This window comes from Durio zibethinus, chromosome 19 (genome assembly GCF_047325235.1).
Source record: "Durio zibethinus cultivar Kanyao isolate XHJ-2024 chromosome 19, ASM4732523v1, whole genome shotgun sequence".
NCBI classification, from domain to species: Eukaryota; Viridiplantae; Streptophyta; class Magnoliopsida; order Malvales; family Malvaceae; genus Durio; species Durio zibethinus.
Window position 1 is genome coordinate 10,394,919 of NC_143180.1, and position 72,089 is coordinate 10,467,007.

The following is a 72,089-nucleotide window of genomic DNA, read 5'->3' on the forward strand; positions in this document are numbered from 1 at the left end:
AGAATTTGGATTTCTAGATTCATCCTAAACCCAAAAAAATCTAAGAATTTGCTTGAATGGTCTCTCCCTAAAATTAAAAAAAAAAAAAAAAAAACTAAGATCCCTAGAATTTTTTTCCTTTATGTGTGGTTTTCGTTTATTTATAGGGATTAAATCCGTTTAATTTTGAAAAATAAATCAAATTGATTATGATTTTATTGTGATTTTGTAATATGTGATTAATTAAATTATTTTATTTGATTTTGCAATGATTACATGAATTAAGCCCAAAGATTCAACCATAATCAACTATGAGATCAAATCTCCAATTCCCTGTTTTTTTATTTCCTTTCCTTCTTTTTTGACTTTCTTTTTTAAAACAATAAAATTAAAATTAAACCAAATTAAAATTAAAATTAAAAAATTCATTTTAGGCCCAAAGTTTCACAATCGGGCCCAACCTATGATTGAATGTTCATTTTTTTTATGCCAAAGAAACTCCTGGATAGAATAAAGTGTCTACAAATACAAAAAAATAAATTAAAATCAATGTTAGAAAATTTTGTTCTAAATTATTAGAGAAAACAGATGTAAATAATTAATTTGTGATTTCTTTATATGATGTAAACTTTATAACAATGAATAAACTATTCTTTTAGCTAAATGGATAGGTGGAGTATATTTTTGTACAATCACCTAATAAATTTTATGTTATTTATTTCAAGTAGAGTTCGAATAAATGTTAAAAAAAAAAAAAAACATTATTTGTCTTTCTATTGAAACTTACCACCATGTCCTAGGTTTTTTCTTTTCAATGCTGGGTATAAAAAAATAATAGAATATATATAATGTCTTATCTAAACTTTTAGACCTTGTGGTCCTTGCGTTTTTAATCAATAATATTTGTGCTTTCAAACCCCGCAGCCAAGCGCGCGTTTTCTACTTATACTAGATTTTAGCTTTCGCGATGTCGGGATTGATAAATTTTATCAAAATTTAATTTTAATATATTTATTATTTATTTTTATAGTAATTTTTATTGGAGATTATTTTTAATATATTGTATAGATTTATAGTAATTTAATATATAGTTAATTTTTATTTAATTAGTTTAATATGAAATTTAGTAGGTGTATTATAATAATTTTATAAAATGTTATATGTCAAATTTTTATAAAGCAATGATAAAGGTATTTTTATAATTTTATATATAGTTAATTTTAAAATCTTGTTAAAATTTAATATGTAATTTAATAATACATTATAATAATTTTGCTTAATTATAATAAGATAAGCGTTTCTATAATTATGATAAGAGGAACATTATAATTATTGTAATCAATCATGGTATGAGAACATTTTCATAATTATAATAAGAAGAACATTATAATAATTTTGAACAGTTATATTAAAAGGGTTAGTTTTTTAATTATGATAGATGATTATTGTAGTAATTATGTATCAGCAAATAATCAATTAATTAGAGAGGCATTATAATAATTTTCATATATTACTTTTAATATATTGTATAGATTTATTTTATTATACTAATTTAATATGTAATTAAGTGTTATGTAATTTTCATGAAATAATGACAAGGATATTTAGTAATATAATATGTAGTTAATTTTATATTATGATAAATTTAAAATATAATTTAATAGGGATATTATAGTAAAATTTAAATAAAATGTCACATGTCATTTCATAATTTTGGTAGGTGAACTATTATAATAAATTTTGGTCAATTATAATAAAAATATATATTTTCATAATTATGATAAGATGAATATTATAATAAATTTAACCAATTAAGATAAGAGAATTATAATAATTTTAGTCAATTATAAGAATATGGGTATTATTGTACTTTTGGACACGTCAAATAATTATCAAATAATTGAAAGACAATATAGTAATTTTTATGGGATTCCTTTTAATTATAGTTGGCAATTAAGGTAAAATGTATATTTTCATAATTATAGTATGAAGGGTATTTTAATAATTTTATTAATAATTTTATTGATTATGGCATGAGGAATATTTTATAATTCTAGTAGGAAATATATTATAATAAATTTAGCCAATATGAGATAGGGTTATTATTATACTTTTAAACATGTGTCGATCTATGACCAAATAATTGAAAGGATAATATAATAATTTTTAAAGGAATTGTTTTAATTATGGGGTATAATATATATATATATGAAATTATATTTTTTACGATCTTGAATTATTAAAATTATCTAATATGATATTTAAATTAAAAATATTTAATTAAGTATCTCAGCTTTTAATTTGTGTATCAATCTATCCCATACTCTAACACCATTAATAAAAATTGATGATGTAACCTTCAACTAATAAAAATTTGAACAAGTGCATAAATATTACACAAGCGGATGATACGTGGATACCACATGTACTCGCCTGATTGCCATATTTCATATTTAAAAATAAAAATAAAAAAAAAAATCAAAACTTAAAAAATAATATTTTAAAAATTTTTTAAAAAATAAAAATATGATTTTTTATAAAATTTAAAATGAAAATTTTAAAAGTCTAGATTGTAAAAAAAATTCTAAAATCTATTTTTATAAATTAAATTTGAAAATTGTTTTCTAAAAATTCAAATTAAAAAAAATCAAGAAAAAAAGATAATCGTGAAAGAAGATGGAAGAAGAAAGGGGAAGGAGGGGTGTGCCAGCATCGATTGATCGGCCTGAAGCGAATAGGGGCTGATTGCCTCCAATTTGGTTGATTGATACTATTATGGTTCAGTGTCGGTCACTTCTCCCCCTCCCTTCCCTACTCCCCCTCTCTCCCGATTCCCTTCTCTTTCTATTTAAATTTTTTGTTTGTATATTTTCAATTTTTTTTTCAATTTTTTTTTTTTTGCAAAAATTCTGTTTTTGATTTTTTTTAAATAATTAATTTTTTATATATCTTTCTAAATTTTTATTTTAATATTTCACGTATGATAGCAAGTGTCATGTGATTTGTCGCGTCCTCCACATGCACACTAACTATACACATGCCAAATTTTTTTGGATTATGACCACCTCGACATTATCTGTACATATGTGCAGTACCAGGTAAGATTACTTGATAGCCAATTAAAAAGTTTGGATATTTGATTGAAAAATTATTTAAGTATTATATTAAATATTTTTTAATATTTCAGATTTTAAAGGAAATTATTTATATATATATATATGTATGTGTAAAAATCTACTTATATATATATATATATAAATCTACTTATACATATATAAAATTAATTTAATTTTACATCAATATATTAAAATATATATTGAAAAGATAATATTATCAAAGATATTATATGATTCAAAACTTTACATGCATGACTATAATTATAATTTTATTATGAGCTATAAATCCAACAATTAATTCGTAAAAATATTAATCTTATGTTGAAATAATCAATTTTATAAGGATATGACTCGATCCCTTCTTAATATATCCTACTATAATATAATATATAATATATTGATATTATATTATATAATATAATATATTCTAGCGTTTTGACCTTGTAGAAGACTCCACCGACATAATCCATTATATTTGCCTATAATTTAAAAATAAAATAATATCTAACTAAACCCTTAAATTTTATTTTAAAATATAAATAAATTCTCGATTTCTATTACATAAAATTAAAACTATGAGCTCTTATTTTATTGTAATTAAAATTTGATATTAAATATTCAATTTTTTTAAAACTATTTTATTTGAATGTTTTAATTTATAAAAAATACTTATTTAAATTCACTTAAATAAATTAAATGACAAGTATTTAAGAAAATATTATTTTAAAAAATCTATCAACTAGAAATTATTCATCCAATTTTAAGATTTACCAAGTGTAATTATAATAAAATAAAAATTCAATCTCAATTTCATGTAATAAGAAATCGAACATTTTTTTGCGTTTTGAAATAAAGTTTGAAAATTTATTTTAGTAAGCCTTTGAAAATTTTGACCTTAACAAAGTGGTAAAATTGATATCTACATTACCCCAAATAATCACTACCCTACATGTATAGAGCTAGAAAGCATGATTGATCTCACCTTCAGATATACTTGAAAACATTTAAACCTTTAGGTTTCATAACAGGATGAAAGTGAAGGTAGAGAGCTAAGCCACCATAAAAAGAACTATGTACATGGCTTCCGCCCTCTTAAGCTCAGCATTCACTTCTCACTGGTAAGCCAGGGCTGAAGCAAGCAAGCTTTGAGAGTAAATGAAGTCATACAGTTATGTAAGTAAAAGAAAGACGTAACTAATTTTTGGAACAAACATGTCCCAAAATAATTTCAAGTCGCATTGAGATTTGTCTTACAGCAAACAGCATTCCCAGGTATGTTGCAGAATATGAATGTCTCGTACAACCGAGTTTACATCAGGCATGATTGTTTTTAGGTATCTTTCTTCAAAATCAAATGCATTTGACCTTAAAGAATCTTATTTGAAAGGTCACGTAATTACTTAAGCAACTGGGTAGGAACACAATCAAACCCATTCCCACCCATTTTCTTTTGTTTAAATCATATCCTTACCATTTAGACAAAACAGCTTTACCATTTCGGTTAAAAACCGTTTGGAAGAATCAATGGTTGCTGGAGTTCGCACCACCAATAGAAGGCACTGCACCCCTTGTTGCCTGGACGTAGGAGGCATAGTCACTGTAGTGCATAGTGAATAACGTACTTTGATAGCGGGTCAGTTTTATACGGTTCCTGAGTGACTCGCTGATGTGTCCACTCAAGCCTGCCTTACGCATAAGTGAGTCAATTGCCTCCACTTTAGTCCAACCTTAAGCAGAACAGAGATGCAAGTACAATAAGCAAATTTTGCTCAAAAATCTAGGTTAGCGGTGAACAAAGTTACTGTCTGCTCAAGTGATTTAAATTACAGTTAAGTTTTTTGTTACATCGCATTTATTTCGATAACAACCACAACAAAGATTATTACGATCATTATGATTGTAAATTTTTTTTTTCTAATTTTACAAAGCTCACATTAAAATGTGATAACTATAATTATAATTATAAAAACTCTTATTTTATGATTTTTAAAATATTTATCACATCTCATTTCTTTTATTTATTTAAATAAATTATTCACAATTTTTTTTAGATTATAATAAATGTTAATTGATTTTATATTTTTATTACAAATTACTTTTAATTTATTATATAATAAATAACATTTTCAATTTTTATTTAATTAAATGGATAATCCAACACAAAAAATTTTAATAAGAATATAAATACCAAACTAAAAAATATATATTAATAAAATTTAAATATAAAATCATAAATTAATAAATAATATAATCAATATATATATATATTCATTTAACTTTAATTATTTTTCATCTAATTTATAAAAAACATTTACCCTTTAAATTTTCATCAAATCTTTCCCTCTAGAATCTCATAATGTATATCATATTAATTACTTTTTTTTTTCAATTTTATGCTCTCCTAGCAAAGATATCAATATTATCCGAACTCAATGAGAAACCCGAATTTTCACATTAATAGGGATGGAAATGAATATAAAATTTTAAAGATGAAGGCAAAAATTGATATGATTTTAAATTTTTTATTGGGTACGGATACAGTGATGAGTAGCACAACATCTACCTTGTACTCTTAACCCTATATAAATATTTTTATATACTTAATAAATTAATTTTTTATTTAATAATATAAATTTTATTTTAGATTTATTATAACTAATATATTTGTATTTAAAAAATACATATTTATATAAAAAAAAACTTAAATGTGCAAAACAAAAAAAAAATAAAAACTAAAAAAATAAAATTTATTTTTTACATTTTTAAAAAACTACAAATACAAAGATTATCTATACTCATTAAATACTCACAAGGATGAAGAATAAATTTAAAATAACTGCTAATGAATATGAATACGAAAATAAATATAATATAAAAACCAATTATGGAGATAAGGATAAAAGAATGTTGTACCTACCTCGTACCCTACCTATTGAGATCCTTTTCTCCTAGTCAATTTTATCCTAAAAATTTTCTATTATTAAATTTTCCATTAAATTAGAAAACCTAACTAAATTCCCCTAAATTTCCCACCACCACAAAATCAAAATATACTTTCAATTTTCCTCTACCTATCAGACCAAAGCCTTTGCCTTCTATCTCTCATCCCATAATCCCACCTAAATCACATTTTCACTTTTCATCTACATAAAAATTTTCAATTTTTTCTCCCATCATCGTCTCTCACTCATTGCATCTATTGCATCTAATCCAAGTTTGTTAATATTGTATCGAATAATATTTTTATTTTTTAAAATAATATGGTATATACCAATACTAGTTATTTCGACATATTATTTTAAGTTTTTGATTTAATACAAATATATTTATAAACATGCATGAACTTATACATTATAATACTATTAATTATATACAAAATAAATATGCAATATGTTCAAAAATCGAATAAATAAATTTAAAAACATAAAAAATAATATTATAAATTTTTCATAATATTTTTAAACATTTAATCTGATCATATGATCTTTAAATAAGTATTTTTTATGTAACTATTAAGATAAAAATAAAAAAAAATTAACCAAAACTTTATGATTATTAAACTTTATAAAGGAAGCATAATTGCTTTTTTGGAAGAAATTGAAATACTTATAAACTTTGGTTTGAAAAAATATAATATAAAATTATAAACTTTGGTTTGAAAAAAAAAGTATAAAAAATAGTTAAAATAAAATAAAAAACTCAACTTTCAAAAATTATTTTGTCAATTAATTTTATTTTTATTAGGTTAAAAATAGTTATACAACAAACAATAAGTTAAAAATTACAAAAGATATTTCACATTTACGCACCAACCTAAATATGCTATTCCACCAAAACTCACCAAAACCGGTCAAAACTAACAAAAACAACTAGTATTATTCGATATCAAATTCGATATGAAAAATCATCTTTAGGTGTATTATATTTTGGTATAATCGAAGCATACCAATCAATACGACCGACACTAAAAGGAAATTAACAACAATAATCTAATCCCACCCACCATTTCACATTGTCTCATAGTTCTCTTCTTCTTTGTAATCCACTCTTCTTTGTCTCTCGCACTTTCCTCTATCGTCTCACAATTTACACCCATACAACAAAAATCCCAACAAATTTGCAAAATTTTCAATGACAAAGGTGAGTGTTAAATTATTTGCTTACCTTCAATTATGTGCTTAACCTTGATTGAAGCTAATTTCTGTGAATTAATGTTTAGCAATCTAAGGTTGCTAAATTGATTTTTTGTTTTAGATTTTAACCGTAATGAATTTTTTTTGTTTGCTTTTTATATTTTTGGATGGAAAACGGAGTAACAGCTATAATGAATCATTATTGCTATTATTCATCGTTACCACGCTTTTCATGGCTGTGATGCTCCACTATAGTCATGATTCAAATTCTTCACTATTTTTTCTCCAAAAACAGTGGCAGACGATGATGTTACCATGAAATAATGGTTGTTATCCCACTATTCTACCGTTATTTAAAACCGTATTCTTTTCAACTATAAAACTTTCCCATAATTAAAACATTCAATAGAAAATTGTCTATGCACAAAAATCCCCACACAAACTTCATACCATTAAAACTAGAGTTTCCCAAAAAAAAAATGCAAATAAAAGGCAATTGTTCATGTCATTTGACATCTTTTGCAATGAGATAGAAAGTAATAATTAATTTGTTTCCTTGAAACTAATGCTTCAATTGCTTTGATTGGGAAGTGACATAGCGCGAAGGCAATAGTAAAGTGAGTAGATGGTAAAAGTAGGTAACAAGTAACCAAGCTAGTATGTGTGACTCATTAAAAGAATTGCTCAATCACCTATTTAGCTTAACAAGATGAGAATAAATAACAAGAAGCAAGAAATTTTCTAATTATAATTCAAATTCAAATTTCAACTACATGAAACAAGAAATATATATAAATATATATACAAACACATGTATGTGTAGTGAAGTAATAGCACATGAATACTTGTGTTTTATTTATTTTAAAATAATAATATATTAAATAAAAGTATTTTGAAAGCTTAAAGTTCAGAATATAACCAATTAAAATTTTGTAATATAAATTATTCACCAAAAATACTTTTTAAAAGAAAGTCATTAAATGTAATTAGAAATTTTATTTACACACTAGAGGAATTTATAATATTTATAGTAAAATAATATTTTAATTAGTCATTTGATGTAATTAAAATTTTTATTTACAAATGGTATAAATTTATTAATATTTACAATAAAAATATTTAAAATGGTAATTTAGAAATATAATGAGTAAATATCCATTTTCATGAATCTAAAACTTTTCAACATCTATACTTTTACATATATCTCCCAAATGAGAAAAGTCAGGGAGAAAGAAAAGCAAAGAAAATTCTCCATATCATATCATTTCATTAGGGTTATAATAAGCAATAAAGTCTACCTTGTTAAGATTCCTAAAATTATTCCTAGATTTCCTATTCTAAATAGCCAGAAATTATAAAGTTGTTCCTTTGACTATTTTGATTTTATTTTCCTTTATTTCCCTTTATTTCCTTTTAATTGTTTTTTCCTTAGATACTTTCCAATAATTAGAGCTTAGGCACCCTGTCTATATATTATACAATTCTCATAAAAATAAGATATGGAATTTACACAAAAATTCTATGTGGTATCAAAGCCTTACCTTTATATATTTTTTCCTTCTCTATTTTTTTTCCCTTAATTGCCTTATACCTGTATTCTTTCTTCTTGCCTTTATTGCAATATGTCCTTTCTCTAAACAGTTAAACCATTGACCTTAAGATGTCAACAATCTACATTACATCCTTATCTGATATGCCATCTACGACTATAGGTGAACCTACTCTTCTGTTTCTCCTTTTGCTACTTCATTGTCCAATATGAATGATTAGGAGTTAACTAGTCCAAACAATGAAACTCCATATTATGAATCTATCTTATCATCTTGATGGGACAAATTACCTATAATGGAACTAGATTCTCCAAACCTTCCTCAAGGCACAAGGAAAAACGAATCACTTAATTAGTGATGGTCAAAGCTTTGAAAACCTAAGTTTTAAGATAGTGGATGTAAAAGATTCCATGATTATCTCGTAATTGTGGAACTCTATAAAAACAAAGACTAGTCGAAATGTGATGTTTCTTTTTACTGCAAGAGCCACATAAAGACACTATAACAGACCTATTCTAATAAGAAAGACGTTGCACTAATCTATGAGTTAAAAGTGCAAGTTACTTCCACTAAGCAAGGAAACATGTCATGACTACTAAAATAAAATGATAGGTATATAACTGGAAATTGATCACTAATGCAATATCTTTCTTTTTTGGCTTCTTCATATAAAACTTAAGTCTAGGCAAATCATCTACGCCTTAGACATCCTCATTTCCTTTGTTAAAGTCCATGTTTCCTTTTTTTTTTTTTAAATGTTCTTGTTACTAATTTTCATTGAGATGTTTGTCAATTTGCAAAACATCGTCATGTTTCTTTTCCAACAAAATCAATAAAGAGCAATAAACCTTTACTTCTAATCCATTTTGATATTTAGGTACCTTCGAAAATTCCTAATGTTAGTGGGGCACGATGGTTTGTGTCTTTTATTGATGATTATACTCGCACAACTTGATTGTTTCTCATCAAAGAAAAATCAAAGCTTAATACAATTTCTCCTCATTTCCACAAAATGATTTATACACAAGTTGGGAACGAATCAAAAGAATTCAATCTGATAATGCCTGAGATTAATTTAATCAAACTCTTTCCTTATTCTAAAAAAAAAAAAAAAAAGGTATCATTCATGAATCATCTTGTGTTGACACACCCCAACAAAACGAGGTTGCTGAGTGAAAAAATCGCCACCTTTTAAAAGTAACACATGCCCTATTATTCCAGTCAAATGTCCCAAAATCTCTTTATGGTGAAGTTGTTCTTACAATTGCTCATCTTATTAATCGACTTGCTTCAAAAGTTTTGGGAAATACGAGCCCTTTGTCCAATCTATCCAAGTAATTTCCTAATTCTACCTCCATTCAAAGCCCTTCCCCAAAAGTTTTTGGTTGCATAACCTACTTACATATTCACAAAACCAACCAATCCAAGTTATATCCTTGTGCCAAGATATGTGTCTTCATTGGGTACTCTTCCACTCAAAAGGGTTATAAATGTTACAACCCTTCTACCTTTCGAATCTTTGTTTCCATGGATGTTTCATTCCAAGAAAGTGAACCATTCTACAAACCCCTTGCCACTCATCTTTAGGGGGAGAAGTTATTCAAGGAAGATAGGCGTTCAGGTTCTACATTCTTTCTTGAAAGCTTCTCACATCCCTCTTCTGAAACCACGCTAGTTATAATTATTTATGAAGATAAAAGTTAAACCCATGGTAGTTGCTAAAACCATTGAAACCGCCACCAGTCTAACCTCATCAAATGAAATCAAAAGTACAAGTAAAAATTTCAAATTTGCGAAGCCTTGAACCTGCTACAGCTCTAAAAAACCAACTTCTAAAAGCTCTTGTGAAACAGCTAAAACAATCTTTAAGAAGAGTCAAGCCCTCACAAGTACCAAAACAGATCCATGAACCTAACTTGAGTACAAGTAATGAAGGCACTTTAAATATAACTCTTTTTTAAGCTAATGATTCTGTTTCATTTGATGATCAACCTATTCTAGAAAGTGCCCTTAGCATTCCCATAGCGTTTAGAAAAAGGATACGAAAGTGCACTCAACACCCTATATCCAACATTATTCCCTCACACCACCTATCCACATGACAAAAAGCTCTCTACACCTTTAACTCATTTGAAGCTACAAAAATAATACAAGCTTTAGGAGACAAAAATTGGACATGCACAAGAAGGCCTTGGAAAAGAATAAGACTTGGGATATTGTCACATGTTCCGAAAACACTCTCTTGGCTGCAAGCGGGTCTATACTATGAAGTTTAAAGTAAATGGAACTCTTGAGAGGTATAAAGCAAGGTTAGCTGCGAAAGGCTATACAAAGAGCTACAGGATAGATTACCAAAAGAATACAATAAGAATTCTTTTATCCGTTGTTCATTTTGAATAGGAACTCCAACAATTTGATGTGAAAAATGCATCCCTCCATTGAGATTTGAAAGATGTATACATGAAACCCCCACTAGGATTTGATAAGAGTTTGGTCTTACTAAAGTTTGTAAGTTAAAAAAAGCTCTTACATGGGTTAAAACAATCCCCAAGGGCATGGTTTGAAAGGTTTACCAAAGCAGTGGTGAGATTTGGATATAGACAAAATGATCACACTTTATTTATCAAACATTCAAAGGAAAAGAAAATGACTATGTTATTAGTGTATGTTGACGACATCATTGTTACCATGATTGATGAAGAAAAGAGATTGAAAGCCTAACTAGCCTAAGAATTCAAAATCAGAAGAGTTGGGCAAACTAAAGTACTTTTTTGGGATTTAAGTTACATATTCCAAATAGGGGATATTTTTGTCTTAACCAAAGTATGCACTAGTCTTGCTTAAAGAAACAAGCACTTTAGGAAGTAATGCTTCAAGTATTCCTATTGAGCCAAATCACAAGCTAGGTCGAGAAGACAAAGAGGGAGCAATTGATAGAGGCCTCTACCAAAAGCTAGTTAGGATATTAATCTACCTTTCACATACTTGGCCTGACATAGCCTATGTAGTGAGCGTGGTCAATCAGCATATGCATGACCCAAAAGAGGAACATTTACGTGTGGTTCACAAAATTCTACAATATTTGAAAGGTATTACTAGAAGGGGAATTCTATTTCAAAAAGGGAATGAGCTACAAGTTAGGGATGTAAATTATGCAAGATCTCTAACAAATAAGAGATCTATGTCTAGCTATTGCACTTTTATTGCTAAAAATTTAGTTACTTAGAGGAATAAAAAGCAAAGTGTTGTAGCTAGATCGAGTGCTAAAGCAAAATTTCAAGCCATGGCACATGGAATTTGTGAGCTTTTATGGCTTAGGATTATTCTAAAGGACCTAACAGTAGAAGTAGATGGAATGATGAGATTGTACTGTGACAACAAGTTAGCTAGTAGCATAGCTCATAACCTTGTTCAACACGATCATACCAAGCATATTAAGGTTGATAGACATTTTATCAAAGAAAAGCTGGATAGCAGATGCATCATAACTCCTTACATGCTATCAAGAAATCAACTAGCAGATGTTTTGACTAAAGGGTTATCTTTTCAAAAATTCACAAGATAAAAAACAAGCTAGGAATGGAATAAATTCACTCACCAAGCTAAGGGGGAGTGTTAAGATTCCAGAAATTATTCTTTGATTTCTTTTTCTAAATAGCTAGAAATTAGGGAGTTGTTCCTTTGATTTGATTTGATTTGATTGTCCTTTATTTCCTTTTAACATACTTTCCTGTGATTAAAGCTTAGGCACCCCTGTCTATATATTGTACAGTTCTCTTGTAAATAAGATAAGAAAGAATTTACATAGAAATTCTACATACCTTCATGTGCAGGCACCTCAGGTAAATATGTGGCACTTCGCCTTATATTATAGTCATCGGTAAACTCAATAATTATGCCATGCTTTCCAACCTAAAAGAAAAGAAAATGAAAATTAGAAAGTAGGAAGGGCATAAAAATGCAGTCCGGATGTCAAATCATATATTATTGCCATATTCCCTAAAAGATAATACTAGACTCAGTCTTTTACCAAATTCAATTTATATGTCAAAGCATTACCAAATGTAGAAACATAGAATCACCAACATTACATGCTATAGAAAACAAAACAATAATACCCTAGCAAAAGGGAAGGTCATAACCACTATGGATCTTCAAAACTGCTTATTATTTGATCAACCAATACATTCAGGCAGCGAAACATGTTAGTAATAATTAATCACAAAGACAAAACAGCCTATATTCCTCACTTAGATGTTAAAAGATCCAAATTGAGATGAACTACATACCTCCCAATCAAGGTAGTTATTAGCTGTTTCATAATCAGTCAAAATAGATACAGTACATTCTAAATAAGGCAGTTCTCTAGCTTGTATAGGAGGAAATCTGCGGTCCTTCAAAGCACTGCAAACATTAGAAATGAGAAGGGAAAACAATAAGACATTAGCAAATGTCACTTGGAGAAAAATAAGAAGCATGCAAAATTGAAAGCAACAAAATGAATTGACTAAGAAGAACTTGTAGTTTGTTTTGCAGTACATAGAGCGCAGACAAACTTAATTTTAAAATGACCAAAACCATTTGGTTCCAAACCAAGCAAAAGCTGCAAAGATTTGTAAATGGCCTTTCTTTAGAGATCTAGATGCATATTTAAATACAACCGGAAGGGTCAAATATCATGTATGAAGAAATCTTAATGGTGGAAAGATTATCAGCGTTCAAGGTTTCAGGGTTTCTTAATTTCTTTAGAGTAATTATACAGAGCAAAATTGTTAATGGCATTCCATTTGCAAATAAATAATACTAATAAAGTGCTATTGACATTCAAACATAAAGCTCAATCACTTTCTCATAAAGTAGCTACTCTCAAGGCATTTACCCTCTAGTGAACTGTTTTACCATGACAACAAACACTGTTTGAAAATCACACTCAGTTAACTGGAACAAAGGTTGGGCAAAAAATGAGAACCACTAAATCTCACTGCCAGATCTCCATTCACAGCAAGACATGATATCGAAACAATGGAGCCGAATTCTGGTCAAACTATGTTCACTAGCCCTTTGAAACAGTAAAAAGCTCACAATTGTCACTAATGTGTCTTGCATAAATCATTTTGCATTTCAGACTTTTTTTTTTTTACTGCCAGTTCTCTTAGTAATTGTCAGATTGTAAGTAAAGCCACTTATTTTATAACAATTCTTCCGGCTAGAGGTTACAAACAACTCTTCTACCAAGTAAGTTGACTATACTTGATTCTATCCATTTTCATAACTGAAAATATTATTTGTAAGAAATGCATGCTAACAACCTATTCAGGTATAAAATAGGATTAATCAATCCAAAGATATAGCAGATCTTCAATGTCTAATAACTTGGATCGATAATAGCATCGCATTTATTTTTCATCATTTCAGGTCTATCCAAAATGCTTCTCTTTTATAATGCACTTTCCACATATCTGGTTTTTATTAGGTATATCATTCATGATTCATGATTAGGAGAGCAATGAATTTAATTTTATTTTAAAAAAAAAAGGGATAGAAAAACTGAAAAAAAATGAGAGTTTTAAGAATAAGCTCACTGTAGACATTGCCATAGTAGCTATCTCAGCTACCTGGGGCATGCACAAACACATGCAGAGAGAGAGAGGAGAAAATTTACAACCCAAAGCATATGCTTTTCTACTCTGGTCTTAATACCTTGTCAAAGCATAGTCCCTAAACCCATTAATCAAGCAACGAGCTTCAAGAGTGCCAATACATCCCCGTAAACGAGGCTCCCCACCATTCACAACCTTCTTCCAAGTGACAAACAATGGGCTGAAGACAGAAGACCATTTGTCTCAGATGAAAGCATCATTCTCAAAGCTAATAAGAATACAATGAGAACAAAGAAAAACTAAAAATACAGGAGACATTTTCTACTGACACTGCCACTGTAACAAAAGCCAAAAGTATTAATATCCCAACAACATAAGAAAACTGAAGAAAAGAAATAAAACAAAAAAAAAAGTGCAACACTGCTGAAATTTTCTATTTGATAGTGAAAAGCATCCAGAAATAAATAAAACATTCAGATTCCTTTCTACTAAATCTGTGCCAGAACAGCGGCACAACCACGGCAGAAAGAAAACAGGAAATAAACATTGCTATGAGAACTTTGCAACCAAAATGCAAACAAAGAGCAGTGATGCACCAACAGTCAAGAAGCTAACAACTACACTCACGGATAATTAAACCAACAAAATATTACAGGTTGAAAACAAAGATCTGAGTCAACACCATAGCTATCACACTTTATCACATATTACCGAGTCAAAGCTAGTAAAGGGCTCTAATGAAAGAGCATTAAGCAGTTACAACTTAGTTGAAATTGATTGCAAAATGCGACCTTCCATTCACAAAAGCCTTATCTAAAAAGATATCATTTAAAGGAAGAGTATAACTCTTTTACAAATGATTTAGAGCCACATTGATTTGATTTTAGAATTAACATATGATACTAAAACCTATGTTGCTTGAACTAGGCACATGTATTGTATACATACATACATATTTGGTTGAACTATTAGTTTGATACGAGAATTAGGGATGGTGTTTTTATACATATAGTTAATGTAAAGTCAGCCTATTTTGAATGGGAAATATGAAATTTTATTTGTTGCACATTTGAGGACAAATTGGCCAGACAAAACTTCTTATGCAGAATTAGGCCATTTTTATTTGGGTAAACTACAAAAAAATACAGTATAGTTAGAGGCCAAATATATTTTATTTCGAGGCCCACATAGCAAAGAAAGGAAAAAGTTCAAGGCTCAGTTCAAATAAAAAGATTAAACCTTTGCTGGCTTAAGGCCCAAATTCTTCCCTAACATAACATAATGATTCTTTCTTTCTAAATTTAACAGCCAAGATGAAGCCATATTCTTCTTTCTATCCTCTCCATTTACCCTTCCTTTCTTTTTTCTTAACTCATTGAGTTGTCATTTTTCCCTGTTTGAAATCTTATAATTGTTTTCTCACCCTTCTGTCCTTACCCAAGATTGTGACACTGATCCAGAGAGCTTGTACAAGCAGTGGGGTTCTGGTCATGAATGAAGATAAGTCCAAAAGTTTTTAGCCGTGTCAAATATAGATCCAAGAGATTGTCCAGGATTGTGTCATGCTGACACTCATACTTCTCTATATTTGTTGAGTCCAAGCAACAACAACTAAAGCCATCCGCTAGGATTGTAGCTATAGAGTAGATTTCACATTTCCAAACAAAAATATGAATTTCAATCACTATTTAACATTTGATTTTTACTAGTTGACTTGAATGAACACCAATGAGTTGTTTTTTCTTTTGTTAGAAAATTTTATCTAGATAATGTCATTGAACAAAAAGTAAGACAAGTTTTAATGCCAATGTTTTTTAGTGAAAAAAAGGTTAAACTTGTATCACATGTTCTACAAGGAAAATAACTAATTGCTTTTTGGAGTGCAGGCTTTATATATGAGGATCAACCTGCGATCACATCACATAAATTGCTGAAGCAACATAAAATCAATGCACTGAACATGACATACTCGATGTGAGTGTGTGTGTGTGTATGTGGATTACTTCTTATAATATATATGCACTAATATAAATTCCACTTAACTACTATTTTGAATGCAACTTATTAATCGAGCTACCAAACAATTATTCATTGACACAAAAGAATTGGCACAGTTGATATAACGATTTCGGATAAAGCTTAAATTGCAAGTGAACAATTCAACTCTAAGTGGCAAATAGTTTCATCTATACCTGAACGACCAATGGTTTTCTGACAAATATAAGTGTGCAACTACAAAAATCAAATTTAGTGGAAGATGAGGTAACCAAGGCTACCAAATGCATTGTTAGGGATCACAGAATGGTAGGGGTACCCACTTTAATTGGTATGGTGAAGGAGAGGGTAGTTTTCATTGAAGTTTTTTAGGTTGTTGTACGTAATGAAGCATTCACTCATATGATCCTATAAGCATATATATAAATTATGTAAACTTAACCTAACATGTTAGTTTGAAGAAAACTTAAGAGGTAGTCAAATAAATAATAAAAAATAATAATTTAGCTGACATTTAACTTAATAAAAGTAGTGATTTGCTTTCCAGATTTGAAACCTCTTCTTAAGTTTTGAAATCCATCATTTTCCTCACTGCTTTGATTTGTTTTATTGTGTAGAAATTGTAAAAAAAAGGTAATTGATGTTAAAGACTGTTGGGAGGTTGAAACTGCATTCACGCCTTTCTATGTTTTGGCTCACATATGCTATACAGTCGGGGTCGCAAAATCCATGACATAGTTGAAGGGGGTGGGGAGTCTATGAAATTAGGTAACTATGGATACATATATTTATTATGATGCAAAATGGTTCATATTATTAATGGAGGTATACATATATATACATACATGTATATATATAAAGAAATATGACCAAATGAGCTCTTCACACCACTTTCCATTTTATGAAATATATGCTATTGAAATCACAAAACATCAAGCCAAAGGGTCGAGTGGCAAGACATAGACAACAAAAAACCATCATGATGAGCTAAATGCAATGGAATGAACAGTCAAAGAACAGGCACTCATAATATAACTTCCAAAATGCAAATAAAGAGACCATGAAAACCATCTGTAGGCAAAAATATCTTGACAACTCTACATGCCACTTAATCAGGGGATTGCTAACTTGTATAAGTTGAAATATTGTTACAAGATCAGAATATAACAACTTGTAACATGCAAAACATCCAAATGTTAAACATCTTTGAACAAAACCAACAAAACACAAGCTCACAAGTCAACAAACATATCACTTAGCACATGAATTTCTCCATTCCATCAGTAAATGCCCGCTTGCAAATGAGATCAATTTTGAAAATAATAAATTAAATGAAATTTTAATACAAAAAATCTTTAGTATTTCATAAGATTCTGTTAACAATAGTATGGTTAAAAAAATAAAATCTTTGGCTTATAGCTGACAAACCTTGATTTTTGTTGTTGACCAAAACATCAGCACACAAAATTTGAAAGATCACGCAAACAACATTGACATAAATTTGATTACTAAACTTCTACCAATAAAAATAATTAAAAAAGACAAGAAAATTGTTGGTGTACCAACAAAATGAAAATTAATGCCAGAAATTTAAAAAAAAAAAAAAAGGTAAAAGACAAGGAAAAAATCATCGGCATCCAACGCATAATTATCAAAGAAAAAGAGGAAATTTTGCAATAACATCAAATATAGGTTCAGCGATGCTTGAAACAACAAATGCATGCATACCCAACATATATACATGTATCTATGTAGAAAGAGAGGAGAGAGTTACTGTTGGCCCTCGTCGAAGGCGGGGGGGGCAGCCTCCTCGCTGTTGTAGTGGGCGACCAAAGTGTCGAAGCAGTAGACCACCATTTCCCTATTTGCCGACACCATTTTCCTAATTCCCACGATAATTTCTCTCCTAACTTTCTTCACCGATCGCCCCCTTCCTCCTTTTATTCTCACAGTCACTGCTTTTTCCCTTAATTTTAAAATATATAAATAAATAAATAAGCAAGCTTTCTTGTTCTTTTATTACCAAAAGAAGAAAGAGAAAGTGGCAGGGATACTTTTATTTTATTTTATTTTATTTTATTTGAATTTTGGTCTTCGAGCTAATTTAAGGGAAAAAACTTCGGCTTTTTTTTTTTTCCTTTTTCTATTTCCTCGGCGTGTTCCACGGTTAGCGTCTCCTCTATGAAATTTAGGATGGGCCCTTCGTGCTTTCATAAAGTTAGAGTTGGGAAACAACGGTTTTACTTTAGTTTCGTGGTTGTAAAGGATAATGTAACAATATGTTGAATATGATAATATATTAAAATAATATAAAATATTTATTTAATTTGTAAAAGTATAATAAAAGCGTTGTAAAAATATGTCGATTTGATTTAAACAGTTTATGCAATCATAAATTATCTATTAATCATAATGTAAATTTTTAAACATAAAAGTAAGATTTTTTTAGATAGTTTATTTCTTTTTTTTTATGTCTCTCTTTTTCTTTTATTTTTTATGTGACTCATTATATATTCCTACACATATAAAACTTATCTTATACTTTTGATGAATATTATTTCTCATCATGAGTGAATGCCATGTTTATCTTAAAAGAGGAAAAGACTAGCCATTCTTGTCTCAAAAACATTTGTTCATCATCTTTTTTTCTTTTATGGCCAAATGCCATAAGCATGAGGAAGCCTAAAAAGAGGTTGGTTTTTACTTGGTTTGCAATTCAAAAACCAATTCTCATGAATTGCCTATGGTAGTTTTTTTTTATAACTACCATATGTAGTTATTATCAATGTGGAATATTTACCACCCATTTTGGGTGACATATTCCAACATCTCTTACTCACACAAAATGGGTGGTAAATTCTTATGATTAAAAGAACATTTTCTCTACTTTTACAAAAGGCATAAGAAAATAAGTCATAAGACCAATATAACTCGAGAGCTTAGTTGCTAATAAGTATTAGGTGTATATGTAGTTTAAAATCACATCTAGTCACTTATACAACTATTAGGTATGTATAATAACTCTCAAGTATAAGTAAAGTAAGCATGTAGCACCTTAAATTCATTCAATCACATTTCAAGTTCCTCAAAATCTATTTTATATCATGTTGAATGATATACTTGTATATTCATAATTATGTTCAATGTCTTAAACATAATTGATCGACCTATGAATATAACCAAATGTAACATTAAAATGATCATCCCTTCTTTTAGAATCTCTCCATTTCAATTCAACTGCTATCCTAATATGTCTTATTAGATTGAATCAGCTATGACCATTGGCAACAATCCAAGATAATTAACATTGAAATAAAACTTTAAGAAACAATCGAAAATCCTCAAGGGTACTAATTATGAGATCTTTTGATCTCAAGGGTCTCACAAAATAAAAAGCATAAATCTATTCTTTTATTACCCATATTGGTCAAATTATGCACATGTTAATGAAACACATGCTACGGTGTTACTCTTCTTTTCTCATGAAGCATATGTCTTTATCTTTAGATATTAATACCATACAAGTGATATTTCAAATACTCCCAGTATCTAACTTAAGTGCACAAATGTACTTGATTTCACATAATTAACAAGACTTTCACCTAGTAGCAAGACTTTCACCCGGCATTTAAGATAGTCAAAGTGAACTATTAGATTATTCACTTTTTAGTCACAAATCTTAATATCAAGTAGCCTCATATTAATCCCTTATCAAGGCAATTCCATTTCAAGCTTGGGCTCTCGATCTATTGCTTAAAACTAATCTTATCTTTATAGTGCCAAATCATTGAGGAGATTACCTATGTGAGAATACCAATCATCTATCTAACGTACCTTTCAAATCATATCGTATATGTACATATAAATATACATGTGTGTATATTTCACAAACAAAATACTAAACTTTAATGGCATTAATTGCATTCAATATAAGTAAACTCAAATGGGAAAAAATAAATTGTTCACATGAAACATCTTAACCAATACATCCTTGTCTATACAACTCTAGATATTCTATGTGGCTATAAAACATATCTCTAGGCATGGGCTTAATTAATAGATTTGCAATTATCTCATGTGAAAAATGTACTTGTTGACTTTCTTTTATACAACCCTATCTTTTAGAAAATTATACTTGGTATTTTGTGTTTGGTCTTTAGGATCTACTTTTGAATATGATTATTGCTTGACTATTGCAATGCACTAACATTGAGTTAGACTCATCTTTTTCAATTCCTAAATCATTCAAAATCTAATACACTAAATAATCTCTTGTATTGTCATTGAAAATACTATAAATTCAACCTTCATTATGGATAGTACTATTCAAATTTCATTCTTACTAATCCATGATATAGCCCAATATTTAGTAAGAAAACATAGCTAAAGGTAGATTTTTCTTTCATTTAAATATCATTTTCAATGGCATTTATATAGCTAATTAAATGTAGAAAACTTTCTTGATAGCATAATAAATAATCCAAAGTGCTTTTATGATATGTTAATATCCTTTTCATGTCTTTCCAATGGGATTTACCCAAATTGGATTGATATCTACTTACCATGCTCACAACATAGCAGATACTAGGCTTTGCTCAAATCATAGCATACATAAGGCTTCCAATAGCACTAGAATAAGGAAATTCGTGCCATTTGTTCTTTTACCTTGTGGAGTTCCATTCTTTAGCTCAGGCCTACACGTTTTGTAATAGGAGTATCAATTAACTTACAATCTTGTATATTAAATCATTCAAGAATTTTCTTAATATATTCTTCTTGTGAAAGAGAACAATTTTTGGAAAATGATTTCTCTTGATTCTTAAACCAAGTTTGTAAATTGCTTCATACATATCTTTCATTTCAAATTTGAAGATAAAAATTTTTCACCATAGTGAAATACTTCTTATCCTTTTTAGCCAATAATATGTCATCCACATAAAGTGAAAAGATTACAAGCTCGCCTTTAATTCCTTTGACATACACGTAATGATCTTCATCAATCATGATAAAATTACATAAAATTATCACTTGATGTACCACTACCTGGAAGATTCTTTAAGAGCATAAAATAATCTTAATCATCTATACACTTTTATGCTATTAACCTCTACTAATGAAATCTATAGATAATTTCATATGGACTTTTTTTCCAATTCTCTGCTTAGAAAAGCACTTATCAAATCCATTGGATGTAACTCCAAATCTAAATAGGCTATATTGGCTAGAATTGTATTTTTTGGTAGATCAATCAGTTGTTATACATTGTTTAATCTTAGACTTCATATTCTTCTTCCATTGCTAGACTCCATATTTCTTTTTTCATTGCTTTCATCCACTTTTGTTTTGCTTGAGTTTTGATTCTTATTCAACAAATTCAACAAATTCTTCAGCTTTAATCATGTTCCACACTTGAATGAGATACTATTGGTTATTGATTAAGAATATGCATTAATTGATTTGCAACTTACCAAATCATTTGCATCTTCAATCTCATAAATAGACATTTTTTAACTCATCTCACCCTTATTTGGAAACTCATTTTCTAAAAAAAAAAAATTCTAAGATTCAAATTCAGTTACACTCTTACTTGATTGTTTACTTATTAGCACATATCTCTTTGGAATGTTTAGAGTTTCTTACAAATATACTCTTTTTGCATTGTGAACCTAACTTGCCATGTTAATGAGTGAACTTAAGAACATAAGTAGTAGAACCTTAAGTTTTCAAGTTACTAAGATTGGGTTTTCTATCAATCCATAATTCATAAGGAGTATTGTAACTTACTTGAAAGATACTCGATTGAATATCAATACTTCACCCCAAAAGTGATTTGTAAACTCACTTGGGCCAATATTGACCTAACCATTTCTACAAGAGTTTTATTTCTTCTTTCTATAACACTATTTTGTTATTGAGTCATTAGAATGGTTAATTACTTATAGTACCATTTTCATTACATATATGTCTTAACTAATCAGACAAGTATTTACATCCATGATCAGTTCTTAATGCCTTAACATTTTCATCTAATTGATTTTTGCTAAATAACTTTCTAAAGCACTTTAAAGCATTAAACTTATGAAGAATCAAATAGACAAAATTGAAACATGTGTTATCATCAATAAATGTGATGAAATATTGACCTCTACTACGTGCCTTTACATATATGAAGACACAAATTTCAAAATTTATCAATTGTAATGAAACTTCAACTCTAGTTTCTTATAAATGGTTTTCTTGGTAGTTTTCTTACTAGACAATTTACACGTGATAGTTGATTAATCTTATCATATAGAGCCTTGCAATCTCTTGTTTGTTAATCTATCCATTCTTTGTAAACCCATATGGCCAAGTCTTACATGCCAAACATTCACATTAATATTGGCATTACATTGAAAGGAATTATGTATCATTATCAAAGTTAAAGCAGTAAAATTTTTAAAAATTTTAATTTTTAAAGCCAAAATCAATCAATAAGATTATACAAACAACATATATATACAAGTATGCATAGTTTTGGCTAAATGTGTTACCTTGAATGCCAAAAATCTCTTAGTTCAAATTGGTGATTTTCCAAATAAAAGAAACTGCCTAAGTGTTTAGCCTCTAATGGTGATCCACACGAACTCTTGTGAAAGAACTATTTCTAAGGTTTGGTGAACTCAAATCCACACTATATCTAGTAAGTGTTTGCAAGAGCTCTTGTATTTTCTTGAGTGATCTCTAAATGCTTGGTCGGTTATTCTTACAAATAGGGGTGGTTTGATGTTGTTTTTATAGGGGAAACATTTGACTGCATTAGGTTCAATGCTTGGAATACAAATTTTTACAATTAACCCTATGCTAGCCAAATGTACCAACAACAAAAACTCTTTCTCTTGTATTTTTATTTCTTTTATTTTTGGTCATACTAAAATCAAATTAAGTCCAACTTAATTTGTCTTAATTTTAATCTTTCACAATTATCCTATTATGTATGACCCATTAAGTTTTTTAGCATATTGACAATAAACACAAGCATTGTAAGCCTTAGTATTTGGCTATGGATGAAACAAACATTTTATCTTCAGCACCAATTCTACAATTAGCTAATCTTATATTTATAGATCATGATTAATGCTAGCTTCATTGTCATGATCTCCAATTGTTAAAGAAAAGTCAATATGGCTGGAAAACCTATCCATGAATGGTCTTTGTGTATAATTAATATCATTTCATAATGTAGTATCTTGGTTTGAACATTGATTATGATTTAGTGTCTACTCAATCTTGTTCAACCATGTTAAGTTTTATCATTGACATTAACTCACAAATAAGTTTTAGAACAAGTCTAAAATCTTATTTCTCTTTGGCCAAAGATTTTTCAAGTTAATTCAATTAAAACTAGTTGAAATACTCTCTTAATCACACAAGATGATGAATCCCATCTTGATTACCCCAGCATCTTTATATGCCTCATGTTATACTAAACAATACTCAACTAGAGCATTCTTGGTTAGAACCATAAATAAAGTAAAGTCAAAGTATAACATTCATCATATAAGATCATAAGTAATCTTAAGTCAACAGATTACTTATACAACTATCACATGATAATGTAGCTAATGACACTATATGAACTATCATATAGCATTCTCATATCGGGTCATATTTAGTTAACTTGTTCTCATAATAAACACCCACATGTTAGCTCAAGTTTACCTAAATTTCAACTTATAAGATCAATTGCTTACTTTATAAGCAAAAGCATAACCATGTGCTAGTCGCAACATCTTTTATCAATGTACCCTTATTGATAAAGCATCGATTAGGAACAATTTTAGAATATATAGCTTTTATGCAATGATTATCTCATAATTAAAATCTCATTATAATTTCCTTGCAAAGCTTTATTTATATTTTAAGCACTTTATCATGTAAGCATTAATATTGAAATATATGTATACAAGCTTAATGATAAAGAAATAAAATTTTTATAAGATATCAAATATCAGAGTGTAACAAATATGACAATGTTTTAGCCAAAATATGATTCGACTTATAGGGTAAATACCAACACATAAAACCATTTAACAAACATCAAGATCCATAATGATTTATTCCCAAAAACAAATCCATAATTGTATTATTAATATTCATATCAAATCTTGGGTAAAGAAGAACAATGACAAACTAAATTCCATCAAATATCAAAAGCATAAGATATTATGTAGGATAAATGTTTTTTCAACAAACACACTTATTTTGTAGCTATCAACGCCCTTTACTTTAATCATTTTATTGTTTCCTATATAAATGCATTTTGCTCATATCTCATGCTACATGGTTTATGGTCCTTTAGACTTTTTCCTCTTGTTGCATTCAAAAGCAAAATGACTTCCTTTAATATAGTTAACACACTGGATTCTAGCTTTGTTCTTCCTAAACTAAGCTTTAGGCTTGTTCTTTTTGCCACTTCGATAACTTTTTGGTATTTTAAGAGCTTCATCTTTATTCTTACCAAGTGGCTTATGCTTGAAGCCCATAGCTTTCTTTGAATATATGTATGCCACATACATATCAATACTATGCTCAAATGCTTTTTATATGATCTTTCTTTAATTAAAGATGATGAGAAGTATCATTAAGAGTCATTATACTCTCATTGTGGGTCAAGTGCACCTTTATATGCTCTTAATTATATAGCAAGGATCGAATGGCAACTTAAACAATTTACTTATCTATCAAAGCATATCAGTTTTCTTTTAAACAAGCTTTATTGTCAAAGCATTCCAAATCTCTTTTAGCAATGTCATGCTACTTGAACTCATGCATGATATCATTTTCCATCTCATTTAGCAACGTAATATGAGTAATGGAGTTTCTCTATCTAAGCTTCACAAGTTTTTAGTCTCTCCTATGTTATGACATATTCCTATACTTAGGCCTTACAAGGATAAAGTTTAGAATTTCAAAAACCTTTAGTTTTTAATATTCTAAATTCCATAATTATCTTCATCCAATATCTATACTTAAATGGAGAAGCCATGTTCAAAGGATAATTCGATATGGAGAGACCTGTGCACTAATTAATACCACCCATCTATTTGTCACAATGTCACAAATAAAATAACGATAATCATTCACATAAGAATTAAACCAAAAGATCCTATGTTCGCAAACAAGTTCCATTTTCAATGTGTTTGATTATCATTTATTCTATTTTATTATGCAAAATTTATCATTCTAAGGTAGCTTATTAATTAACACCTTAGAACTCCCACTAATCATAAGGTTACCTTCAATGAACAACATACATTAACTGAAATTCACATAGAAAAGTCTCATACAATATATACATACTAAACACATAAACAAGTTTCATCATTAAAGATACAAATTGTTTATTAAACTATATTCTCAATCAGTACATATCACTTGTTTAATGGCTAGGATGGAATACATAAATTCCTATGACATTCCACATTTTTATTAGCCATCCATGGAGATTTAAGAATTTTGTGTTTTCCATTATGGAGACTTGGGCCGATAAAAATTATCGCATTCCTCTTTGCTCATTTTCTTACATTTTCATAAAATTCTTTATTAAAGTTGTAACATTATGACATTTCCTCTCATTAGACATCCAAAGATCCTCGAAAAGATTTTTTTGTTTAAGGTTAAGGAATGTATATATTGTTATAACGATTTTGAGGATCGCTAGATAAAAAGTTTTAAAAGTTTCAAAAACAAGGGTAGTTGCCACAAATCCTTTTTGTTAGGTGTAATTAGCCATCTAAAAGGTTTATCTTTTTAATAAAACAATAAAAAAATTTAAAATTTATGAAAAAAATAATTTTGATTTACGAAAACAAAACTGGGTTGGGAGTCAATTACACATGGAGAATGATTAGCACCATTATAATGCCTATTTTAAAAAAAAGGTATCAATTGATCATTTCTTACTAATGATAAAAATGATCTTGGTTTTAATATTTAAAATAATTCCTTCAAAATTTATTTTTTGTAAAAATCCTTTTTTGGAACCTTTCATTTAAGAATAAGATGAAAATCTTTAGTATCAAAACAAACTCAAATTCTCCAATATTTAGGTAGAATTTCAAAAAATATTTCTTGACTTGATACTTTCATATTAATTTATCAAAAATTTGACTTAACATTCCTTTATAAAGAATAATTATTGAGAAGCCTTCCAATACCTAGGCAAGGTTTTAAAAATTATTTTTCACATAGGGATATTAGTTTTTATTTAAACAACTATCCCAAAACCCCATCATTTATTAATTTTTCGCAAATAGTGAAATGTAGGCAAATATAATATAAGGCGAATGTATGACACAAATGGAAATTAAAATGCAAACAATCAAATAAATTCATCCAAAACATATTTAAATTTTATTCATTTTTATTTAGAAATAAGATGAAAATTTTTAGTATTGAAACATTTTCTAATTCTCTAATATCTAGGCATAATTTCAAAATTTATTTATCTACTTGGAATTCTCATGATATTTGTTAAAATTTGACATAATATTCCCTCATAAAAAGTTATTATTGAAAAGTTCTTCAATATCTAGGTAGAATCTTAACAATCATTTTTACCTAGGACTATTAACCATTTTTTGTAAAAAAAAAAAAAAAAACTAAAATTTGAAATTATCACTTATCAATTCAAATTTTTATTTTAAGGTAAAATGCAACGTGAGATAGATAAATGATGCAAATACAAACAATCAATCAAATTGACCTATCTTATATACATTTAGTCCCCTTTTTATCACGATTTTTTAGAAAGAAAGTCAAGGGAGAAATAAATAGATAAATTATGTAAATACAAACAATCAATCAAATTTACCTATCTTACATGCATTTAATCCCTCTTTTTTATCATGATCTTTTAGAGAGAAAATCAAGGGTGAAATAAGTTTTATTATTTTTTATTTATTTTGTGAAGAAAAATATTTTTTAATTCCTCAATATCTAGGTAAAATTTAAGAAAATTAATTTTGTTTAAAAACTTATACTAGTTTTTAAAACGAAAATAATATTTCTTAGTAAAATAATTACTTGAATTCCTTCGAATATTTAGGTAGGGCTTTCAAAATAATCTTTTACTTAGAAATAATATTTTATTTTTTATTCCCTGAATAAAAATAATAGTTATTTCATTAACAATAAAATTTATTTAAGCATTTGCCTTTTTACTATAATTAAGTCACCATTCTTAAAATTTTAAACATGCAAATAAAATAGAGTAAATAAAGAAACATAAAAATAACAAGCCAACATTTATTAAAAAAAAAAAATAGTATACCTCACTTGCGTTTTGTTCTAACCTAAACAAAAAATCCACTAACCCTAAAGAACTAAGATGTCAGGCTTAACATGGTGATTTGGGTTGGGTTCTCTTCATGGGTTGGGTTGGGCTGTTCTTCCAACAACTACCTTTTTTCTTTGTTTCATCAAAACTCCCCTCAAAGTTTTTTTTTTTACTTTTGAAACTCTCTCCTTTTTTTTTTGTTTTTCTCTCTTTTTTTTTTATTTCTTTCCTTCTTTTTCTTTTTCCCTTCACCCTTCTTCTTCCTTTTTCTCTTTTTACATCGAACTAGACTTTTTTTCTTTTAGTTTCTGCTTTTTCTCTTTTTCTTCTTCTCTCAATCTTTTTTCTTTTTTTTTTCTTATTCTTTCTTTCTTCTAATTAAGCCTTCATTTCCTTTTTTTTTTTTAGTTTTCTTTTATCTTTCTTCTCTTCTCCCTTTTTCTTTTCTTTTCTTTTTCCTTTCTTTTTTTCCCTTTCACTTTTTTTATTGAAACTGACTTTTTTTTTCTTTTTTTCTTTTTCCTTCCTTCCTATTTTCTTTCTTGCCGAACCAAACTACCAAAACTTTTTATTAACTACTAGGTTCCTTACGATGAGAACTATGATTTTTTTGTTGTTATTTTGTTTTTATGATTTTTGGTTTTTAAGGAAATAAATGAGATTTTTTTTACTTTGTGGGTGGATGATTAGCCAAATGTTTATGCTATAGAGGTTGTTGGCAGTTGGTATTTTGACTAAAAAGGGCTATATACTATGATAGAGGGGGTGTAAGAGGTGGTAGGGAGGCTATTAGTGGTAGTTATGAGTCACGATTAGAGGCAAAAGAGTTATGATAGGTTGATTGTAAAGGTTTTGTTGCTGGTATTTTTTGGCTAAAAATAAGAATGCTGAATGGTTTTTTTTTTTAATTTTTATCATGTTTTTAATGGGCTCTTTTATTATGAACTTTTTGAGGGGTTCTTATCATAAAATCCAAATCACAGCTTCTTTCACACGTTTGAGCATTGAATTTGGGTTTGAAAATTGATTGAATGTTTTGGCCTAACATTGTAGCAATGCTTATTGCATTTTCGGTTCATGGACTTATATGCATTCTTACAGTGGTAATAGAGGCGAAAATTAGGAGGTAAAGCAGATTATTGAAAATAGGGTCAACAAATTGGGGGGAGAAATGAAATTTTGGAAAGAGGTGAGGATGAAGGCTACAAATTGGCATTCAACCCTCTGATTTTTATTTTTTAAATTTTTTGGTTCATTTTTTGCCCAAAAACTTAATAATAATAACAACAACAACAACAACAATAACAATATTTAAGCCTTGGACTTTAAAGTTAACAAAATTTGATTGGATTTGAGCTTTAAAAGAAAATGGATCCTTATTGGGCTTTCAAGCCTAAATAACTTAAAAGTAAATTAAATCGAGCCTTAACCCATGTAAAACGATCTTGAATATCAAAATGGGCCTAACTAAATTAAAACACTTGAATCATTCAAAAATGATATGTTCGAACTAAAATTGAAATGAATGTGATCAAATTATTCCAAATAAAATTAAGTGTCTAAGCTACCTCTCTTTGCATAGAATGAGAATCAAGAATAGGACAAAGACTAAGACAATAATTTTGTCTACAATCAACAATTCAAGGATCTTTCAAAGTTCTTTTTTTGGATTTGTTTCCTTTTTTTTATGATTTTTTAATTTTTTTAAACTCCACAGCTTTGAGAATAAATTTAGAAAACTCTCTCATTAGAGACTCCACAAACTTTGAGAAAATAAATCTAAAAACTTCTCTCATTAGAGATTCCATAACTTTTAAAAATAAATCTAAAAGCTCATTTTGAAAAAAGGCTCAACAATTTTAAAAATCTCATCTTGGAAAAAGCTTCTTTAAACAAAGGCTCAATAATTTTAAAAATCTGATCTGGAAAAAGCTTTTTTTAACAAAGGCTCAACAACTTTAAAAATCTCATCTAGAAAAAAAAGACTCTTTTAAATATAAGCTCATCAACTTTAAAAATTTCATTTAGGGAAAAGGCTCTTTTAAATAAAGGCTCAATAATTTTAAAAATCTCATATGGGAAAAGCTTTTTAAGCAAAGGCTCAACAATTTTAAAAATCTCATCTAAGAAAAATTCTTTTAAATAAAAGCTCAACAACTTTAAAAATTTTAGATAAAAGTTTTTGCAAGTTAAGTGTAAAAATATAAAGGATTCTTTAACCACAACTCAATTCATCACATTGGAGTTCTATTTGAAAACCATCATACCTTGTCATGGTATGCTTAGCCTCCCATACCAAAGTTTGACCTTTAATTTTTTGTGTTGCTATGGTATACATGCAATGGATGTGATGAATGTATAAAAAAACCATGTGTGTCATATGGCCATTTAGTTCATGCCATGCATTCAAATTTATAGTAACCAAATTCTCATAATCAATTCTACTTTTCAAATTTTGGACACGACTCTAAGTGTTCCCATTCTTTTGACATCTCTTCTAAAAAATTTTTATTTTTTTTCTTTTTCCACTTTATTTTTTTCTTATTTCACTTTTTCCAAGTTTAGTTAATTTTACAATTAACTTATAAATCACATATATCCATTTGCTTATGAGATGTTCTCTGTTTGCTCAATATACTTGGATGTTGGTAATTTCTTTGGTTTTCATTTTCATTTTTCATTTATCTCCCATTTCATTTTTGTTATCTTTAAATCTTTACAATGTAACATCAAAGTTTGTTATGAACGTTACTGGTCATTATCTAAATTCCATGACAAATACAATGAATTTATGACAAAAGATGAGTAAGAAGAGTTCAATCCAAGAAAAAGGATATCCATTACCACTAGGAAAAAGGTAAATTAAAACATTCACAAATGGCATACGTCTTTGAAGTACAAAAAGAAAAGTAATACAAAGGATAAAATTGAAGAATCAATTATTAGTTCCCCAAATAATGAACATTTGGACAATTCAGATCAAATATGTCTGGATCTTTTATTAAAACTTATCCTATTAGTGACACTAATCTTTCTAAGTTCATTAGACCAAACCCTTGCCCTTATTCTAAGATTGATGTAGACCTGCCTTTCAAGTCAAATTGCTTTTTTACACTGGTACTTCTTACATCCATACCATCTTCTTGGGTTTTAGACTTAACTATACCCTTATTACTTTTTCTTACATCTAAAATGCCTTTTTAGGTTTTCAACTCATGTATTCTTTTAACTCAGGTTATCTTTTCAGGTTTTCAATTTATTTTTTTTTTATTTTTCATTTTTCATTTTTTTATATTTTTTGTTTTTCCTTTTCTTTTTTTTTTCAAATATAATATTTTTTTACAGTGTCTAAATTAAGTGGATTTGATAATGCATCTCTATCCATTTTTGCCATGATTAGTGTTCCACCTAAAAAAACCTTTTTCACCATATACGAACCTTCCTAATTAGGTATCCATTTGCCCCTGTTATCATGTTGGCTTGGTTGGATTCTTTTTAGGACCAATTCACCTTAAAAAAAGTGCCTAGGTTACACTTTTTTATCATACGTTTGTGTCATTCTTCTTTGATACCTTTGGCTATGCGAGAGTGATGTGAGCCTTTTCTCTTCTATAAGATTTAATTGTTTGAAACAACTGTGAACCCATTTTGCTTCTTCTAGTTTTACTTCCATTAAAACTCTCAATGAAGGAATTTTTAGTTTAATAAATAACATGGCCTTAATCTAGTATACCAATGAAAACAAGGTGGCTTTTGTTGAGTGAGAATCGATGTTCAATAGGCATACAGAGCAAAAGGTAATTTTTCATGCCAATCTTTATAATTGTCAATAATCTTTTCCAGTATCTTCTCGACATTTTTATTGGTTGCTTCCACTCACCATTTATCTTGGAGCAATAGGCCATCCAATTTTGGTGTTCTATCTTGAACTGTGAACATACTTTTTTCATCATTTTATTATTCAAATTCCTAACATTACTGGAGATAATCCTTTTCGGGAGTCCATATCAATAAATTATTTCTTTCTTAATGAACTTACACATCACTATCCTTGTAACATTGGCATAAGAAGCTGCTTTAACCCATTTCATAAAGTAGTCAAATGTTACAAAGACAAAGTGATGCCCATTCGAAGCCTTCAAGGTAAAGGTCTAATCACATCCATTCCACACATTGAAAATGGCCACAGAGCTGCTAACACATGCTATAAGACTAGAATAGAATGAATTTTGTCTGTATAAATTAACACTTATGACATTTTCTAGCATAATTAATATAATCACTTCCAATGTTGACTGATAATATATGCTTTCTTGACTTAGCTGGCCATTATATGCCCTTTTACATGTGCTCTACATATCCCTTCATACATTTTTTTAAGAATTTTCTTAGCTTTAACAGCATTTACATATCTTAGGAAAATTTGATCTCAACTACTTTTGTACAAAACTTTCCTATAAAAAATGAATCCCTTTACTAATCTCCTAATTATTCTTTTATCATTCTTAGAAGTGTGCTCTAAGTATTTCTAATATTTAATTTACTGCGTGATATTATAATACCACGGTTGCCTATCAACTTATTTTTCAACGCTTAAGCAACATGTCGATAATTCTTAGGTTTGCATTCTAATAGGCTGAACTTCTACATTTACGTTCAACTTGAAAGGCATCAATGATTTGATTTTCTTTTCTAGGGATGTGTTGAAATTTGATCTTTTCAAACTACTTGATCAACTCAGCTATATATTTTTGGTACAAAACAACTTCTGATCTCTCATCTCCTATTTACCTTGTAGTTGATAATCGTTAAGGTTGAATCCTTACACACCTTCAGTGTTCAACTTTTTTTTTAATGGCCATTTGCAAACCCATGACACATGCTTCATATTCTCTCACATTATTAGTGCAATTAAAACCTAACCTTGTAGTGCAGGGATAATAATCTCTAGTTGGGGATATAAACACTACTCTAACACCATGCCTCATAATATTAGATGCCCCATTAAAAAACACTTTCCATGTTTCATTTATAGGTTCTTTTTTTTTTTACTTGTAAAACTACCATTAAGTCTTCATTCAAAAACTCAAACTTCATAGGCTCATAATTGTTAGCAGCATGATCTGTGAGAAAGTCGACTATCATATTCTTTTTAATGGTCTTTTTTATGCCACATATACAATGTCATATTTGAAAAGCATCACTTGCTATCTCACTATCCTCATTGACATAGATTGTTTCTCAAAGATGTACTTAAAAAGCTCCAACCTTGACACAAGCCAACCAGTGTATAAAATAGGTATTGTTTGAGCCTGTGTGCAACCTACACCAATGTACAACACATTTTTTCTAATTGAGAGTACTTGGTTTCATACTTGATAAATTTTTTACTTAGATAATAAATGGCTTGTTCTTTTTTACTGATTTTATCTCTTTGTCCTAACATATACCCTATGGAGTTCTCATGAATTATTAAGTACAAGATCAAATGTCTCCCTATAACAGGTGGTACCAACACTAGTGGATTGGATAGATATTCATTTATCTTTTCAAAGGCATTCTAACACTCTTCATTCCATTCACTAGGGTTACTTTTTTGAAGTAACTTAAAAATGGAATGACATTTTAAGGTAAATTGAGAGGCAAAGACGAAAATATAATTCAATCTTTATAAGAACCCCCTCACTTTCTTTTGTGTGTAAGGCAAAGATAAGTTTTTATTAGCATGAATCTTATCTGGGTCAATTTCAATTCTTCATTTGCTGACTATAAATCTTAACAATTTCTTAAACTTAACCCCAACTGTACACTTTGCCGAATTTAGCTTGAGTTGATACTTTCATAACCTTTTAAAAAGCTTTCTAAGGTTAGCAACATGGTATTCTCTTTCACGAGACTTTGCTATCATATCATCAACATACACCTCTATTTTTTTATGCATCATATCATGAAAAAGAGTTATCATCGCTCTTTAGTATGTAGCATTAGCATTTTTTAGCCCAAACAACATAACTTTGTAAGAAAACGTTCCCCACATCATAATGAACATAGTTTTCTTGATATCCTCCCATGCCATTCTAATTTGGTTACACCCAGAATAGCCATCCATAAGCAAGAACATTGAGTGCTTGGTAATATTATCTATAAGGGTGTCAATATGAGGTAATGAAAAATTATCTTTCAAGCTAGCTCTATTCAAATCCTAGTAGTCTATACACATTCTCACCTTTCCATCCTTTTTGGCAACAAGGATTATATTAGCCACCCATTTAGGGTATTTGGTTGCTTATAAAAAATCACCATCAAACTGTTTCTTTACTTTCCCTTTGACTTTCAATAACATCTTCAATTTTACACACCTCAAAATTCTTTTACATTGGCTTGCATTCTGGCTTTAAAAGTAACTTATGCTTTACATTGTCAATGCTGAGCCCTAACATGTCCTGATACAACCATGCAAACACATCTATATGTTCTTGAAACAAATCCATCAATTTTTCCTTTTCAACAGGCAAAGCAATATGTCAATCCTGATTTCTTGTTTATTTTTTTCATCTCCTAAATTAATTATGTCTATGATCTCTTGGTGTAGTTCTATCAACCTTTTTTCTTACTCCATCAGCCTTAATAGATCAGAAGGTAAGGCGTAGTTCTATAAAGCCTTATCATTATCAAGCTCACTAATGTAGATGAAATTTTCAAAGTCAAACTTAGAATTATTATCAGAACCATCCATAATGTTCATTATTTAGAGTTTTAAAAATAAGTAATATTGCAAAGGTATAGGTGGATATATCAGTGGAAACAAAAAAGCAAAAATAAATTTATGTTAAGAAATTTAAAATAAATTTATGCCGTTTTATTAATAAGGTTCCCATTTGTTACATTAGCAAGGTTTAAGGATAATAAATAGAAAGTAAACTATGTCTTTCATTGGGCTGTAGAATTTGTAGCCGAAGGGATAAGCAAAAGCATCTTCATCCATATCTTTTTATTCTCTTTCTTTCATTTTTTTCTGTAGATTGGAGAAAGCTTTTTCTAAACTTTTTGTTGGGTTCCCATTCTTCATCTTTATAAACCTAAGATGAATGTATCCACCATAATAAAATACGTCATAGAGATAAAAAAAACTCTATTTTACTCTCATCCAACTCTTACCCTTTAAAGCGTGTCATTTTTTTTTTTAGCAACATCTTCCTTTTGTCATCTATAGAAGGCTTATAACCCAAACCAAACCTCTTTTTATGTTCAACAACAATAGGCACCCTTTTCATTCCTCACAATTTTTGCCCAAGCCATTTTCCAATTGCCACACTCTTTCAGTTGTTTACTTAACTACCATCCTTGTGGTTTTTGATAAAAGGCTAGTATTTTTTGCATTCTCCCACATAGATAGAACTGATAATTTTAAAAGCTCTGAATAAGCATTTTGGTGTTTCTTTCGTGGCCTCGATATAAAGAGTGGTCAAGATTTTAGTTACCTACAAGTCTTTCTCCTCTGCCAAACATGCTTGCCTTTTTTTAGTAATGAATTTCACCTTTTGAATAGGGATGATGGTACAACACCTATTGTGTGGATCCAAGGCCTATTTAGCAAGTAGTTGTAAAAGGGAAAAATATTCATCACTTGTAACCTATATTAAAAGTGTATGGGCCTCACTGTAGTGGAATTTCAATGTCTCTTAGCATTTCCCTTCAAGACCCATCGAAACCTTTTACGACCATGTGACTATTCTTCATATGAGATGGATCAATAGGTAGTCTTGCTAGTGTGGTTATGGGCATGACACTAATTGATGACCTATTTTCAATAAATACCTTTGCCATAGTATAGGTTTTGCACTTAACGGTGATATGAAGCACTTTTGCACTGCCCCATCCCTCGAGTAATATTTCATCATCATTGAAGGATATTAAATTTTTTGCTACTGTATTTTTGACCATATGGTTCACATTCTTAATCAAAATGTTATGTTTCACATAAACTTAATTTAATACCTTTAACAAAGTGTTGTGGTGCTGTTCAGAATTTAGCAACAATAATAATAAAGAGATATTGGTAGGCATCTTGTTCAACTAGTCAACAACACTATATTCAATATACTTGATAATTTTAAGAAACTTCTAAGCATTTTTTTTTACACTAACTTTTTTATTTGTACCTATAGGCTTACCATTAGCTGAGTAGTTTCACCTTTATCTACATTTTCTCTTTTTTTCACTTTTTTTTTACCCTTTTTGGCTTTCTCAAACACTTTCAGAGCGTAGCACCAACCATTCCTAGTCATTTCCTCTATGCCTGTTATGTTTGTAGCATTATCTTATCTGTCTAGAATAGTATTGGTATTAGGCCCTTAAACCACAACCTCATAGTCGTATTTCTAAGGGACTACCTTATTGTTTTGATAAGGGAAGAAGTTGGAGGCATAAATTGTTAACACCACCCTGAAAAGAGATAGGTTCTGTCGCTATGGGCTTTGGCTTCTCATTATAAAACTCGTTAATGACTTTGGGGTAAAAGTTTCATTAGATGGCTCTCTTGCTATCACATTCGCATTTTTATCAAACTCAACATAAAATTTTATCACATTTGTATCCATCAAAATTTGTAACAATTGGTGAAAAGCTTTTCATTATTGAATAGAGTGTCTAACCACTTCTCCATGATACTTGCAAATATGAGCAAGATCATTATGATCTTTATTAACATTCTAAGGTACTACCTGAATCATATTTGTCTTTACCAAATAGTCATGTACCCTTTCAAAGGGAGTCTCTACCTCATTTACCTATCTTTTAATTTTTACTTTTTGTTTATCACTTACAATATTTACCCTTTTCCTAGCATGAATCGAAAGAGGGTTCCGACTAACACTTGGTGTGTTCATAATATCAAAATCTAACTTCCTATTTTTTATCAAACCCTGCGTTTTGTTTTTAAAGGCCGTGTAGTTTTCAATAGAATGTCCCACATTCTTGAAATGGTAATTGCATCAAGTATTTGGGTCATACCATTTGAAGTATAGTGGTTTCAGAGGCTCTAAGCAAACATGAGTGATGAGTTAGACTTTCAACAATTTAGGATACAATTTTGTATAGTACATCAGAATAGAATCAAAGTGGGTATTTTTTGGATTACTGTGCAAACTCCCTTAGTTATGTGCTTGGTTGGTTTATGAGGCAAAAGATTGAGTTGTTAAAGTAAAGGTGTAATTAGGCATTTAAAGATGAAAACCCAATTGGTATGGTGGTTGGTGAGGTGGTTGATAGAGGTAGGGTATTTGTAACATTTGATTTATGGAAGAGTAATATGGTGGATAAGTTAGGTAAGGCTGATAAGGCGTGAATGGTCTAGGTAGTGTGCTTTTATAAGTCACCCTGTGAGTTGTCCCTTCTTTATTTTTTTGAGACTATTGTCTTCTTGGTAGTAGATGCATCATGTCCCTTGATTTTACTAGTTTTGATGACATTTTCAATCATCTTACCAAAAATTACCATGTTAACAAAATTTTTAGTGGCATTTTCCACCAGTTTCTTATAGTGTAGTGCTTTTAGAATATTAACAAATAACACTATTGTCTATTTTTCAATCAGGAGTAGGTGTACCTAAGCTGTCGAATCCCTCCATCAATGGGCATACTCCTTAAAGGTTTTTGTTGGCTTTTTTTCTATATTTTGGAGTGACAACCTATTGGGGGCTATGTCAACCACATGCTTGTAATGGATGATGAAAACCCATGCTAAATATTTCTAAGAGTGGATCCGACTCTAATCCAATTACATGTACCACCTAGCTATAGACCTAGTTAAACTATCTTAAAAGTAATGGATTAGGAGTTTATCATTATAAATGTGCCCAATCATTTTTCAGCAGAACATTATAATGTAGACAGAAGGGCACTTGGTCCTATCATATTTTTTAAAGTCAAAGACTTTGAATTTTGTTGGGATAACTAGGTCAGGTACCAAACTTAGCTCATTGGCATTAGTACTCCCATAAATAACATTTCCTTCCACTACCCTTAGTTTCTCTTTAAGAAAATCATCTTTGTTTTGCATTTTTGTATTTTCGATGGGCTCTAACATGCTCATTAACTTTTTTTTTCTTTAGGATCATCTAAGTTTGGAACTAGAATGAGGTTAATGGAACTGGATCTTAGATTGATATGCACATGAACTAGTGGTTGACTAGTAAAAAGACCCTCATAGCCATAAGGCTGCTTTCCTGTTGGCTGTTGATAAATGCCATGGGAAGATCATGCATATGGTGGGGTGAACCGTAGTGGATACATAGGTTCTCTAATATTGATCTCTTATTGGGGTTCAGATGCATCGGCAATTCCTTTACGTTTTGACTTTCCTGATAGTAATTGCTTTAGTTTTATCATTTGTCTATCTATACTTTCCTACATTCTAGCCATCATTCTCTAATTTTTTTATGAGCTTTTTTGACCCTCTCAATCTTGGCTAATTATTCATTTTCAATGATTCTAGCTTGTGTTCATGTATTGTAAGTACATGAGGTAAACTGATTCAGATTCTTAGATTGAGCTATCTTTAAACTTTTTTCATTAATTACTATAAGACAAAATCACATGGTATTAAATTAATGTTATTTGCCATAAAAAGAATTCCTTGAGATCTTCAAATATCTAGGCAAGATTTTTACGGGACCTCTTTTTGCCATACAGCCATCATTTCTTTTCTTAGGCTAGCTTAATAATGAATAGCATATGTATTATGAATGCATGGTACAAATGTATTAAGACATGCCTATGCGTGTAATATTAGATTATTATTGCTTGCCAAAAAAAAGTTTCCTTAAGATCCTCCAATATCTAGATTAGATTTTCAAAGAACCTTTTTTTGCTTTTAAGATTCGATGAAAGTATATTTACAGCCATCATTTCTATTCTTAAGTTGGCTTTGAAAAAATGAGACAAATGCATATCATGAATGTATGGACAGAAAGGTATCCATTTTTTGAGACATTTCAAATAAAAAGATCTTTTATTAATTCCAAAGTTCTTGAGATTACATATTATCCAATATTCTTAAATTAAAACCATAAAAACAATTGACTTGCTCATACTACTCTTTGGCCTCATTTAGAAAGTTGATCAGACATTACCTATATCTGCTTGTTATGATGGCTTTTCATTGTAGGGCTTCAACTTTCTTCACCATTTTCTTTGCCTTTTTTATTGTCTTGTGCATCTAAGCAGTCAAATGATCAATATACATTTGCCTTCCCAAACTTTTTACCATCTACTTCATGACGGACATCCATCTTGAGATTACAAACATACCTTCAATCTGTTTCTCTCTTCTACCACTCATTTCATAGCACAATAATATGATTCTTGTATTTTTTTCAGCTGTTGTTCTAGCCCCTTAATTGCTTGGTGAAGTGTATTTTTCTCTCCTTTTATCTATAAATATTTCTTTTTTTTTTTACTTTTTTAACTCTGTTTTCAACCTTTCATTCTCCTTTTGACTTTCCAATAACTTTGTTGTGTTGGTTGAAAATAAATTTTCCTAATTTTGTTGTTCCTGGGTAAGTTGAGTGGCCTTTTCTTCATTTTCCATGGCTTTACACCTCTAAAACTATAATTTCTTGAAGTTGATTTGTGTTTTCTTGTAGCCTACAATTGGGTCTAATTCTCCTATCTTTCAACTAACTTCTTAGCCTCTTATTTTTTTCATGTAACTCCTTAAGGTCACCACAGACTATATCCCAATCTTTCTTAATCTTTTCCAACTGGTATTCTTATAAGAGGTCCTTATATTTCAGTTGCCCTAATTCTTCGTAGAGTTTGAGACTTTCTTTCCTCATTCTCTATTCTTTTGTCTTAAAGTCCAATCTTATGAGCTTAATTTTCAAAGGTAATGCCTTTGTCCATGGATCAACCAATTGATCAGAACCATTATTTTGAAAGAGTACTATATCGTTGACCTATTTTGCTCTTTATACCAAGTACCCTAAGGTTACATTATTGATACACCTACCTAAATTTGACTGGTAGGTTTGCCCCGATGCTTTGGTGCTATCACGTACTATAACCATATAGTTAGCTTTCTTATAGTCAAACTTTAATTAATTCAAACCATGAGTCATTGGGATGAACTGCTTGGACCTATATTATCTTTTGACCATGGCGGTGCATAGCTCATAGCTCTTCAAATTCCTAACAATAGAGCCCACAGTTTATCACCACAACCATACAATATAGATGCATGAGGCATCCAAAGGGCTCTCAATCTCACAAATTCCCTTTATAGATTTTGAAAAAAAAAGTAATCCATTATTCTTGTGTGAGGTTTCTTGACCATTCTTTTTTATAGAATTTAATGATAAGAACTAGGAATTTCTTGTACAACTAAAGAGGAACCTTATTTTCACTATAAAAATGACTTTGGAACCAAATATATAACAACTACCCACATCCCAAAAAAATGCCCTTTCTATTTTCTGCTACAATAGTTCAATCTACTAAAATAACCCATGAGGGATTAACTTATTTATCTAGTTGGGTGAAGAAATCCACGACTGATGCCTTAACATGCCCTAATACCTTTAAAAAAAATCACTAAACCACAAATTGCTAGGGCAAATATGTCAATAACCTGGTCTTTTCTAGGATTTTCAAGTATAATATCTTGTAAGAAGGTCTATAGGATGGCATCACTATTTCCTTTTTCTTATCAATCATTATAATGTCCAAACCCATTATACTAGCCAACTTTTTTTGATATCATGATTTCTTTTACTCCTTCCATTATATTCTATCTAGCCTAGGTAACTCTATACAAAACAAAATAGAGTATTCCTCAATGGTGAGTGTCATATCTTCGTTGTTAAAAGTGAAGCAATGGTATGAAGGGTTCCAAAACCATATTATAGCTTTAATCAATTTTTCATTTGCCTTCACCTAGATAAGCAAAGTAGTATCTTCATACTTCTTGGTGAAAACACTTTTTCTCTCTATCCCATACTGGTTTTAAATATTGCTTAACTCAATTAAATTGTTTTATTGTAAATTGTTTTGTTGAAATTGTCTAAAATATGAATACCTCTCAATTTGACTGTCTTACACCTTTAATGATGCATGCAAAAAGAAAAAAAAACACAAAAATCAAAAAGTTAGTACGTATGAATTAATGACAAATAAAATTTTAAGACAAAAAAGAGACTAGTTTTATTGTTTTAAAATCATCTGCCCCTTTTATCAAAAAAATTTTCATATATATACTTGGGCTTTTACTAGGTACTGTGATACCCTTAGGGCCAGGTGTCATATCTATTATAGGCATTTGGACATTGTTGAGTGTCACCTGTTTTACGGTTCATTTATTTATTATTATTATTATTTTTTAAAAAATGAGTAAAAGGTAAGAAATGTTCCTTCATGTGTCTTATCTTTGGGTAAACCCTTGAGGGAAGGTTTGGCATGGCACTACCTTAGGTTGGTCCCTTAAGGTTCACTATATGCCAAGCTAAAATTACATGTCTAAAGGTTCTCAATTGTTTCTCACATCATTGTCCATTACAAACTAATAAGGCATCACAATCCTTACTTGTTACAAGCTACAAATGAAAAGGGTTCAATCTAAGTGAGAGTGTTTCGCTAGCTATTACAGAGGTATTCACCTCACGAGAGCGTAGGTACTTCACTCCCTCCTAAAAGGGTAAAAGCTCGAGTATAGAGCTTATGCATTCAATGCATGTGATAGTGTGTGTGAAGGAACAAACAAACCTTTAACACTTTTTTACCAAAATTACCCCTGTCTTAAATGCCCCACAATTTATTATGAACAGTATATAAAAAAAATAAAATAAGCATAAAATGATGCAATCAAAAAATGGATGCAATGCAAGACATTTTTTTTAGAAAATCAAAATCAAAGAAATCAAATTTAAATACTAATTAAGACCATTAAATAAAAACTTAGGATAACATATGATCAATTTTTGGCCTGACTCTCAAAAAAATTAACATCTTCAGTGAAGTCACCAAGCTATCTTAACGATTTTAGGGATCGCTAGATGAAAATTTTTAAAAGTTTCAAAAAAAGGGGAATTGCCACCATCCTTTTTGCTAGGTGTGATAGGCTACCTAAAAAATTTATTTTTTAATAAAAGTAAAAAACAATTTTAAAATTTATCAAAAAGATATTTCTGGTCTATGAAAACAAAATTAACTTCGATGGTCAGTTACTCGTGGAAAGGATTAGCACCCGCACAATGTCTATTTTCAAAAAAATGGTAGTAATTGATCATATATTATCCTTACTAATGATAAAAATGGTCTCAGTTCTAATATTTAAAAAGTAATTCCTTCAAATTTTATTTTTTTGTAAAAATCCTTTTTTGGAACCATTCATTTAGGAATAAGATGAAAATCTTTAGTATTGAAACATATTTTAATTCTCCAATATCTAGGCAAAACTTCAAAGAATATTTCTTTACTTAAGACTTTCATATTAATTCCTAAAAAATGACCTAACATTCTCTTAAAAAAAATAATTATTGAGAAGCCCTCCAATATCTTAGCAGGGTCCTAAAAATTAATTTTTGCTTAAGGATATTATTTTTTATTTAAACAACTCTCCCAAAAACCCATTATTTATTAAATTTTCGTAAACAACGAAATACAGGCAAATATCATATAAGGCGAATCTATGACACGAATGGAAATTAAAATGCAAACAATCAATTAAATTCATCTAAAACATATTTAAATTTTATTCATTTTTATTTTGGAATAAAAATTTTATTTAGGAATAAGATGAAAATTTTTTATATTTAAACATTTTCTAATTCTCCAATATCTAGGCAAAATTTCAAAAATTATTTCTTTACTTGGATTTCTCATGGTATTCCTTAAAATTTGGCATAATATTCCCCTGTAAAATATAATTAGTGAAAAGCCTTTCAATATCTAGACAAGATCTCAACAATTATTTTTATGTAGGACTATTAACCATTTTTCGTAAAAACAACTAATTTTTGAAATTATCACTTATCAATTCACATTTAATGCAAAGACAAACAATCAATCAAATTGACCTATCTTACATGCATTTAATCTTTTTTTTGTCATGATATTTTAGAGAGAAAATCAAGGATGAAATAAATTTTATTATTTTTTTATTTATTTTGTGAAGAAAAATCTTCTTTAATTCCCCAATATCTAAGTGAAATTTAAGAAAATTAATTTTATTTAAAAATTTATACTAAATTTTTAAACAAAAATAATATTTCTTAGTAAAATAATTACATGAATTTTCTCCAATATCTAGGTAGGATTTTCAAAATTATATTTTACTTAGAAATAATAATTTTTTTATTCCCCGAATAATGATAATAAGAATTATTTCATTAACAATAAAATTTATTCAAGCATTTACATTTTTACCATATTCAAGGCACCATTCTTTAAATTTAAAATATGTACATAAAATAGAGTAAATAAAGAAACATAAAAATAGTACGCCCACATTCATAAAAAAAAAAGTATACCTCACTTAAGTTTTGTTCTAACCTAAATAGAAAATCCATAAAGCCCAAAGAACCAAGATGCCAAGCCTAACAGGGTGATTTGGGTCGAGTTCTCCTCATGGGTCAAGCTAAGTTGGTCTTTGAAAAGCTTCCCTTTTTTTTTTGGTTTCATCAAAACTCCCCTTAAATTTTTCTTTTTTTTTGTTTGACTTTTCAAACTCTCTTTTTTCTTTTTTTCTTTCTTTTTCCTTTCTTTCTTTTTCTATCTTCTTCCCTTATCCATTCTTTTTTTCCCCCTTTCTCCTTTCATGTCGAACCGGACCCTCTCTCTTTTTTTTTTAGTTCCTCATCTTCCTATCTTTCTTTTTCCTTTTTTTTCTTTTCCCCTCTTTCTCTTTTCTCCTTCCTCATTTTTCTCACTCAGCCATACCTCTTTTTTTTTTGTTCCTCATTTTCCTCTCTTTCTTCTCTTCTCCCTTATCTATTTTTTCTCTTTTTCTTTCATTTTTCTTCTTCCTTCTCTCTTTTGGTTGAAACTAATTTTTTTCTTCCTTCCTTCCTCATATTTTCTTTCTTGTCGAACCAAACTATCAAAATTTCTTGACTTTTTTTTAGGTGTTGGGTTCTTTAAAATGAGGACTATGATATTTTTTGTTGTTATTTTTTTAATGATTTTTTATTTTTAAGGAAATAAATGAAAATTTTTATAATTTTTTGGGTAAACGATTGGCCAAATGTTTATACTGTGAAGGGCTATTGACAGTTGGTTTTTTTACTGAAAAGGGTTCCATACCATGATGGAAAGGCTGCAAAAGGTGATAAGGAGGCTGTCAGTGGTGGTTGTGGGTGATGATTAGAGTTAAAAGTGCTGTGATAGGTTTATTATAAAGGTTTTTTATTGGTGTTTTTTGGCTAAAAATGTGAAAAATGAATGTTTTTTTTTTTCAATTTTTGCTGTGTTTTTGGTTGCATCCTCTATTATGAACTTATTGGGGGTTCTTATTCATAGAATCCAAATCATAGCTTCTTTCATGCCTATGACTTTGAATTTGGGTCTGAATAGTGATTGAGTTTTTTGGCCTAATATTGCAGCGATGCTTATTACATTTTTTATCCATGGACTTTTATGCATTCTTGGAATGGTAGCAAAGGTGAAAATTAGGAGGTAAAGCAGATTACTGAAAATGGGGTTAGCAAATCAAGGGAAGGAGAAATGAAATTTTGGAAAGAGTGAAAGTGAGGAGGAAGGCTACAAATTAGTAGCTGACCCTTTAGTTTTGATTTTTTTTAATTTTTTGGTTCATTTTTTTGCCTAAAAACTTTAATAATAATAATAATAATAATAATAATAATAATAATAACATTTGGGCCTTAGACTTTAAAATTAACAATTTTAATTGGATTTAGGCTTTTAAAAAAATTGGGTCCTTGTTGGGCTTCAAGCCCAAATAACTTAAAAGGAAATTAAATCGGGCCTTAGCCTATGTAAAACAATCCCAAATATCAAAATGGGCCCAACTAAATCAAACATTCGAATTGTTCAAAAATGATACATCCGAACTAAAATTAAAATGTAATGCGATAAGATTTTTCTAGACAAAATTAAATGTCTACATCTATTTAACATCATATATATGTTTTCCTTCTTTATTTGATTTAATTGGTATTAATTTGGTTTAGTTTTAGTTTTCTAAGCTAAATTTTGCATGTTATTGATTTATTTAGCTTAGATCTTAATCAGTTTATGATCAATTGGTTTAGATTGTTTTCAATTCTTGTTGGTTTGATTAGTTCTGCATGTTTAAAAGGTTAATTAGTTACTGCATAGTTAGTTGCTGATTTCATAATTTGATTATTCCATTGCATTATAATTTCGATTTCTTGCATAGTTAGGATTAGTTACATGTTTTAAGCATTTTTGTGTACTTATATTAAAATAAATCAGTCCATTACATGTTGTTAAGTTAGAATTTATATTAATTGCTTCTAGTTTGGTTAATTAAGGTTAAATTGATTTCGGTTCAAGCTTCTTGATATTCTTTAGTTTTGATTTTGTTTAATTTTAATTATTAGATTAGTTTAGGTTTAATTTCATATTAATTGCATGATTTAAGTTTAATTGCATAATTTAGATTATGTTTTGCTTATCTTATTTGAATTCTAAAAGTATAAGCAAAGGTGAGACAATTTCGGTACTTATTCTTTTCATATTTCAATCTCCGTGAGAAGATATTTTCTTTACTATTTGTATAATCTTTGTGCTTACAAATCACCTATCAAGTTTTTAGCATCGTTGCCGAGGATTGATGGATTAGTTTCAATATTGATACCAATCATCCTTTTTATAGATTAGAGTTTATTTTCTTGTACTAATCTATATTTTTTCTTTTATGTCAGGTTCTATTCATATGAGGCTAGGAACCATGGGGACTATGCTACTCTTTTTTTTGGAGAATTCACAAGCTCGATGGTCATCTAATTGTTTAAAGTGCAGGCAAACTACTAGTGGGTCAAACTTAAATGCCTTTAATGCCTTAGCTTCACAAGTAACTATTTATCTAATAAGATTGATGCCATTAGTGATAACTATGATCCTAATCTTAGACATTCATTCCAGAACTAATATAATGTTTATTGTGGAGATTACAATAGTAATAGTTATTTTTATAATCAACAATCTCATTTTTTTGCAAACACCTACACTCAAGATTAGGAGAAAATGTCAAAAGCCTCATGGGGTACAGTCACGGGTAGTCTTTTAATTCATCACCTACACAAAACCCTTTTTGCCTTATTAAGTCTCATTCATCTTATTACTCACCAAAGTACCCACACCCTGATTTCTCACTATCACAACACATTCCATCATATAAACCACATTTGTTATACCATTTACCACCACAGTACTTTTCATCATCTACTTAATATCACCCATTACCTTTACAAAAAAATGAAACCCTCTCATAAGGAATCCTTCACCAAATTCGTCCAAAACTAAACCAACCTCTTCCAAACCCAAGTAGCTATTTTGAAAAGCCTTAACAGACTAATAGATCCTAGTTGGTTAAACAGAGTGGAGTACACATTTAAGGATGATTGAAGAAAATGAGGTATAGTGTATGTGAATGATGATGACGATGATGAGATTATTATGATTGATGATGATGACAATTATGAGATTATTGTGATTGATATGCCTATATTTGTCAAGATGGTGGACGAAGAGGTTGTGAAAGTAGAAGAGCATTCTTGTGAAATGAAAGTAGAGGATGATAGATTAGCTTTAGGATTTGAAATTCTTGAAGAGTTTAGCATTAGTTCAATTGAAAGAGAGTTTAAGCTTTTTAGTCTACTCGTGTAATTTTCTTAGCCATTTGAAGATCAAACACTAGATGATTTGGAGATGATTGAGGTGGAGAAGCCTACTGATGAAGGTTATGTGTTCGATGATTTTCTTACACCATTAGAAACACCCTTTGTCGAGTTTAGTAAAAAGTATGAAATAGAGGCATTTTTGAAAGAAATGCCAAAAGATTATAATGGATAAGAGTTGGATGATGTAGGATTGAAAATTTTTTGAATAGACACTAGAATTAGAAGACAATGATAAGGAGGATAGACCAATGTTATAGAATTCCCTACTTGTCTAGAAGTTTCCCCAACCTTATCCTCAGCCAAAACCTCAGTCATTTCATCATTTTCATTCACTCATACTATACTATCTATAGAAGAATCCTTCACCTTAAAGCCTACCTTATATTCTTCATGGTGGTATCTTTTTCACTAACACTAAAGCTAGTGCCAACCTGTGTTAGCACATGTAAGGATATGCTAAGAATATTTATAGAGGTTGGGAATAAGTTAACTGTTGTAAAGCACTAGCACCACTTAGTTCCTACTAATGGCAATGTGGCTAAGAGAAAAAGAATCAAGTGGGTGGATGCTGGTATCAAGTGTAGGGTAATCACTTAACTCCAATGAAAAAATTTTTGAGTTAGTTAAGCTTGATGATAACTAACGTTGCTTAGAAGGCAACCAAAGTTTTAATTTTTAGATTTGCATATTTAGATTTAGCTTGTTATTTTGTTTTTTAGGAACAGGTAATGCTTGGTTTTGTTTGTTTTTGTTTTTGTAGGAACAAGGAGTAAGAACATAAAATAAAGAGCGACAATGAAAGATTCATACATAATTCAATTTTGATTTCAAGAACTTAGGGAGTATCTTTTTTCCCTCTTGCTTTTATGCTTTATTTGCACATATCGAAGATAATGTGTTACTTAAGTTGAGGTGAGAGAAAATTTGTACAAATTTTTTAATTTGTTTTAAATTTTTTATTTTTGAGCTTAAATTGTCATGCTTAAAATCATTACACTTCCCTTGATTATTTTCTCATAATTTAATGATAATAACTTTGATTGACTATGAGTATAACTTATTAGAAAAGAATGAATATAGTGAAAGCATTAGATGAGTTCCAGAATTTGTTTCTTTTTAATTGCAATAGTTTCACATTCTTAAGCCTTTACTCTTGATCATTATGGTGTATGCATGTTTAATTAAAGCTTATGTAGATATGGGATTGCATTAGTCTTGAAGTTATGTTTTGATTTTAGAAATTGTTTGAGCATATTTTAAGATGAAATCTTATACTATACTTAAATAAGAAGATGATTTAGGCCATCTTTGGATTGTTTGAGCCTTTCAAGCTAACCTTATATATGTTTATCCCTGGTCAACCCTTTTGAGCCTAATATATGTATGTAGTCTCCTTTGTTTTCAACTATATAAATTAGCCACTCTTTTGGTTTATTATCTTTATCTTTTCTACCTTACCCTATATGTATATGGATCAATCAAATCAATATGAGAGCTATGTTTTATTGGGTAGGATGGGTGGAGTTTGACATGAAATAGAAAGCAAGTAAAAGTTAAAAATAGCTTGAAATCATAAAGTTGCTAGAATTCTATTGTGAAAAAAAAAAGAAAATTTCAAAAAAGATGAAAAGCCTAAAAAAAAGAAAAAAGAATCTAAATTTAGAGGGGTTATATTCTCTTGAAAGCTCATTTATTAAAGTGTAGATTCTATGTAATGTATGTTTAGGGGTGCCATAATGGCTTTGGGGCCACTAAAGGAATTTAAAAAAACAAATGGAATCGCTACCAATCTTTTTTAACTAGGTGTAATTGGCCACCTATTGAAATTTATCCTTTTAATAAAATCTTAAAATTAATTAAAATTTATTAAAAAGATAATTTTAAGGTCTATGAAACAGTTTGAGTTCGAGAGTTGGTTAAGCATGGGAAAGAATTAGCATCCCTACAATGCTCATTTAAAACGATACCAATTAATTATGTGTTATCCCTTAATTTTGATAAAAATTATCTTAAATTTGGGTACTAAAAATAATCTCCCCTACTTCTTTTATTCATCATAATTTTGGCCTTTTTTATTGTTTTTCTTTTCATATTTTTTAGTATTCTACTTTATTTGAGAAAAATAAATTTGAAACCTTTTTATTGAAAGAATTTTTAAAATGTTTTAATACATTGGTAACATTGAATGAATTTTTCTTACTTAGAGATTTCTTAGACATCGCTACCACAGTACCTTAGAATCTCATCTTCGAAGGCTCGTGTTTATTTTTTACAAAATTAAGTGACATGCATGCGATGCTAATAATGAAATATTAATACACATATTTTATTTGTCTAGAGAAAATTTTGTTTATTAATTTGTTTATTATTTTTTAGAAAAATTTTTTTAGAAGAAAAAGGTAAATTTTTATTAAATTAAAAATTTTTATAAACACTCTGATACGTTAGTAGTATTTAAAAAAAAATCTTTTCATCTAGAAATTTTTTAGATATCACTACTTGGATTACCTAAAAATCTTATCATCGAAAATGTTACCATTTACTTATTAATATTTCATAATAAAATTTTGCACTAACATAATTTCCCATAAATAGATTTATCACTAATTCATATTAACAAGCATTAAAGCAAATAAATATAAAACATAACCAAATAATGGAACATACCCAAATTACCTTTGAACTTAAGCCCAAAACTATTCAAATAATGAAGTCCAGATCAATAGCCCAAAATAGATCCATGTGGGTTGGGCCTCTTCTAGGTCATGTGCTAGTTAACAAAACGAGTCAGGTTGGTAGCTGCCTTGGTACTCTTTTTTCCTTCCCAAAATTATGTAGTTTTAATTGACCTACCAACTATAAAACCCAAAAAATTTACTAACTTTTTTTTTTCCTTTTTACTTTCTCTCACTAACCTTCAAACCTTTATCTTTTATCTAAAACATAAAGCTAGTAGCCATATATTTTCCAATTTTTAGCCATCTTTTTTGCATTCGTCGTTGTTGTACCTTGCTACTAGTGGTCACCGGTCAATGCCAAAAAAATCCCCCAAAAATTTCTCTCGACTTATTTTTTCATCCTCTTTCTCTTTCCCAACTTAGATTTCTCAAAAACTTTTTAGATTCTTCTAGATATGATTCGCAAATTATGATTGTTAAGCTCCAAAAGGTCGACCATCACTGTTTCAAATAGCCTCACTTTTTATTATGCTGTTCCACTAATTGAAACCCTCATCCTCTCAAGCATAAAGCCTCAAGACAACCTATAATGTCCTAAACCAAAAGCCAATTGGCTCCCCCTTTATTTTTTTTATGCTTTGTGTTTTTTGTTTAGTGCGTATGGTTGCTGCTTCATTTAAAAAGATGTTTTTTTTTTTATTTTGTTTTTTTTTTTGGTTTCCAGACAAGCTTTGAGTGGCTTTGGTTTTTTATAAGGTTGATAGGTTGTTGATTTTGGTGATAGTGGTGCTTTAATAGGTGGTAATATTGGTCATGGTAGGGGTGGAATTGATGCGTGGCCAATTGGTTTGATGGTTATTGATGGGTCTATGAAGGGTGGCTTAGGTTGTGGTGTGGATGATGGTCAAATGGGATTGAGTGGGTTTCGATCATAATGGAAAATTTTTCATAGTCCTTTTTTTTTCCATTCAATTGGCCGCCCCTTACTCAATTCAAAGAGCCAAATCCAACAAATCTCAAATTTTCTAAGACTTAAAAGCCCAAATTTTTTGTTGTCAAATTAGGCAATGGTAGAGCATGACAATTAGCAATTGAATTGCTTGAATTTTGCATATTCAAAGTTTTCAGCATTTCAAACTTTCTATTTTTTAAATTCTTATTTATTTATTATTTTTGCAAAACGAAAAATTAAAAACTAAAAAGTTAGGTCTTCACATGGGTTTTGGGCCAAGATTATAGGTTTGGGCCCAAAAAAATAAATTTGGGCCTTGGCCTAATTGACATAGACACTAGGCTCCCTAATGCAAAATATTCCATTATTAACCCTTAGCCCACACAACTTTGAATCAGATTTTGACTTGTGTAATTAAACTAGACAAAGCCCAATAAATTTAAGGTCTAATCGAAATCGAAGCCCACTTAAGACAATTCGGACAAAATTAGGTGTCTATAGCTTATGAGCCTAAATTTTCCTTTATCATATCTTAACCCTAACCAAACATTACAAGCTTAATAAATACTTATTGATTTTTGGTTAAGTTATGCCTACATTAGTGGAAAGGTAAGTGAAAAGCAAACTTATGAAATTTGTGCATGCTTTGAGGTAATTTGTTAATTTCATATTTGTATAGCTTTAGTTGAATATTTTGCATTAATTTGAGAAAGATTATTCACACATAAAAATTTGTGAATGGAATGCAAACTTATTCTTGAATGACTTTTATGGAGAATCTAAGCTTATGATTCTCTTTTAAGTTATATTCATTATGCAAGTTTTGAAGATTTATGGTAATCTAATTATTGGAAGTTTATGTGATGATTTCTGGCATGTTATTTTCTTACTTACCTTATTTTTATTTTGCTTGAGGACAAGCAAAAGTTTAAGTTTGGAGGTTTGATCTTTTTATAAAATAGAGTTATTTCTAGTGTTTTATAGATTACTTTTGGTTATATTTCAGTGAAATAATGTTCTATTTGCTAATAATAGTACTTAATTTTCTATTTTGTAGGAAATTTTGAAGGAAAGAATGAATCTTGGTAAATCTTTAAAATTCTTGGTAATTCTTGATAAATCTTGGATGACTCTTGATGCATAATATGAAATCTTGGAATGTTATTGTGATGTTTTTAGAAGTTTTTGATTTTCTTCGAAATCTTGGAGTTAAAGAATGGGAAAGATGCTCAAGATTAGTTTTGCGAAGTTTAAAAGAGTTGGAAATATGCAATCTTGAAGAAAAATGAAGAAAATTCATGCAAGATTCAAAGTTAGGTAATTTTGGCAATAAATGGGGGTAGAATTGTAATTTCAAGTGAATTCAAATCCATGGTAACTTATGTGGGTGCATATGCATGGGATTACTAATAGAGGATGTGGCATGATGATATGACATAGTTTTCCCACTTATATTAGGATTTCCTATTTTTAGTAGGATTTGTTATTTCTAATTATACTTGGAATAGGATTTGTATGGGTTATAAATATCATTCATTATGAAAGGCAAAAGAAGAGTTTTTTGTTGAAATAAAATTCTAATTTTTTTCTCCAAAATTCAAGAACAAGTTGTGATGCAATTTAAAAGTTCAAGATCAAGGCATTTGAAGATGATTTTTAGAAAGTTAGTACACTTTGGCCAAATCTGCATTCTTGGTATGCAAGTTTTGATTTTTGGTTTGTTTTATATTTTTTTTAAGTTGCTACATGATGGCTATGATCTAGAAAACAAGATTGATTTATAAAAGTTCTTTTCAAAGAGTTTTACTTGCATTTAATTTCAAGAAGCTTTCTTAGTTTAAACAGTTTCATTCCAAAACTCAAGTGAGTTGCCAAAAGAGAGTCCAAGTTTGGCTGAACACTTCTTAGGGTTTCTTGGTCTATATATACATTTTTTAGGTCTTAAAAAATGTGAATGGGTTGGGATGATAGACCAACCTTAGCAATAATAGTTTTCTTGTTCTTGTTTTCTTTTAAAGCTTTCTTTGTTCTTCGAATTTTATGTTCCTTTTAATTTCAGTTTATGCAACTTTCTTTTAAAGTTTTCAATTCAATAAAGTTTAATTAGAGTAATTTTCCATTCGATTTCTAGTGGATTTAAATTTTGATTTATTATCTTGGTTAAAACAGCTTTGGTTTATGGTTCTTGGTTTACAATTGATTTCGGTTTTTGGTTCTTGATTAATACAAGTCGCATTCTTGTTTAATTCTAGTTTAATTGTTGTAGTTTACATTATGTTTTTAGATTAATCTTTCAATTGCATGTTTAATTCATTAAAAGCATTTGATCATTGTGACTAGGGTTTGATTTGGTTCATATTAATGCTAATTTGCATGATTTGCATAATTAGGGTTTTAAGTAGTTTAATTTGCATGATTTATTACTTAATAGATTCGATTTGCATTCTTTAGCTTTTAAAACAAATTTTGTTCTTTATTCTTTATGTTGATCTTGAGTTAATTAATTATGTTTTGATTATTTTGCATATTTGGTCTATGGTTATTAATTAGTTCTTGCTTGAATTGTAAGTTTGCATAATTTTGGTTAATCTTTGTTTTGATTTGAGTTATTTATATACTAATGCATGTTCTCTGGTTAATTTAAGTTAATAACAGTTTAATTGTGTTTTAAGAATTGATTAGGGTTAGTTGAGTTAAGTTAGAGTTTAATTTGTTTTTAATCCTTAGCTGTTTGATTTAATTGATATTAATTTGACTTAGTTTTAGTTTGGTAAGCTTAATTTTACATGTTATTGAGTTATTTAGCTTAGATTTTAATCACTTTATGATTAATTGGTTTAGATTGCTTTTATTTCTTGTTGGTTTGATTAGTCTTGCATGTTTAAAAGGTTAATTTGTTGCTGCATAGTTTATCCTCGATAATTAGTTGCTGATTTCGTAATTTAATTATTCCATTGTATTCTAATTTTGGTTTCTTGTATAGTTAAGATTAATTACATGTTTTAAGCATTTTTGCATACTTAGACTTAATTAAATTAGTTCATTACATGCGATTAAGTTAGAATTTATATTAATTGCTTTCTATTTGGTTAATTAAGATTAAATTGATTTCAGTTCAAGCTTCTTTATATTCTTTAGTTTCAATTTTGCTTAATTCTAATTATTTGCATCTATTCTTTTATTCAACTGTTGTTTGGATTAGTTTAGGTTTGATTTCATATTAATTGCATGATTTAAGTTTAATTGCATAATTTAGATTATGCTTTGCATATCTTATTTCAATTCTCCAAGTAAAAGCAAAGGTGTGACAATTTCAATACTTGTTCTCTTTATATTTCAATCTCTGTGAAAACGATATTTTTTTTACAATTTATACAATCTGTGCATTTACAAATCATTTATTAATATTAAATTTGCATATTATCCTCTTTTATTAGTCAGACCTATCTAATCAGAACCCATTTTAAATTTTACTTCTTTTCTCGCTAGATTACACAAAATGCATAAACCCAATCCCTTATGCTACCTCTTTCTTTCTCTCTTTAATAATTTTCATTTAGAAAAGTTAAAACAAAAGTTCATTTGACTGGTTTATTGATGTATATGTCACGGACCTAAGGAAGAGTCCTGAATCTCACATCAAACATAATAGGAGGGTCACTGGGGTATAAAAAAGTTCACACTACTTTAACCTTGTGAGGCGTCTTTTGTAGGATAAAACCGTGAGGCCAGGGAGACCAGAGCGGACAGTACCTTACAAGGGTATGAACCGTGACAGGTAGACTAATTTGGGACGCCGGATGAGTGGATGCTCGGGTTCCGGAGTCGCACGGGTCGAAGCTTAAGTCTCGACCCGTGACAGGTAGTATCAGAGCCAGCCTTAAACCATTCGATCCACGTCAAGCACCTTAATGGAGGTAGACAGGGTGATCAACCTCCGTGACGAGGACGTCATGAGATTGGATGCGGGAGAATGTCACAGACCTAAGAAAGAGTCTTGAATCCCACATCGAACATAATAGGAGGGTCACTGGGGTATAAAAAGGTTCACACCACACTACCTCAACCTTGTGAGACGTCTTTTGTAGGATAAAACCGTGAGCCTAGAGGGACCAGAACGAACAATACCTCACAAGAGTGTGACCCATGACAAGTAAGCTGATCTGAGACACCAGATGAGTGGATGCTCGAATTCCGGAACCGCACGGGTCGGAGCTTAAATCTTGACCTGTAACATATACACATATTTAATTTTCAATTGTATGGTGTTTATTCTGTTAACAACTTTAACAATACTTTCACAGTTACAAACCTTAGGGGGGCAAAGAGGCAGAAAAAAATCTACAGCCACAAAATTAAGGCAGACAATAAAAACTATAGGTTTAAATGACTTGCAGCTAATTGAAAAGAACGCTAGTAGCTCAAGGATAGAACTCGTAGTCTTAATATATAGAAAAAAGAGTAAGGTGATGTATTCCTTTTATTAGCAAATGTCATCGTCCCATAATTAGCCTTTGAATGGATATCCCGGCCCACACATTGAGCAACTTGCCTCTGTTTAACAAAGTCACATGGTCAAGAAAACAGTTGTCACACTTCATAACAGCATGGTTAAGAAAATGCAAGTTTCTTTCAAAACAAAAATGGATGTAGAATCATACCAAGGTATTAAAAGTAAGAAAATCTCCTTCTTGTATCTGGAATGTGTATCGTAAGTACTCCAACCTTACTGGCAATACTCTGAAAGGAAACCCAAGTTTATTGACGTGCAGGTATAGAAAAAAAAAATACTTATGATAGCTTCATTACTATAAAACCATCGTACCTATAGGCCACCAATGCCTGTAAGTGAAAAAGGTAGGATTTACTTACTGCTATAGGTGTATTTGCTATAAGTGTATTTGTTCCTGTGACTCCACAACATTTGAAGTAGGAACTAATCCCCTTTGTTCTAATCTAAAGCGGTTAGGCATTTGAACCCAACTTTGAACTAATCAAACAAAAACCACTAATTGTTCGATCAAACAAATAATTTGAAGTAGGAACTAATCAATCTGATCTAACAACTAACATTTCAAGTTGGATATGAGCAAACAACTCACTATAATTTTTGTTTGATTAGTTCCCCTACTCGTTCGGTCTTAACACAACAATTCAAGCTAATTGTTTGATCAACAAATAATCCCCTCAAAAGAACAAAAAAAAAAAACCAGAAAACTACTAAAGCAAACTTTTTTTCCATATATATAAGGAGCTAAAACATTAGAAAAGTTAAGATTAACTGTTTTTGGTTTGGTCTTCAACAGAAATCGTTGTCGTTACTGTTGGTCCATCAACGACTTTGTTTCTTTGTTCTCCCTCTCTCTACCATTCCCTTTCTCGTGCATCTCCATTTGGTCCTTCAGCACCGATTGCAGTTTTTGTCTACGTCAATCGGTGATTCCTTCCCTCTTGCGTCGCCTCCCCCTCTTTCTTATCCTTCCCTTTCCTTTCCCCTTCCCCTTCCTCTTCTCTTTCATTGTTTTAAGCTTTTGCTTCAGTTTTGATTGTTTTTTTTCAAGAAGCCATAAGAATCCAGAAGCTCCTATATCTAGAAACTCTTACTCAGTCCAAAATATATTTTTTAAAAAAATCCAACGGCTGAAAAAGTTAAATCTAAAGGCCAAAAAAATGTAAAAAATAAATAAGAACCAATCAATGAGTAACACGAGGGAAATCTGACAAAGTAATGAACAGTATAAGATTTGGAGACTACTTTTAATGTATTCTTGCAGATTTCTTTTTTTCATTGACTTCAAGTAAAACGGCACGTTTTGCTTCCATTTTAAAAAATTAACCAACCTATTGTCATGCAACTCTTGGCGCAAAAATTGGAAATCTTGATGAATAGTCTCCATTTGGAGACTATTCTCATTAATAATTAAATGAAATTCTTAGTAGCAAGTGTCATCATGTATTGATTTAAAATTTTAATTATTAGATATAAAAATTTAGAATTGTTAAAATATAAAATATTTTTATGAATTTTTTTTAAAGTCTGATTAGTTATCAAAAAAATTTATTTTTTTAACAAAATAATAAAATGAGTTTAGAGTTTATTAAAAAAATAATTTTGATTTATAAAAACAAGATTGAGATTAAGAGTCAGTTATACGTGAAGCAAAATTAGCATTTCTATAATAGTAAAAAAATTTGTATCAATTAATCATACACAATCTATAGTTTTGGATAAAAATTGTTTTTATTTAAGATTTAATAATAAATTTTTTTAAGAAATAAAATTATTTAAAAATCTTTATTTAAAAATATTGAAAATCTCTAAATTAAAGAAATATCTTAAAAATTTTCAATATGAAAACAAAATTCAAAAATAATCCATTCCATTAAAATTAACCATAACACTTCTTTAAAAATAAAAAATAATATTCTTTGAAAATAATAATTATTAGTGACTTCCAACACCTAAATAGAGTATAAAAATTTATATTATCTAGAATATTATTTTAAATCCATTGTTAAATAATATTTCCCACAATAAGATATTTATGTAGAAAAATGATGATACCACAAGTAAAAAGGAATAATAATAACAATTAAAATATATGAGTATGTGAATTTAGGATCTTAAAATCTCGTTTGTATTTTTTATTTAATATTTAATTTTATTACTTTAAATTATGAAATTATATGAAAATTTTTAATATAAAATTTTTTTTAAATACTCCATCATCTAAACGGCATTTAGGGACAGATTATTTCATGGGAAGTTTTCATACAAATTCTTAAATTTTATGATGGTTTTAGGGTTTTGGGTTTTCAAATTTTCATTTAGGGTTTAGGGTATACACATAGGTTTTTAAGGTTTCACTTAGGATTTTATTTTAAGGTTTCGGGTTTTCACTTATGGTTTTATTTTAGGATTTCAAAAACGTACGAATCTTTTTAAAATTTTTTAATAGCTAGGTAGATTTTTAGAACAAGCTCACATTTTATGATTTTTAAAAATTAATTTTTATATTTTTTTTATATTTTCCTTTACATTTAAAATTTATTATTATTATTTATTTATCTTTTATTATTTTATATTATTTGATAATTCTCCTACATTTAGGCGAAATTATTATTATATTATTATTATTTTAAAACATAATTTTTAATTCCCTTCAATACCTAGGTAAGGATTTTAAAATTTTTATTACTTTTATTATTATATATCTATTATTGACTTTTATCATTGTTTTTAAGAAGGGTGATAGAATTAATAAATTTTAAGTGCATTGAAAATAAATTACATCTACAGTAATTTAAGATATGGGAAATTAAATTACATAAAACTAAAAAAGTATAAAAATTTAACTAATAAGGAAAATAAACATACATGAAAATTTACTTCGTATTTAGCAGCATAAGAAAAATATGCATGAATACATATAATATAAAATATGCATGAAAATAAAATGAATCAAAAAGTGGTCTTAACTTTTCTACAAGTAGTTGCAGGGAAAACAAACTAAAATAAAAGACATGTTAGAGCCTTAAGGTTCCCTAAAAACTTTAAATAATTGGTATACGAGTGAAGGAATTCTAAGCCGTTGTAAACAAACCACATTTAGCAAAAAAAGAATAAAAATAAACATGAAAAGTTTGAAGCTTTAACTTCAACAAACCATTTTCAAGCAAACAAATATTTTTTTTACTATGATTTTTATTTATGATAAAGAAAAGTTCTAGCCAACTTCCAGATACTATGTAACTTAGACCTTGAATGAAACAAATTGCACAGAAACATAATAACACCCAAACAAAACTAGATAGACACCTTAAGCTATTTACTTTTTCTTTAAGCTATGAAATTGTTTCTAAACACACAACAGACAAGCCAAAAGCAAGGGACATACCATGAAACTCTAAACATGCAACATGTATGGTAAAAGGAAAACATCATGCCAAAAAAAATAAAAGAAAAAACCAACTTCCAAATAGGAAAAAAAGTTAGTACAAACATTATCTTTGTTGCATTGAAAACCTTCCCTCACGTTAATAGCTTTTGCTACTCTTGGTTCCTTTTTGGATTTTTGTTCTCATTTTTGGTTTTTTTATTTCTTTATTTTTTTGGCTTTTTTCTTTCCTAATTCTGTTACTTTTTTTTTTTCTTTTAGTTAGCATTCAAAGCTATTTATTTTTTTCTGCTTCATTTTCTTCCTCTATTTTTGTTTTTTTATTTGCTTTTTGCTACTGCTAATTTACATTTGCCATATTTTGCATGGCTTTTTGCTTCTTCACTTTTTATTTTTAAAATTTTTTGCTACCTTTTTTGGTTTATTTTTCTTTGCAAGTTGTCACTTCTTTTCTTGCTCCCTCTCTTCCTTCCAATTATTTTTGTTACTATCTTTTTGTGTTGCTCCTCCTCTAGTTTTCTTTCTCGCTTTGCTTTATTTTTTTGCTGCTTCTCATTTTTAGCTCTTTTTTTTTGCTATTTCTAGGTTTTATTTTTTTGCTTTTATTATGTGCCTAGTTTTTCTGGTTTATTTCTTTTCTACTGCATGCTCAGCCTTCCTCACGTCTCTTTTTTCATTGCGTTTGGTCTTTTTCTCTCTTCTTAGAAACTCATCCCGAATGCCTGTTGTCTTATATCTTTTACTTTTGCTTAGTTTTTCCCTTACTACTTTTTTTTTAGCTTTTTTTTATTCTTTTTTTTGCTCTTTCCTTTTCTCTCCATGGCTGCTTAAACTACTTTCCTTCTCTTTTTGGTTTCAATTTTGCTGGTTATCTCTTTATGCTTTTAGTTTTTATTTTATTTTTTAAATGCCTATTGTCGTTCCTAGGTTTGTTTTTCTCCTTTCAAGCTTTTTTCATTTTCTTTTACTTTTTTTATTTTGATCAATTCTTTTTTTCTATAGCTTTTTTTGTTTTTCCTACTCACCAAATGTTTATTGTCCTTTCATGCACCCATAAAATAGTCTTGAAATCATGCACCTTTCCATTTCTTTTATAGCCATCTCTATATCTACATGCTTAGTTTTTTTGCTTGCCGTCCTCTTCTGCCCTACGTTCCCATGCATGGTTTTTTCTTTTTCTCACAACTTCCCATGTGCTTTGCCTCTTAGCATGCATTTTTCGTTGTTGTTCTTCCTTTGTTTCACATCCCTATATAGCCCTCATTTTTCATACAACTACGCTTAGCCCAATGGCCTCATCATTGTCATGCAAAACTTTAGACCAAATAAGCCTATTTGGTGGGCCATCAAATGGGCCATGTTATGGCTAATTTAGCTCCCATTTTGTGTGATTTTAGGCCAAGCTTTTTTTAGCCCTTCTAGTATTTTTTTAAAAAAATTTTTTAGCCCTTTCTGACATTTTATTATTACTATTATATATATTTTTCATATTTTTAATTATTTAAAATTTTTATATATTTTAATTAATTTTTAATATATTTATTTTATGGCCAATAATAGGCCATTAATGGACTTTAAAAGAACTTTTTATCGAGTTTTATATTGGGTCATTTTAGGTATTTTTGGGCCAATACAATGGGCTTTACCATGAAGTCCATATTGGACCTTATCTTTGAGCATTTGAAATGGACTATGTAATGGGCTCAAAAAATTATGGTTAGGGCCTAATTACCAAACCTGAGCTCGAGTTAAAGTGAAAATATCCTAGATAAAATTAGGTGTCTACAACTACCCTTCTTTGCATATTTTGAAGATTATGAATAATGCAAAGACATAAACAATAATTTTGTCCAGATGCTACTTTCTAAGGTGAAATTTTTTTTGGTTTTATTTTCTTTGGTTTTTTAGTTTATTTTTTGTTTGGTTTTTTTTATCTTTTTTTGTTTTGTTTTGCTTTTTTCTTAAAACAACTAGGATTAAATTGTGAGTCAAAAGATAAAGATAACCGAGATTGAACCGTAGGTTGAATGAAGTGATCGTTAATCTGGTTTACATGCCAGCTAATCTAGACTTTCGTGATAGCTAATCTAGGCTTACGTTTCAGCCAAACTAGACTTAAATTTTAATAAGTGCTAGCTAAACTTCACTTGCATGCCAACTACACTGGGCTTAAATTTTCATTGATGCTAGATAATTTGAGCTTAAAATTTGCATAAGGCGCCAACTAAACTTGGTTTAAAACTTCATTGGGTGCCAGCCAAATTGAGTTTAAATTTTCATTAGGTGCCAATTAATCTAGACTTAAATTTTCATTAGGTGCCAACTAATCTAAGCTTAAATTTTCATTGAGTGCTAGCTAAATTGAGCTTAAAACTTTATCGGTACTTTTCATTGAGTGCCACCTAAACTAGCGTGTATTGCTGATGTATGAGCCATACTATTTTTTAAGTTACTTTTTACCTTTTCATGACTATAAATATGACTTGAAATCTATTAATTATCTTGCCCAAAGTTTTTGTTTGTGAATTATCCATTTATTACTTCTATCATTACTTTCACCCTGTATTTGATGCTTTAAAGCAATAGTTTTTTTTTTTTCAAATGTTAGGTCTTGCTCTATGTTGAGTTGCAAATACAAGTTTTTATGTTGAATTGTTAGGTGTAAACCCCTAATAGAACTCTATACCTCAAACTTTGATAACGTTAAATCATAATACATAACTTTATTTTTATTCTTGTTATAGACATGTAATTTTGTTTGAGATATTATATTACTTTAATCGGGGCTCAGGTTTGTCAATTGGGCCTTAACGATAATTTTTTGAGCCCATTACATCTTTTATTTTCAAATCCTCAAGAATAAGGCCCAATGTGGGCCTATGATGGGCCCATTTTTGGCCCAAATAACACTCAAAATGGTTTAATAAAAGGTCTGATAAAAAGTTTTATAAAAACCCATTAATGGCCTATTGTTGGCCATAAAAAAATTTTATTAAAAATTAATTAAGAAATATAAAAATTTTAAATAATTAAAAATATTAAAAATATATAAAAAAATTAATAATAAAAAATGTTAGAAACGGTTAAAAAGAAAAAAAAACTAAAAGGGCTAAAAAAGATTGGCCTAAAATCACTTAAAATGGAAGCTAAATTAGCCATAACATGGCCTATTTTATGGCCCACCAAAGAAGGCCATTTGGCCTAAAGTTTTATATGAGAATGAGGAATACCTTGGGTTAAGCTTAGTTGCATAAAAAGTGAGGGCTGTATGGGGACATGAAAGAAAAAAAAACTGAAATGGAAAATACATGCCATGAAGCAAAGCATATGGGAAGCTATGGGAAAAAAGAAAAATCATGCATGGGAACATGGTGCGTAAGAGGATGGCAAGTAAAAAAACCAAGCATGTGGACATGAAGATGGCTACAAAAGAAATGAAAAGGTGTATGCTTTCAAGATTATTTCATAGGTGCTTGAAAAAGGAACTGAAAACTAAACAAGAAGAGAGGTAAAAAGAATCAAATAAGAAGGCAACAACCATTTGGTGTGTAGGAAAAACAAAAAAAGCTATAAAAAAAATAACTAATCAAAAAATAAGTAAAATGGGGAAAATAAAAAAAGCTTAAGAATGAGAAAGCCAAACTTGGGAATGGTAGTAAGCATTCAAAAAATAAAATAAAAATTAGAAATAAAAAGTTATAATTGGCAAAATTGAAACCAAAAAAAGATGCAAGGCAATTCAGTCACCACGAAGAGAAGAGGAAAGAGCAAAAAGAGAATAGAAAAATGAATAACAAAAAAATAAACAAAGTAATAGGAAAGAAACCAAGCAAAAAAAAAAAAAAGAAATAAGGCAGTAGACATTCAAGATGAGTTTCTAGAAAGAAAGAAAAAGACCAACGTAGTAAAAGAAGAGACATGAAAAAGGTTGAGCATGTGGCAGAAGAGAAAGGAACTAGAAAAAATTGTGCACATATAAAACAAAGCATAAAAATGAAATAAAAAGGCAATAAAAAAAAGATCTTGTAACAAAAAAACATGAAATAGTAGAAAAAAATAAAGTAAGAAAGGAAACCAAAAGATGAGAGTATAAAAAGATAGCAACAAAAATAACCAAAAAAAAAAATGTGAGTAAGAAGAGAAGCAACAACCAATAACAAAGAAAAATAAACCATAAAAGGTAGCGAAAAAAGTAAAAAATATAAGCAAGGCAATAGAAAGCCACGTGAAAAACATCAGAAGAAGAAAATGTAAATCGAGAGTAGTAGGAAGAAAATAAAAAAGTAAAATAGAAGAAGAAAGTGAAGCATAAAAAATAAATAGCTTTGAATGCTATCCGAAGAAAAATAGCAAAAATAGGTGAAGAAAGAGCCAAAAAATAAAAAAAGTAGCAAACTAGAAACGTGAACAAAAATTTGAAAAGAAACTAAGAGTAGCAAAAGTTATTAACTTGGGAGAAGGTTTTCAGTGCAACAGGTAATGTTTCTACTAACTTTCTTTTTCCTATTTAGAAGTTGGTTTTTTTTTTTCTTTTATTTTTTTTTTTTTGCCATGATGTTTCCTTTTTATGCTGCATGTTGCATGTTTAGAGTTTCATGGCATGTCCCCTACTTTTGATTTGTCCTTTGTGTGTTTAGAAATAGTTTTATGGCTTAGAGAAAAAATAAATAGCTTTAAGTGTCTATCTAGTTTTGTTTGGGTGTTATTATGTTTTTGTACAATTTGTTTCTTATTCGATGTCTAAGTTGCATAGTTTTTGGATGTTGGCTACAACTTTTCTTTATCATAAATAAAAATCATGGTAAAAAAAAGTCTTTGTTTACTTGAAGATGGTTTGCAGAAGCTAAAGCTTTAAACTTTTCTTGTCTATTTTTGTTCTCATTCTGTTGAATGTGTTTTGTTTACAATGGCTTAGAATTCCTTCGCTCATATGCCGGTTATTTAGTGTATTTAGGGAACTTAAAACTCCAATATGTCATTTATTTTAGTTTGTTTTCCTTTCAACTACTTGTAGGAAAGTTAAGTCCTCTTTTTGATTCATTTTATTTTCTTGCATATTTTATATTATACATATTTGTGCATATTTTTCTTATGTTGCTTAATATGAAGCAAATTTTCATGTATGTTTATTTTCTTTATTAGTTAAATTTTTATACTCATTTTAGTTTTACATAATTTAATTTCCCATATCTTAAATTATTGTAGATGTAATTTATTTTCAATGAACGTAAAATTTATTAATTCTATCATACTTCTTATAAAACAATGATAAAAGTAAATAATAAATATATAATAATAAAAGTAATACAAATTTTAAAATCCTTGGGTGCTAGAGGGAATTAAAAATTATGTTTTAAAAAAAAGTAAAAATAATAATTCTGCTTAGATGTTAGAAAATTATCAAATAATATAAAATAATAAAAGATAAATAAATAATAATAAATTTTAAATGAAAAGAAAAATATCAAAAATATCAAAAATAATTTTTGAAAATCATAAAATGCGAGCCTGTTTTGAAAATCTACGTAGTTGTTGGAGATTTTTAGAGAGGTTGTAAGTCTTTAAAACCTTGAAATGGAAACATAGGTGAAAACTGGAAACCCTAAAGTGAAACCCTAAAATAAAAGTTTAAGTGAAACCTTAAAAACTTATGTGTAAACCTTAAACCTTAGTAGAACATGCAACCCTAAATAATATATTGAAACCTCAAAACCCAAACCAATTATAAAATTTAAGGATTTGTAGGAAAATTTCCTGTGAAATAATCTATCCCCGAATGTTACTTGGATGATGAAGTATTTAGAAAATTTTATTTTACTAAAAATTTTTGTATAATTTCATAATTTAAAATAATAAAATTAAATATTTTAAAAAATACAAACTAGATTTTAAGATCCAAATTCACATATTTAAATCTTTTAATTGTTATTATTGTTCCTTGTTTAATTGTGGCATATCGTTTTTTGCATAAATATATTTTTATTGGAAATATTATTCAACAATGGATTTAAAATAAATTTAAAATAATATTGGTACTCTACCTAGGTGTTGGAGAGCTACTAATAATTATAATTTTTAAAAAATATTATTTTTTGAAGGAAATATTATGGTAAATCTTAAATGAAAAGGATTATTTTCAAAATTTTCTTTCATGTCAAAGAATTTTAAGGTGTTTCTTTAATTTAAAGATTTTCATAACATTTCTATATAAAGATTTTAAATAATTTTATTTCTTTAAAAAAAAGAATTATTATTAAATCTTAAATAAAAACCATTTTTATCCAAAACTATAGATTGTGCATGGTTAGTTGGTACCAAATTTTATTGGCACTGTGAGGGTGCTAATCCTTCATTACGTATAACCAACTTTCAAACCCAATCCTGTTTTCATAGACCAAGATTATCCTTTTAGTAAACTCTAAACTTGTTTTATTGGCTCTAAACTTGTTTTATTATTTTATTAAAAAGGTAAAATATTTGGGTGATCAATCACACACTAGAAAAGATTAATGGTGACTCCCGGTGTTTTCATGACTCTAAATGTTTACGTCTAGTGATCAAGTGTCTAGATTGATACATTATGATAGCTTGGCGACTCTATAGAGAATTTTGAGAGTCAAGCCAAAAATTTTAATCATACACTATCGAAAGTTTTGGATTTAATTGGTTTTATTAGATATTTAATTTAATTTCTTTTATTTTAATTTTTCAAAAAAAAATAATAAAATAAATTGTATGTTAGTTATTATCTTATTTTGCATTTTTTATTTATAATTTATTTATGTTATTTTGATTGATGTATTACTTTGCATACTTTTGGATATTCATGCATGAGCTTTAGACCCGAGCTTGTCCTTATTAGAAGGAAGTGAAGTAGCTACACTCTCGTGAGGTGATAATCTTCACATTTGCTAGCAAAACACTTCCATTCAGATTGAACCCTTTTCTTCTACAGCTTGTAATGGGTGATGATTGGTGTGCCTTATTAGTCTATGATGAACGATGATGTAAGTTTTGATTTGGAAACTTTTAGATGAATAAATCTCGAACCAACATATCACAACCAATAGGAAACCTGCCTAAGGTAGAACCTTGTCACTTTTTTAGAAAATCACCAAAAGTCAGGACACTGTACGTATTCTATTGTATTATATGGTTGTTTTGTTATTTTTATTATTTATTTATGTTAGATTATTGATTCATTTTGTTTGTATAGTCTTTAATTTTGTTGCATACATTATATAGGCATTATATTTTAAAAAAGAGTATTTGTTTTAGGTCAGAGATCAGCGAATGAAGTTCTCATAAAGCCATCAGTAGTGTCAACCTCTTATAGAAATTATTTAGAAAGTTAAAAGTTATGCCAATCTCTTTCATAGAAATTACCTAAAAGTAGGATATGTAGGACATGTTGATGTAATTTGTATTTAAGGTAATAGTATATATAAAGTTAGGATAAAAAAAAAGAGTCTAAATAAAAAGAAGAAAAAGGCAAAAAAAAAAAGATTTAGGATAGGTAAGGAGTTTGTCATCTTTTTGGAATTTAATTAGTGCATGCTACATTCATCGTGAAAATGATTTATATGTTTTAGATTGTTCCATTTTTGTAAATATATTTGTATCATTATCATACTTATGCATTCATAGATATATTCTATAAAGCACGCAAATTAAAAATTGTGTCATTCATTTGCAAAATAATAGCATAAGCATTTGGTTTAAATTCTTGAAATAAAATATTTGTTAGAGTGGGTATAAGAGGCTGAAATGTGGAAAATCAATTGGCAGCCCAAATTAGTGCATTAGAACGTAATTAAAAGGAGTTTGGTTATGACATTTAAAAGATGGCAAAATAATTCGCTGAGTTGACAAAGACGGTTGATAGGCTTAAGAATTTATTTTGGTGCCTTCTCAAGGGTCCTAACCAATTTCAGCTCAAGTAAGTCCTATGAACTTATGAAGTTGTGATCAAATGATTCCTACTGGGCCTAGTACATTTCCTGAGCATGCTAAAGCATTTAGTGGTTTGAGTAGCAATGAAAGTTTGGATAAGGTCATGAAAGGGATGAGTGATCTGACCACGCAAGTGTTTGAACTCCAAAATTTGATTTCCAGGATAAAGTTACCAGGTTCCATACAACATTCACAAATTAGTTCGAACCTAAACCTACGTTCAAATCCTCTTCATGTTTGTTTTTTACCTTCTTTCTAGCCTCTAAGATCAGGCCCTAAAACCTTATACAATTTTCGAGAAGTCCACATTTAAACCAAAATTTTCAGCCTTCCATTCCCTAACACCTGTTTAGCTAATTCCTCAACTCCTCACCTTTGCACCACCAACAAATTCATGGATTCCTAGTCAATTTGTTGCCCAAAAATTACCCAAGAAAAATAAATAGTTAGATCCTCTCCCCCATTTCATGTGTAAAACTCTTTCCCTATCTATTTGAGAGACACCTTGTAGTCCCTATGCCTTCAGAGCCTTTAAATCTTCATACTCAAAATATTTCAACCTAAACACAAGATGCAAATACCTTTGTGGGTATATGGGGCACTTCATTGAGAATTGTAAGGGTTTTAAATGCAACGTGCAATCACTCATTGATGTGAAATGGTTTAATCCAACTACAATAGGGGTTTAGAAATAATGAGAAAGAATTAGCATGATGATGAAAATGGATGAGATTTTTATTAAAAAGGGTCTTCAAATGATAGGTTGTTGGGAAAATAAAATGCTTTGTGAATTTCTTTTATTTGAAAAATGTTTCTTTTCAAGTAAATATGATATTATTTTTTTGAACTTAGATGTGTGAATTATAGTTTGCCTTTAATTCTTGCCCATTTTCCAATTCTCACACTTTTCACCAAAGAGCTTTGTCATTTGTGCATTCATCCATTCATTCATTTATGTATCCACTCGATAGAATGCAATTCATATGTGTTCTAAAAAAAAGGAATTCCTTCAAAAATAATCCCTACGATTTTTTCAAAGGATTAAGAAAATATTGATTTGATATGAGAGATGGAAGAGATTATTAAGGGACCTTTTGCTTAAGGAAATGATCAACCCTAAAACCTAACTTATGACCCTTAAGGGAGGAATCATGGAATCTAGATGAATAGAGAAGGTAAAGTCTCTTGGAAGAAATAATTCAAGCTATTAAAGGTAAGGATAAATCTTATGATGTAAATGAATCTAGCTAGTTCCAAATGCAGTTATTTTGCCCAAGTTCAAGGTTCCAACATTTGAAAAGTATAATGAAACTAAATGTCCTAAGACACATTTGGCTCTATATTGTTACAAAATGGTTGGGTATGCCGATGATAAAAAGTTGTTTATACATGTCTTTCAGGAAAGTTTGACTAGGGTAACAGCCAATTGATATTATAGCTTAGAAAGTAGCCAAATTTGTATTTAGAGAAATTTATCTTGAACATTCTTGAAGCATACCATCACAAGTTAGAGATGGCTTCAGATCGATTAACCCTTCAAAACATAAGAAAGAGCCCTAATGAAAGTTACAAAAAATATCCTGCTAAATGGAAAGAGGTTACATCACAAGTCCCCTTTAACTAGTAGGAAGTTAAATTCTCTATTTATGAATACCCTTTCATCTTTTTATTATGATAAGCTAATTGGTAATATATCCTTCAAATTTGCCAATTTGTAATTTGTTGTAGGTAGAATTGAGGATGGGATAAAAAGGCGAAGAATTTTGAATGCCAATGTAGAAATTCCTAATAAAAAGCAGAGGAATAGTTTTAATGAATACGCTCTAAAGGCAATTGTTAAAGGGCAAAATGAGAGAAACCTCACCATGATAAAGGAAGAGTTGGTAAATGACTATTCCTAATGGTCACCGTATTGCTCCCAATCGATACCTCGAGCTGGTAGTTTTCTTCATAAGAGAAAAAGAGTCAAGATATTTCATTCACTCCCAATGTCTTACGTTATGCTATTCACCTTACTCATCAAAAGTCATATACATTGTCCCTACAAAACCCATAAAGCCTTTCTACCCTAAATGATATGATTCCAATGCTAAGTGTAAATTCCATGATGGTGTCGATGGGCATTCCATAAAAGATTGTATTGCCTTTAAAGATACAGTTTAGGCTTTAATTGATGGAGATCTTGCAAAGTTTAAAGAACTATTAGTAGTTATGATAATTGATAGTAGTGAAATTGATAGCCAATGATACAAAAGTTCAAATGCCAAGTGAAGAACTTTCTTTTGTTTTGAATGTCATCTCAATAGTACTATTAGGAGTGTGAATTTTTAGGTTAGGTCTAAATGTTTACATTGAATGAATGAATATTGTGCATAATAGTGTTTCATAGATTTATATTACCATTTAAGGTTTTTTTTTTTTCCTTTTGAGTTTTGAACTTGTAAGTTTTCTTTAAAAGAAAATTAGTAAAAGGGAAAAAATGTTAGATTTGAATAAAAGCCTCATGTAGTTAGGTACCAAGGCTATAGAAAAAGAAATGATTTAAAGAAAAATGGGAAAAAGAGGAAAAAAGTAGAAAAAAAAAGTGAAAGTTTTGTGATAAAAAAAAATGTCTTGGATAAGTTGGTGATCACCATTGAGAATTTCTCAAATACCTAAACACCATTTCTTAAATCATTCAGTTGATTTTATTCATCAGCCATAACCCTTCAAAAGCCACGCATTTGAATTTATGAACCTTGGCTTTGCTTGACAACATTATGTTATCAAAGGATGATACTCTTTTTTGAGGCAACGAGTAACGATATAGCTAATTGAAAAAGAAAAATTGAGAATCTTAAATTAGGTATAAATGACATTTTTAAGAATTCATATATGATAATTTGATGTATCAATGTTACATTGTAAATCAAAAAATTTTTAAAATCAAAGCTTCCCTAAGTTCTATAAAATGACCTTAAACATATCAACCTTTTAGCTCTTTGCCTAAAAATTGGCCTGATTCAGTGTCTTGGAAGCACGATGATCAGAAAAGAAAGACCTTATTACCTTTAAGATAACTTGAGTTATGATCAACCTATTTGTTTTCTTTTTATGGAATGACATGAGTCATTTGACACCTTAAATGGGTTCATTTCACATGACACTTTTCTTGTAATAACTTTATTTAAGGATAGGTAGTTAAAATGGAGCATCTTCCATGAATTGCATTTCTAGCATAATGGATCATGTATGAGTTATAGGAGGCATGTCAAAAAGAAAAAAATGAAAATGTGAAAAAATGAAAAAGAAAAAGGATAAAAGAAAATTAGCTATGACATTATGCATTTAAGAAATTTAAATAAATCCAAATAAAGTTTTAATAAATCTAAAAATTTTTAGAGAAGAAACAAAGAAAAAACCAAAAGCCTAAAATGAAATGGCCTACAGAAAAGTCAAGAAAGACTCAATCCAAGAAAGCAAAAAGGAAGAAAAAAAGAGAGAGAAGAAAACTTTTGAAATAAAAAACCTTTTTTCAAATTCATCTTTCAAAGAAAATTGCTCTTCAATTTAAGTGACTATACTTGAAATGACAAATAGCCATCTTTTATTATCCTTTCACAAATGTAAAAATTTACCCTGTTACCCTTTTGAGCTTGATAAATTTTTTTAAAAAAATAAACTTTAACTAAAGATCACCTTTTGCATTAGGGGGCAAAAAAGGATGCATTCGGGGATAAGAACAGTGATGTTTAAATAGAATCTCGTGTGTAGGGGCAAAGGCCCAATATAAAAAGTTTCTAAAAGATTTGAATCCATTCAGTGAAAGAATACAAAAGAAAAAAGTGAGTAAAACAGAAAAAATGAAAGAATGAAGAAAAGAAAGGATAAAAAAAAGGAAAAGAAAGAAAAGAAGAGAAATGAATGGGTGAAAAACATAAGAAAATGAAAGGAAATATCCCCCAGAGTGAATCCTTCAAATGAAAGAATGATCATTAGTTTTAATTACTCTTAAACACTTATTTTATGCATATCTATCCTTTTCTTTGAAAACCCCAAACCTTGGCTTATGTTACATCTTATGAAAAGTTCATATTAGATCAACCATGGATGCTTAAAAATTGAAGAGCTTTTCTTGGAAAAATGGCCATGAAACCTTTTGATCTTTTGGGTCCCTCTTTATAACCTAATTTTCTATTTGGACCATTATTCTCTTGTGGATAAGTTTAAATTCTTAAGTACATGATGTAATAATCAAAACAAAAGGGAAAAAAAGAATGAAAAAAATGAAAAAAAATAAATGTGGCTTTAGGGTGAAAACTCTATAAGAAGGCAATCTAGAGTAAACCTTGAAAGCTACTTTTAATACTATATAAAATGGATGCTGAACAAAGATAAGCCAAACCTTTTTGAAAGATTCGAAATATGAAAGTTTCAAAAGTTTGAGAAGGGTTAATTTAAAAAATCTTAGTCTTTTTTTGATTTCTAAATAACCTTTCAAAAACTCAAGCCCTTACAGTTAACCTTGACATATGTCAAAATGTCATATTTGAAGGCTTAGAGAAAGTGTTGAACTTGTTTGGTTTTTAAGGGATTCACATTTTTAGAAGAATTTATATTTCATTTATGAGCTTGCATAAAAAAAGTATATGCCCTTTTTAACCTTTTTAGATGGAGAAACAAGCAAAAATTTTAGTATGCTAAACCATTCAATCTATTTGAAAAGAAAATTTTCACCTATTTCATTTCTAATAGGGATTACCAATTTTTGAAATAGATTTTAAAACCCAGTTTAGCTAGCACCCAAGTTTTTAAGCCCAGATTATTTGGCACTTATAAAATTTTAATCCCAGTTTAACTGGCACTCATAAGAATAATTTAAACCCAGGTTAGTTGGCATTCATGAAAAATATTTTAAGTTCAGGTTAGCTGGAACTCGTGAGAAAAATTTAAGCCTAATCTAGCTAGCACCTAATAAAAATGTAAGCCTACCTTATTCGACATCAACGAAAATTTAAACCCAGCCAAATTAGCTAGCACTCAAGCCCAGTTTAGTAGGCATGTAATCCCAGATTAGCTGAAAAAGTATATACCCCTTTTATCCCCTTTAAGTGATGAAGTCTTTTGAATTAACAGAAACCGCTGAGTGCTAAATCATCCAATCCATTGAAAGAGAAAATTTTCATCTTTTTCATTCCTAATAGGGATCGTTAATTCCCCAAAAAAATTTTAAGTTTATCCAAGATTTAAGCCCAAATTAGCTGGCACCAAGGAAAATTTAATCCCAATCTAATTGGCACTTAATAAAAATTTAAGTGTGGTTTAGTTGCCACTCATGAAGTTTTAAAGCTAGTTTAGCTGGCACTCATGAAAAGATTTCAGTCCAAATTATCTGGCTTTAATGAAGTTTTAAACCTAGTTTAGCTGGCATCTAATGAAATCTAAGTCCAGTCTAGCTGGCACTAAATGAAATTTAAGCCCAGTTTAGCTGTCACCTAATAAAGTTTTAAAGCTAGTTTATATTGTTTTTGTGATGACAGAATACTCATGCTATCTATTATAGTGATGGAAAAGGTATTTAATTGGAGTGCTTTGATTTCTGTTAAGTGAAAGTTAAGGAGTTCTACAATAAAAGCTTGTTTGATAATTGATTTATCATCAATGGCATTAAAACATGAAATAGAAAGCACAACTTTAAAAATTAGATTACAAAAATAAATATAAAAGTTGAACTTACAGAATTATAACGAACTTGAAAGCAAAAATAATAGCATTAAAACATGAAATAATCAAATTAAAGCAAAAATAGAAAGCACACTTTAAAACTTAATGAAGTTTTCAAATACTATGAAATCTAATGCTAACTCCTATGACAATCCTAATAGTGTGTGATCATCATAGAGATGAAGATTCTAATAGACTCTAAAGAGCATATAAAGTAATTATTCAAAATTATGCATGCTCACTTTCATGTCAAAGACTAATTTCTTGAAGTTCTCTTCTCAATCAACAACAAGCGTGCATGCAAAAATTCATGCATGAAAATACAAAAACAACTA

At 29.2% G+C, this 72,089-nt stretch overlaps 1 protein-coding gene and 1 long non-coding RNA gene across 3 annotated transcripts; both read right to left on the minus strand.

Moving 5' to 3' along the window:
• Positions 1-4,286: 4,286 nt before the first annotated feature.
• LOC111310410 (AMMECR1 family) lies at positions 4,287-18,281 on the minus strand. Its single transcript, XM_022909848.2, has 5 exons — positions 18,148-18,281; positions 14,479-14,598; positions 13,068-13,182; positions 12,600-12,690; positions 4,287-4,822 (listed from the first exon to the last, which is right to left on the minus strand). The coding sequence occupies exons 1-5, from the start codon at positions 18,249-18,251 to the stop codon at positions 4,617-4,619; spliced, it is 636 nt and encodes a 211-aa protein (XP_022765583.1). The 5' UTR covers positions 18,252-18,281; the 3' UTR covers positions 4,287-4,616.
• A 35,385-nt stretch (positions 18,282-53,666) lies between these two features.
• Positions 53,667-55,765, minus strand: LOC149513437 (uncharacterized). 2 transcript variants are annotated; one of them, XR_016330520.1, is made up of 3 exons: positions 55,026-55,765; positions 54,862-54,940; positions 53,667-54,754 (listed from the first exon to the last, which is right to left on the minus strand). It is a non-coding gene; the product is annotated as an uncharacterized LOC149513437 (long non-coding RNA). The 2 variants fall into 2 exon arrangements; XR_016330519.1 differs by having other exon boundaries at positions 53,669-54,754; positions 55,483-55,743.
• Between the last annotated feature and the right edge of the window lie 16,324 nt (positions 55,766-72,089).

Bases quoted from the DNA above. Each gene is read 5' to 3' on its own strand.
- LOC111310410 (XM_022909848.2), bottom strand. From the start codon at position 18,251: ATGGTGTCGGCAAATAGGGAAATGGTGGTCTACTGCTTCGACACTTTG. The intron at 12,691-13,067 runs GTATGTAGTTCA...CTTTTCTTTTAG, and splicing joins ATAACTACCTTGATTGGGAG to GTTGGAAAGCATGGCATAAT. The intron at 4,823-12,599 runs GTATGTAGAATT...GTTCTGCTTAAG, and splicing joins TGAGGTGCCTGCACATGAAG to GTTGGACTAAAGTGGAGGCA.